At 42.3% G+C, this 72,089-nt stretch overlaps 2 protein-coding genes across 2 annotated transcripts in view; both read right to left on the bottom strand.

Moving 5' to 3' along the window:
* LOC140727293 (NXPE family member 3-like) overlaps positions 1–11,345 on the bottom strand; it is a 25,084-nt gene extending 13,739 nt beyond the window's left edge. Inside the window, exons 1-3 of the mRNA XM_073044554.1 lie at positions 11,213–11,345; positions 7,494–7,670; positions 5,450–6,237 (exon numbers count right to left, since the gene is read on the bottom strand). Of these exons, the coding sequence (XP_072900655.1) occupies positions 5,450–6,237; positions 7,494–7,640 (935 nt within the window). The 5' untranslated portion in view covers positions 7,641–7,670; positions 11,213–11,345. The remainder of the gene's footprint in view (positions 1–5,449; positions 6,238–7,493; positions 7,671–11,212) is intronic.
* Positions 11,346–35,399: 24,054 nt separating this feature from the next.
* LOC140727292 (NXPE family member 3-like) lies at positions 35,400–56,510 on the bottom strand. The gene is made up of 5 exons (XM_073044552.1): positions 56,337–56,510; positions 54,307–55,094; positions 42,384–42,457; positions 37,912–38,121; positions 35,400–36,158 (listed from the first exon to the last, which is right to left on the bottom strand). The coding sequence occupies exons 1-5, from the start codon at positions 56,481–56,483 to the stop codon at positions 35,605–35,607; spliced, it is 1,773 nt and encodes a 590-aa protein (XP_072900653.1). The 5' UTR covers positions 56,484–56,510; the 3' UTR covers positions 35,400–35,604.
* Positions 56,511–72,089: the final 15,579 nt, after the last annotated feature.

The raw sequence follows: 72,089 nt of genomic DNA, 5'->3' as shown, positions 1-72,089 counted from the left end.
GGAGAGGGGAGTTCCCCTAAGACTGCCACATCTCACAGGAGAGGCACATCACCGTCTCAGGGGGCATTGCAAAGACTAACTGGGAACAAGTTCGTCCTCTGCCTCTTCTCGTCAAAGCCTCAAATCTCCACTCCTTCACTGGCCCACTCACTCATTGGCCACTTGCCACAGACCGCTCCGCTTCAGGTAACCCTCTCGATATTTGTTTGAGCTTTTCAAACTGCTTGGTCACCTGACCTCGATTGCCCAATCAGCTGCTTTCTGCTGAGTCTGAGCTATTTAAATCTTGATTGTCTAATCATCGGCTTTCTGCTGAGCTATTCAAATCTTGATTGACTTGATTACACAGTCCAACTGCCAAAACTGCCAGAATCTCTCGAGTCAAAGCCTCAAATCTCCACTTCTTCACTGACCCACTCACTCACTGGCTGCTTTCCACAGGCCGCTCCACTTGAGGTAACCCTCTCGATATTTGTTTGAGCTTTTCAAACTGCTTGGTCACCTGACCTCGATTGCCCAATCAGCTGCTTTCTGCTGAGTCTGAGCTATTCAAATCTTGATTTTCTCATCAACGGCTTTCGGTGATCTTTTTCAAATATACAGCAGGCTCAAAGGGTGAGTAGCCAGCTTTTGCTCTGAATTTAATTTTAGTCTTAACACGAGAAAGTCTAAAGGATCTCTGCTCGAAATGTCGACTGCTTATTTACTTCCATAGATGCTGCCTGACCTGCTGAGTTCTTCTAGCATTTTGCAAGTCTTGATTTGTCTTTTAGCCTGATTGTAAATAAGTCTAAACAGCTTACAAGAAACAATCTGAAATAACATTGCCTGCTCTAGAGTTCTGCCATCTTAAACCAGTACAATCCATTCAGACAATGATTATTTGTATTCTGCTCTGTCACATTTGGTGTGTGCATGTTCCTCGTGAGGTCAAAAAATCTGAGTGACTGTAGAAGTTAGGGAAGGAAGTATGCTCATGCATGATTGTTCTGAGCTGAGATATTACACACTGGCCCTTACAGTCAGAGCATACAAAACTTATTACCCTGCACCTTTTCAAGAATTTCAGAATTCTAGTCCACCCTATTTAAAATCAGAAAAGTTCAATTGCCTAGTGGCAACGGAAACTGTATCACCCATGATCTAAGGACTGTGGTTGTGGTACACTTTAGGTGCAGAATGTTAATTTGACCTAGGTAGATTACACTAATAAACACTTCCGAGTGAGGCTACCAGCCACTTCCATGTGCAATCCATGTTTATGCTTTCCACCCTTTCCTGACTAGATATTTTCAAGACTTACTGGTCAAGCACTTTCTAAAGGTCTCTGGCTGTGTTACAGGGTGTATTTTGTCCTGCATTTACCAATGAATGCCTCAAAGGTGACATCACTGGAGGCTTTATCAAAATAATGACTGAGCACTCAAGTGGGTCAGGCACTTTGCGGCAGAAGGCAAAGATGTGCCCATTGTAGGAGCCATGTATCAATCCCCTATCTGCATTGAGTTCTCTGTTGCACATTTACTATGTTTATTATGGTAACTGGTCATGTGAGTGGGATGAATAAGTTCAGTATCCTTGCTTGTTCTGCGGCAGTTTGTAGCTTGGGACTGGTGGATCTATATATTTTGCTGATCACCCGATATCATTGTGATAATGCTGAATAATGCTTAATTATGCTTAACTTACACTCAGGTATGCTTAAGTCTCATCTTTTTAAAATTATGTTTGCTATTTGCGAATTAAGGATTGAATGAAGGATTTCACTATTGTAACTGGGAGCAGGTCATGCAAGTATAACAAATCCATAGTGGTCAGAAGAAGTAGCAATTATTTTTGTTTTAGTTTTGGTTTAGGTTTTCTGATACATTTCTAACAGAAAAATAATTTTCAACAGTTATACCAAATAAGCATCAGCATTCAGATGTATCCAAGAAGTTAGGATCACTGCAGCCTGGAACAGCTTATGGCAAGTAATGAACTTTTGTTGATATATGCTGTGTGTTTGGATTTGAAACACTGTTTTGAATGGCCAGTGTTGCCTGTCCAGTTGGACTAAATAAAGTTGTAAGCTGTGTAGTGGTGTTTGTATGAAGAGTTCGATCACTTGGTTCAGTTGAAAAGTAGAAGAATTGAATTTCTTCCATTGTTGAAAAGCTGAATTGAATTTGATGTTGTTTTGTCTGGTTTGCACACTTGGAACACAACTTGAGTCCAGCTGGAAGCAGTGTCCTTGAAGCCAAGACTAAGAGAAATTAAACAAACTCGTGATGTTGAAGGTCAATTTGTTGGAGGAAATGAGAATATTTACAAAGCCTCAGGACAGGCTGTGACCATGTATAAGATTGAATTCAGCACACCTAAAGTGTGTGCAGCATATTACCATGCATCTGACACCACATTTCTGCACATTCAAATAGAGGCTGATTTAGCTGAGTGATACACAAGACAGCAAATATTGAGAGATAAGCACTCTCTGGAACAACAGGTGGAACAGCTTTAAAGAAATATGGAGCAGCTTAAATTGCAGGAAGAAATAGCAGCCAAGATGGCCAAAGTGCTAAGGGCTTCAAGGGCTAAACATTCTCCAACAGAACAGCTCTATGTTGAGAGTCCCTATATTGAGATGGAGCAGAAAAAGTCCAACTTACTAGATACTATTACAGATACATCTGAAGAACAAATGTCTATGAGTCATGAGTTTGAGTCCCAAAGGGTAGTTCAGTGTGTTCACACTCAGCCTGCAGCAAGGAGATGCTCTGAACCTATGCCATGTCCAATAACATAAGGTGCTTTGAGGGCATTGATTTACAGTGTGAAGAAACTTGTGTTTGAGATGATAAAGGTCTAACTCCCACACTGGAGGTCATAAGAACCCGAAAGGAAATAACAAGTTTTATGATATGACATATTGCATTCATTTATCATCTATTTGTGAGGGCTTTCAAGAATAGCATTGAAGGCAAGTCTGATAATTATGGTGACTATCTCTATTTTCTCCAACAGTCTGCTGGAGGTTATCCTGGAAAACTTGTCCGAAGTTGCCAAGGATTTGTAGGGAAAGGTCAACTAAGGTGGCAGGCAGGTGGGTCTCCGGCTCAGCAGTAAACCTAATGACTAGATGAAGTGAGGGTCATGAGTGGAGAGCCAGGGGTAACACAAAATAAGAGGAGTGTTGGGTCAGTCAATCAGGAGGTATTGGGTGGACTTAGGATGCTCTCCAATGTCTGCAGGAGCTCCTACTATAGTGCAGGAACAAAGGACTGGAGGGAGCTTAACGTTTAGAATGTCCCTTGTATCTTCCTGGTGGTTCAATCTTCCTAGATGCAGGAGGCATTTGATGCATGGGTGATTGGCAGTACCGCAGTAAGTGCTCAATTTGTTTCTCTGCCGATGCTCACGCTCTTGGTGGTTGGGTGGTTGGGTGGGTGGGTGGGGGGGGGGGGGTAAGGTTGAAGGGAGCTCTCCTTAACTACCTGGTTTCTGGAGGCATTGGTAAAGAAGGTCCTGCAGCCTGAAATGGTTTTGGGAATGGAACTGAGATTCTAGCTGATTATCTGCAGAGTTGCTTCATAAGACACTTGTCAATTAGAAGAGGCAGAGTGATGAGGCGTTTGATGTTAGTGGCCATTTCCTGGGTAGAAAGATTTTCTTTCAAGTGCTCTGAGAGGCCGTGATGGTAGTGCACCAGCATCGCTTCTGCATTCCAGCTGCACTCTGCCATGAGGTTCCGAAATTCCACAGAACTGAGCGTGAGCATTGGTGCATGCTAAGCGTCCAACCAGTACCTCATGGATGGTTGAAAATCCAGCGCATCTCAGGTTGTGAAATCTTCACATTCATTGCAAACGGGGGTTTTATTGTCCCAATTCACAGCAGTGCAGGTCAGAGCTCACCTAATCATGAGAGAAACACAAGGGCAGTCTTGGCTCAGTCTGTAACATACAGAGATGGTCGGAGCTTGAAATGCAAGGCCAGCTGGGACAGGAAGTCGCGGCTTGGAACTGGGGATCAGTTTGAAGTGTTCAGGCACCGGAATCAGGGAGGAGGTTGAGTGTCGTGGGATTGCTGTACTGAAATGGAGAATTATAGTGTTAATAGCTTCCTGCTTCTTCAGGATTGTGTGTGCCTGTCGACAGACTACTTTCTTTAGGATAGCAAGCTCTGCAGGTCAATCACTGGTTCACTCATCTGTCTGGAGACATACAGGAGGCTTGACCCAAATGCAGAGCAGCAGAGATGACCTAGCAGTGGGCGATAACTTTTCCTGCAAAATAACAAGCTATGAGGGGCCGCAAAAAAAGAGAGAACCCATACTTAACACAACAAGGCAACAAGGTTACAGTGACTAGGAGCAGCTGGTTGTGACTGGGTGATTCGATGGGTGAATAAGGACTGTGGATGAGAGCTGTATTTAAATAGGCTGCAGGTGATGAGTTGGAAATGTGTAGCAGGTGACTCCTGTTAGCTGGGTGGTGACTTGGAGATGCAGGCTTTCATCTAGGTTAAATCTTTGAGAATCAATTAGTCAGAGTCATAGAAAAGTACAGCACAGAAACAGGCCCTTTGGCCCATCTGGCCTATGCTGAGCCATTTAAACTGTCTACTTCCATTGACCTGCACTGGGAACACAGTCCTCCATACCTTTACCTTCCATGTATCTATCCAAGCTTCTCTTAAACGTTGAAATCGAGCTTGCATGCAATACTTGCACTGACAATTTCTTCCACATTCTCATGACCTTCTGAGAGAAGGTCCCCTTAAATTTTCACCTTTCACCCTTAACCCATGATCTCTAGTTATTATCCCACCCACCTTCAGTGAAAAAAGCCTACTAGCATTTATCCTAACTATTACCCTTATAATTTTTTATATCCCTATCAAATTTCCAAATGTTCCAAGAAATAAAGTGCTAAGCTATTCAATCTTTCCATATAACTTAGATACTCTACACTCGGCAACATCCTTGTAAATTTTCTCTGTACTCTTTCAATCTTATTTACATCTTTCCTATAGGTAGGTGACCAAAATTGCAAATGTACTCCAAATTAGGCCTCACCAACATCTTATTCAACTTTAACATAGCATCAATACTTTGTACTCAATACTACGATTTATGAAGACCAATGCACCAAAAGCTTACCTTACGGCCCCATCAACCTGTGACAGCACTTCCAAAGAACTATTGACCTGTATTTCCAGATCCCTTTGTTCTACTGTACACCTCTGTGCTCTACCATTCTCTGTGCAAGACTTACCCTCGATGGTCCTACCAAACTGCAACAACTTGTACTTGTCTGCATTAATTTTCATTTGCCATTTTCAGCACATTTATCCACTGATCCAGATTATAAACGACCAAAAAGAAAAATTGTCAGCATAGCAATCTTGCTACAGTTTTGCTAAATCAAGAAACAAAGTTATAATTGAAAGGAAATAAATAACATACCTTTGGAAAAATTTAATATCTTCCCCTTTCACATTCAGTTTTGCATATCCTGCTCTGTCATAGTTGACACGAGAAGAGCAGGGAAGCTTTTCTGGTTTATAACAGAACCAAGGCTCTCCAGTTCTGAGGTCAGTAAAGTTACAAAGTGGTTTAGTCTGAGGTAAAAATGCATTGCATATTGTAGTCTCTGAAATAGCCCCATATTTGAAGTGACTCCTCAAAAGCACTCTAAATGGCTGTTCTTCACGAAGTCTCCAAAGTACTTGGATCCCTTCACTGGGATGAACCAGTGAAACAGACACTTGGACTTTTCCTGGCCAGAATAAAGTAAACTTGATGTGATAAGTTCCATTTTGGTGATCTATAACCGTTCCTGCTGAACCAGCTTTCAACTCTGGAGTGTGGATCCGGGCTTGGAGATAGTCACCCCCGTATTGCTTCGGATTTCCTTCAAAATCGTACATACGCACCATCACCTGTAGCTGATCTCCAACATAGAAAGTCTTTCCAGAATTCAAAATAACAAAACGTGTAAGTGATGGGTTGCTGCTTTTCCGGAAAGGCACACTGGAGTTCGAAGGCTTTGGCCACTCAATCATTTTCAATACAGCTGCACCTTCTGATCTTTCCTCAGGGGTAAAGCTGTGACTCTGGTAGCCGTACTGCAACAGCTTGTGTGTCCAATCAGGCTTCAGCACTTCCATGTCTTGCTGTATTGTGGAATAATTCTTTAGAGGTGGATACCTGCTCCATTGGGAGTCTGATTGAGAAAGTGAATGTATATCTGACTGTGGAAAGAAAAATAATTCAGTATTGAATATCTTATGTTGGCATCTGAGATCTGGGAGTAAGTTTGTTCCTAGAAGATTTATCTGTCAACCACAAGGGAATTCAGAGAGACTATCCAGAGCTATGAATCCCACTGTCTTCTCAATGAAGTCACATTGAGATCCGAGAAAAACAGGGTTACTGAAGTTGTGCCTTCCTTTGAGGATTGCAGCATCCATAAGAAACACCCATCTCAAGAAACGTGGTACTTCTGAAAACTTATCAGACTGAAGCTGCCCCAGAGTGAGTTCCTGTCTGGGTAAAGGTATTACAGAATTCCAGAGTTGGTGAGAGAAAAGAAAACAATTTACACAGTGCTTCTATACCCGATCACTGCCCAATAACTTCTGTTGTATGGCAAAAGTAAAAAACAACAGGGTGGGGATTTATCATGACACCACGTTATTGGTCAAGTGACCTGAAAGTATAGTCAAGGTTACACAGTGGGAAATAATTTAGTCAAAGTATCAGAAACCACAGGGTATCTACTGAGCTGTTCATCAAAATTAGTTTTCCTACATCATTTGTAAACTTAACTATTCAAAGTGTTTCCTGAACAATAAATTGAGCAACTTATTCCCAGTCTGAAATATCTAAGAACACCAAATACTTAACTCCTGTGAGTAATAATAGCAGAAATGTAGACAACAGAAGGCAAACTGGCAGACTGAATCTATGTGCTGAAAAGCTACCACTACCTCTGTTCTTCAACATTGAAGTCATGTAATAGAGGAGGATATCAGAAGGAAATTGTGTTATTTAAGAGATTTAAAACTGGATAATCTTACTACAATAAAATTAGCTCACTTGCTCTTAGTTGCTAAACCAAAGGACATGGAGACCATGAATCAAAATGCCTGCTTCCCACTAATACTTTAACACTCAGCAGGAAGACGTATCCTCACTACCCAGATCCCAATGCGACATTGAAGTGGTGGTTTCATGCCTACATTTGAAATATAATTAAAAAGGAATGCGGTAAAAGGACATGACATTCTCATACATCTCCAAAAGAGCGTCTGGGCCCTCTCCCTGCACTCATAAACCACAAAGGTGAACAGGGAGAAACACAGCTCCTGCTCAAAATGGCTACAACAGAACTATGAACAATCGGATCCTTTCCTCTTGGATGTGGTGTTAAAAAGAAAAGCTTTTAAATATTGTTTCTTCATGCTCAGTTTACTCGATCGATTTTTCAGAATACCATTTTACACACCTTGATGAGCTGAAAGTTTATAATTACCACAAGCAGTGTCAGCGATACCAGAAACATGTAAAGGAGCTGCTTGGAATTGAAATAAAGAGGCACTTTGATTTTACATTGGTCATTCATATTGGAAGGTTGATGTGCTCCCTTGCCCATTGGTCTGTTTAAAACTTCTTTTCAGCAAATCTGAAATTTAAATGATTCAAATAAATTTAAGACAAACAATTTTAACCTGACAGCTTTGATGTCAAAGTAAATTTATTATCAAAGTACATGCATGCCCCCATATACTACCTTGTGATTCATTTTCTTGCAGGCATTTAAAGGAAAACAAAGAAATAGATTAGAATTTATGGAAAACTATACATAAACAAAGACTGACAACAACCAATGGGCAAAAGAAGACAAATTGTGCAAATAAAAAACTATAATACCGAGAACGTGAGGTGTAGTGTCCTTGAAAGTGAGTCTGCAGGTGGTCGAATCAGTTCAGCATTGAGGTGAATGAAGTTATCCACAGTGGTTCTAGAGGCTGATGGTTGTAGGCCAATAATTGTTTCTGAACTTGGTGGTGTGGGACCCGAGGGTCCTGTACCTCCTGCTCGATGGTAATAATAAGAAAAGTGCATAGCCTTGATGGTGGAGGAACCTGATGATGGATGCCGCTTTCTTCCATTCCACTCCATTCAAAGAGAAAACTTTGACCATATTTTCCACAGATCCAAATAAGGTTCTTCTGGAGGACTGGAATCTGGTTACCATCTAAAGGAATGTCCATGGTAATTCTGCTAATTTTCCATCAACCAAGGTAGTATGGATAAAAGCAAACACAATATATGAGGAAAGAATATAGCTGAAAAAATTTGGCAGCTGAAAAATTTGGCCTGTCCCCTAAAACCTGCACTAATTTTTATAGATGCACCGTAGAAAGCATTCTTCTAGGGTGCATCACAACCTGGTATGGAAGTTGTCCTGTCCAAGACCAGAAGAAGCTGTAGAAGATCGTGAACATAGCCCAGCACATCACACAAACCAATCTTCCATCCTTGGACTCACTTTACAACGCATGCTGTTGGAGCAGTGCTGCCAGGATAATCAAGGACACGACCCACCCAGCCAACACACTTTTTGTCCCTTTTCCTTCTGGGAAAAGGTTCAGGAGTTTGAAGATTCATACGGCCAGGTTTGGGAACAGCTTCTTTCCAACTGTGATAAGACTGCTGAAATGATCCTGACCCGGATCTGGGCCGTACTTTCCAAATATCCGGACCTGACTTGCACTACCTTACCTTCCCTTTTCTATTTTCTAATTATGATTGATAATTAAAATTTTTATTATATTTACATTGATTTCTACTCCAGGGAGCGCAAAGCGCAGAATCAAATATCACTGTGATGATTGTACGCACTAGTATCAATTGTTTGGTGACAGTAAAGTAAAGTAAAGGAGAGTCTTCAAAAGGCAATGGTACAGCAGTGGGACATGATGGTGGGGATTTGTTTTTAACTATGAATATGTTTATATCTTCAAATATCTCACAATTCATAAGTGGGTAGAGCAATAGGCTTTCTTCCTTGCTGGAACTGTGGGAATGGGATGATAGAGTGAGCTAATTATTTTTCAGTGGGGTGACTGTAGTGGTAGAGACGAGTATGCTACTGTGAAGCTGGATAGAAATTGGGAAAAGAAAGGGGTTAGGAGGAGGTGTGGCTTGGTAACTGAAAAACATGAAGTGACACTGGCACACATAAAATGCGGAAGCAACACAGCAAGTCAGGCATCAGCTACAGTATGGAGAGGAATGGGCTGAGACCGGCCATCAAGACTGGAGAGGAAGCGGAGAGAATCCAGATTAGGAAGTTAGTGGGAAGGGGAGGAGTACAATCTGGTAGGCGATGGGTGAGACCAGTGAGGGGAATTAAGTGAAAAGCTGGACAGTGATAGGTGGAAGATGCAGAGGGTCGAGGAAGAAGCTTGATAGGAGAGGACAGTGGAGTAAGGGGGGGGGTGGACAACTGGAGGGAAGTCTTGGGCAGTTCATGAGGATTAGGGAGAACAGATGAGGTGAAAGGGAAATAAAAGAGGGGAATAAAAACCGGGGATTCATGGTGAAGTTTGAGAAATCGATGTTGTTGTTTACCCTGGAGTTTGAGTTGTAGCTCCTGCAGCTTCATTTGGCCACATCATGGTAGGAGTTCATAGGCCAACATGCTGGAATGGAAATAGCAGTGTCAAATTCAAATGGGTGGTCACTGGGATTTGGAGAGGACAGAACAAATATGCTTGTTGAAGCAGTCTCCCAATCTGTGTTAGGTCTTGCTGGTGTAGAGGAGGTTACACCCGATACAATAAATGATCACAACAAATTCAAAGGTGAAGAGTTGCCTGACCTAGATGGGCTCTAAATGGTAGTGAGGGAAGAGGTGTAGGGGCAAGTGTAGTTTTTGTCATGGTTGCAGGGATAAGTGCCGGGACGGAGGTCAATGGAGAGCAACAAGTAGACAAGGAATTCATACAGACAGTGTTTTCTGTGGGAAGTAAGGGAGGGGGTAATGGGGTAGGAGAGAGAGTTGTGCCTGGTAGTAGGATCCTATTAGATATTGTAGAATTTGCAGAGAATGATGTGCTGGATACGGAGGCATGTGGGGTGTTACTGTATGTGAGGACAAGGGAAACCCTATCCTTGTTATGACAAGTTGTGGAATGGATGGAGTCAGACACAGGTGATATCAAAGAGATATGGGTGAGGGCAGCGTTGATAGTGGAGTGGTGGAAGGGAAGCCCTATTTTTCTGATAAACGACAACTCCTTGATATTCTAGAACAGATGTGATGGAGGCAGAGTTACTGAGAAAAGGGATCAGCAATTTTTCAGGTGACAGGGAGGGAAGAGGTATAGTCAAGATAACTGTGATAGTCCGTGAATTTGTAAAGGAGATGGAGACCAAAAGATCAGGAAAGAAGAGAGATGTGTCACAGATGAACCAAGTAAATTTGAGGGTGGGGTAGCATCTGTGGAGGAAAAAGGACGATCGGCGTCTGCAGAACACCCGAATCGTCGACTGCCATTTCTCTCTGCAGATCCGGCATGTATTTGTTGCAAAATAGATGTGCTATTCCCTCGATACCCTGAGCTGCGAAGAATTGCGAAACATTTTCGTTCGTTAATATATTCCGAGGACTAGCTGGCAGTGTCGAAAGACAGCAATTCAAATCAGACTTGACGCGAAAAAAAAGGATAGTCCCCACTTTTTCCTCTATTTCTCCCTGGATACATAAACACTAAAAGAAGCGCTGTATAAATTACAATTTGAATGACTTTTTTTTAAAAAATGTCTTGTATGTAGTATTGTGCTGTAACTATACGTTTCCGTAGAAACTATGGCCACAGAACATGTACTTCATGTTTCCGCGGGAGCTGTTGCTTCTGTCGAGCTTTGCAGTTTATTCGCGTGTTACAAAATGTAAAGGTACAGTCCCCGAGCACAAGAGACCCAAGAAAGATTCCCAACGGATCTTCAATTTTCATTCGACATTTGGCGTCATGCAAAAAAAAAACAATCTATGATCTACCCGGAGATTCAAAAGTATCTGAAATATATTTTTATTATCGTCTCCCACATCAGTTTGCTGCTGAGAGATTAAACCGGCAGCTTTCATTAGGACTTTTCTTTCGGATACATTACAAAAATGTTAGAATAAAGGAATAAGAATCGATGTTGAATTACCTGCGATTTGTAATTGTTTCCCTCGGACTATAAAATAGGGTGCCGTCGCCGGATTACATTTCGCTCCTCTCGTAAGATTAGCAACGATCGAACCATCAGAGAAATAGTAATAATCTCTTCGGCGCTTCAACGGCCAAAGTTTGCAACGTTATCGACCACTCCCTGTAACGAGCCTCTTGTCACCAAACAGGCGAGTTCAGTGACAATCCCGAGAAAACCTACAGATGATGAAATTCACTGAGTTCACAAAGAGCAAATTGACTCCAGTAATTTAGTTTATAATTTAGTACATAATTTGTCATATCTGAAATACTCTGGCAGTTTATAATGATCTCAGACTTCGTACAGTGTTGCAATAATAATTCAAAAATGCTGTCATATGATAATAGCCGAATTTTGAAGCAACAATAACCCTTCATAGGATTGTAAAATTATTCAGTGAAATGGCTTTTGTTGTTTGTTGTCAATGGGCAGCGTCTAGTGACATTGTGCCTTGAACGACTATGAGCAAATTCTGGACTCCACAAAAGGCAGTCGGAAAAACAGCGAATAAATTTAAAACACAATAGATACTGTAAATGCCAGAAACACGCACAAAATGCTGGAGGAACTGGGCAAGTCGGGCAGTATCTATGGAAGGAATAAACTCCTTTATCAACCACATCAACCATAGCCTACCGGTCAACCTCGCTGCTTTGCAATTCGCCTATGGGAGAAACAGGTCAACGGCAGATGCCATCTCTCTGGCACTACATTCTTCCTTGGAACACCTGGAGAATAAAGACGCATATGTAAGGCTCCTTTTCAATGACTACAGCTCTGCTTTTAATACCATCATTCCAAATAAACTGATTCCTGAACTCCAGAACCTGGGTCTTAGCACCCAGATCTGCAGCTGGATCTTCAACTTCCTCACAGACCGGACCCAGGCTGTAAAAATAGGGGACAAGCTCTCCTCTACAATCACTCTGAGCACCGGTGCCCCACAAGTCTGTGTACTTAGCCCCCTGTGGTACTCACTGTACACCCATGATTGTGTAGCTAAGTTTCCATCAAACTTAATATATGAGTTTGCTGATGACACCATAATTGTAGGCTGTATCTTGGGTAACGATGAGTTTGAATACAGAGGAAATTAAGAACCTGGTGGCATAGTGCGAAGACAATAACCTATCCCTCAACGTCAGCTAGATGAAGGAATTAGTTGTTGACTTCAGAAGGAGTAGCGGACCGCCCAACCCATCTACATCGGTTGTGCGCAGGTGGAACAGGTCAAAAGCTTTAAGTTCCTTGGGTTTAATATCACAAATGACCTGACTTGGTCTAACCAAGCAGAGTCCACTGCCAAGAAGGCCCACCAGCGCCTTTACTTCCTGAGAAAGCTGAAGAAATTTGGCCTGTCCCCTAAAACCCTCACTAATATTTATAGATGCACCGTGGAAAGCATTCTTCTAGGGTGCATCACAACCTGGTATGGAAGTTGTCCTGTCCAAGACCAGAAGAAGCTGCAGAATATCATGAACAGAGCCCAGCACATCACACAAACCAATCTTCCATCCTTGGACTCACTTTACACTGCATGCTGTCGGAGCAGTGCTGCCAGGATAATCAAGGACACGACACACCCAGCCAACACACTTTTTGTCCCTCTTCCCTCCGGGAGAAGGTTCAGGAGCTTGAATACTTGTACAGCCAGATTTGGGAACAGCTTCCTTCCAACTGTGATAAGACTGCTGAACGGATCTGGGCCATACCTTCCAAATATCCGGACAGGTCTCTCATTTTTTTTGCACTACCTTACTTTCCCTTTTTTAATTTATTATTTTATAATTTAAATTTTTATTATATTTACTATTGATTTGTACTCCAGGGATCACAAAGCGCAGAATCAGACATTGCCGTGATGATTGTATGCTCTAGTATCAATTGTTTGGCGACAATAGAGTACTAAAATTAAATTAAAGTACCAAAATTATTCCTTCAAGATGGTGCCAGTGAAGAACACGACCAACAGCGACGTTCTGCAGCCAGTTCATCAAACGACTTTTTTTACTGCTTTCAAATACGTGTATATCCCTGGTTTAAGACCATGCTTCGTTTTATTAATAGAGATATACTGTTGGGTACTTTATTTTCTGCAGATTTTATCAAAATCCAATGTGATCCTTTAATTAAATCACATCAGCTTTGTGGGCCAAAGGGCCTGTATTGTGCTGTATGTTTTTTTTTCTAATTGAGTAATTCAGTTGATTGACAAATTAGGCTTGTTGTCTTAGCTGACAAGATTTGTCATGTTAGCATTTGGCTAAAAGGATGCCCGGAAGATTCTAGAAGGATCTGGGGTAGCCATTTTCTGGAAGGAGCTCGAAGAAGAGGGAGAGGGACGACAAACATGAGTGAAGTACATACTGAAACATTCACAAAACCTTCTGGAAGGATAGATACTGCTGTTGGAAAATCATTGTGCAGACAATGGTCTGGATATTAATTGACGTTTCACTTGGACTGTGTTTTCGGCCAGAATTGTTCGGTACCGTGAGCAAATAAAGTAAAGCAAATTTGATTAATTACACAACCAGGAGCTCCAATAATAATGTGCACACTATATGTGTGTAATGGACCCCTTCCTTTATCTTGTTTGTTACAGTTAAAATATTCTGTCAATACAATTCTAATTTAAGTTTATGTTGCTGTGAGTTAAGCTATTGCTTCCTGGCGAACGGTGAATTTTCAGTGTTCAGATAAATGATAGTCTCATTTTCCCTTAAAGAGACATTCAAACTTTTGTGTTGTGTTTACCCGAATCATATTTACCCTGGGCGTATTTATTTATTTGAAATTACCTTCTCCTTCTGATCAATATTCCCCACACATTGCAGAGTTATAGTATGTTACTGAAAGGTTGGATTCACGGTAATAGCTAACTCATTACGAGCCTGAGGGTCGAGGGTTATGATTCTGCTACTCAGCCTGGCGCGAGCCCATGTTCAACTAACTCCATTGCTTCGCTCCAACTGAGACATTGAGCAAGGGTGAATTCAACGAGGACGAGAGCGGAGGATGGACGGGTGGTCGGTACTGTCTGCTAGGGTTTCACGGCCTTCCTCTCCCTCTCACTAGCTGCTGTCAGAGGAAAGTGCACGAGCCTTGGGATCCACATCACAAGGATTGAACAGCGAGTCTGTGGACTTGTTTTGGGAGACTTTGAGATTAATGTTGCAAACGTTCCTGGATTGTAGTTTCTTTTTGCTGTTTTTGAGTGGTTTGATCAGGATGATCGAGATGATCTGGGGCACTTTGAAGAACAGCTCTGCCATCAGCAGTGGACCAACGGCTCTGAATACTACTAGACTCCGGGTTTGATGTTTAATATTTTATGTGTTCTTCACTCACTTTTGCCGATTGCACAATGTGTTTTTTTTTCACGAGTTGGGTGTTTGATGTTTTCTTGAACGGGTTCCATGGTGTTTTGTTTGTTCCGTGGGAGGAGAAACCTCGGGGTTGTCTTCTTTATACATACTTTGATAGTAAATGTATTTTCAAACTTTTAAACAGTCGACGTTTCCGGCCGAGACATCAGTTTACATTCAAAGATTGTACTGTGTGCATAAAACAACAACTACACCTGCTCCCGTCAAGGGTACTGCTATTGTCATGGTCCGGTCCGTGAATTCCGCATTCCGGTTCACGGATCGGTCTACGCTCCTTATTCCAGGTTTTCCGGGTTTCCTCAGTTTCTGTAGAGGCACCTGATTCTTGTTCGGGCTGGCTTCATAAATAGCTTCAAGATTCAGCCTCGGGCTGCGAAAGCTCTTGGTCTGGCTGTGGCTGGGAACTTGTTGAGGGGAAGGAGCGGGATAGGGATTTGGGATCAGAGGTAGGCAGCTGAGGAGAAATGGATTATTCTGAAGGGAGAAATAATGGGAATGAGGAGATAGTGAGGGGATGAATGAAAATCGAGACAAAGGGAATAAAAGAATAAGAAATGACAGTGGAGAGAGTTCTGAAAGTGAGGAAGATGAACATGTTCAGAGAGGAGGTGTTATCATAATTAGGTTTAATGAGAAGGTGCAAGGACACATGAAGAAAATTAACCCGTTTGTTCTAACAACAACTCTGGCAAATAAGATAACGGAAATAGTATTTGCAAAAGTCCTTAATGATGGCAATCTGTTGGTTGTCCACCTTGTGCTGTAGAGAAATGTCCTCCATGTCCATTGCTTTAATGGACTTCTTGAATGTTTGGGCAAACCTTTCAGCTAACCCATTCATTGCTCGGTGTTGAGGAGCTGACTTGTAATGTTTGATGCCATTTTTCCTTCATGAATAGTCTGAACTGTCCTGATGTATATTGTGGTCTTTTGTCACCCACTATTTGTTGTGGTAAGCCATCTCTGGAGAGGATAGTCCTCAGAACAGAAACAGTTTTTTCTGGTGTTGTTGACTTCATTGGTATGACTTCAGGCCACTTTGAATGAGCATCCATTCGAAACATGGAAAAATGGAGTCCAGCAAAGTCAATATGTACTCTTGTCATGGTGAAGACAGCCACTCTCACAGGTATAATAATGCCTTTGAACTTTGAACTTTGTGGCATCCTGAAGAGCTTCTGGTCAAGGCTTTAATCTATTTATCTATTTCTGGCCACCACACGTAGCTCTGGGTGAGCTTCACATCTTGACTGTATTCAGGTATCCTTCATGCAAATTCTCTAACACTCTGGTATGCAGTTTAGAGGGAACCACAATATGAGATCCACATGTCGGGGTTCTTTGACACATAGACAGTTGGTCTCGTCTCACTGACAGCTCTGGAAACACAGGATTACCAGGAGTTGGCCATCCTTGCATCATGGTGATGTCATAGACTTTTAACAATGTCGAGTTATTCCTTGTTTCTCTTTGTATCTCAGAATTAGATATCAGCAACTGGTCCACTAGTGCTGTGTGAAACATCTCTCCTGGGTCACAGAATGAAGACTTTTCTTCTTTAGTTTCCAACATTGGAAGACGTGACAAGCTGTCAGTGTTTCTGAGTTGTCTGGTACCCTTGAGCTCTATGTCGTAAGAGTGAGCTCCAAGGGATAGTGCCCAATGTTGTAACTGGATAGGAGACATCACTGGGATTCCCTTCCTGGGATTGAAAATGGACTCAAGGGGCTGGTGATCTGTCGTTAGTGTAAACTTTTGTCTGTAGAGGGAGTGGTGGAACCTCTTTATTCCCCATACTAGACTAAGGGCCTCTCGGACGATCTGTGTATAGTTGTGTTCTGTGTTTATTAGTGATCTTGAAGCAATTGTAATCACATGTTCAGATCCATCCATCATAGTGTGTGACAAAACAGCACCAGTGTCATAAGGGGACACATCACACGCCAGTCTAATGGGCAGAGATGGGTCATAATGGGCAAGCAGTTCATCTGATGTTATTTGTATCTTTGCTTCCTTGAATGCTCTTTCACATCTTTCTGACCATTCCCACTTTGCTCCTGTCTTTACAGTGCATTCAATGGGTGCAGCACTGTAGCAATGTTTGGGAGAAACCAGTGGTAGTAGTTTACAAGACCCAAGTATGACCTGAGTTGTGACTCATTTTCTGGTTTTGGTGTCTGTAGCACTGCTTCAATCTTCTCTTGTGACTCTTCTCATGCTTGTCAATGATATGTCCACAATATTGAGATTTCATTCTTGAAAAACTCACATTTCTCTCTCTTTGCACACAGACCATGCTCACTCAGCTTGTTAAGTTCTTTAGCAAGGTTCTGAAGGTGCTCTTCATTATTCTTGCCAGTCACAATGATGTTCCTGGGATATCTTGAAGCACTTGATCCATTGCTCTTTGCCAAATTTCTGGAGTTGATGTGACACCAAAGACAAGACAATTATACTGGAACAGTTCCTTGTGAGCGTTAATTGTGAGGAACTTCCTGCTTGACTCTTCAATCTCCATTTTCAGATAGGCTTGTGACAAGTCAATGTTTGAAAACCTCTCTCCATCTGCCAAAGAGGCAAAAATGTCTTCTGTTTGTGGCAGGGGTACTGCACAGTACACAGCACAGGGCTGATACTCACTTTGAATTCCCTGTGTATACAAACAGCTCTGGCCTTCCTGTAGTTGATCATTGGGACATGGGGTATGGCCAATCACTCAACTCAACCTTGGAGCCATTAGCAAAATAGATTGCAACAGTAGGTTGAGCCCAGGATAGATTCTCTGAGGTGTTGATACTCAGGAACTTGAAAACTGTGACCCCTCAAAGAAGAATGGTGCATGTTCGCCTGACTTCCTTTCCCTGAAGTCTACAATCAGTTTTTCTTAGTTTTAAAATAGAGCATAGAACAGTACAGTAAAGGAACAGGCCATTCAGCCCACAATATCTGCATCATCCATGAAGCAAACTTAAACTACGTCTCTTCTGCCTAAGCATATCCACTTTCCTCCATTATTTAAATGTTCATGTGTCTATCTCAAATCCTCTTGAATACCATTATTGTATCTACTTTCACCTCCACACCTGGAGTATTGTGTTCAGTTTTGGTCTCCAAATTTCAGGAAGGACACTCTTGCTATTGAGGGAGTGCAGCGTAGGTTCACGAGGTTAATTCCCAGGATGGCGGGACTGTCATATGTTGAAAGATTGGAGCGACTGGGCTTGTATACACTGGAATTTAGAAGAATGAGAGGGGACCTGATTGAAACATATAAGATTATTAAGGGATTGGATACGCTAGAGGCAGGAAACATGTTCCGGATGTTGGGGGAGTCCAGAACTAGAGGCCACAGTTTAAGAATAAGGGGTAGGCCATTTAGAACAGAGTTGAGGAAAAACTTTTTCACCCAGAGAGTTGTGGATCTATGGAATGCTCTGCCTCAGAAGGCAGTGGAGGCCAATTCTCTGGATGCTTTCAAGAAAGAGTTAGATGGAGCTCTTAAAGATAGTGGAGTCAAAGGATATGGGGAGAAGGCAGGAACGGGGTACTGATTGTGGATGATCAACCATGATCACATTGAATGTCAGTGCTGGCTCAAAGGGCCAAATGGCCTACTCCTGCACCTATTGTCTATTGTCGCTCTTGGCAGCCTTTCCCAGACACTCACCATTCTCTGTAAAGCAAAGGGTTGACCTGCATTTCTCCTTCAAACCATTCCCCCACCCCCCACCACCTTAAATGCATATTTTCTAATATTTCACATTTCTACTTTGGAAAAAAAAAGATTCTGACTGTCCACATCTTCTCCTAGTAGCTCATAGCCTCTAATCCAGACAACATTCAAGTAAAAGAAAGTTATCAGTGAGCCAAATACAAATTACTGTATAGTTATTAAGTAACAGAGTCAATTTAATAGTCTATTTACTCAGAATGTATTCCAACCATGCACTACACCAAAGTACATACAGGTTGTAGCAGAATTAGTTGTTCAAATAAAATGCAGAGAGCGGTAGGTAGTGACAAAATAGAAATGATCAATTCGAGTCAGCAACGGAGATATGTGGTTCCAGTGTGATGAATGAAGTAATATAAAATCATTATCCTATCTAGCTGACTTTAAGTAAAAGGTTGTTGTTACTCCACTCAAACAGCCGATCTATCTATACCATCCTCTAAGCCTCCTCTTTCCCATCTGATACTTCAGATATGGAGAGACAATCATGATCATCACATGGAATATTGATTTCCTGATGACAGGTCTCGACCCAAACCGTTGACTGTACTCTTTTCCCTAGACACTGCCTGGCCTGCTGAGCTCCTCCAGCATTTTGTGTGCGTGTTGCTTCAATTTCCAGCATCTGCAGATTTTCTCGTGTTCCTGATATTTGTTGGGAACCTACATTTCCAGCAATTCTGTGTCTCTTCATATTTCTCTATATACTGCGCATTGCTTGAGTTTCTGTGTGCACTTATCATGAACCTACAAATGATGCTCAAGGAGCTTTGGACATCTCTCCTTTTCATCCTGTATAATTGGACCTTTCAGTTGCCAAGTCACGGCCACATTGAATGGCTCCAGTTGTTTATTCACTGGTTTGTCTCTTCCTATGCTGCATTACAATAGTAACCCAAAAGCATCTATATCCACCTTGTTCAATTCCAGTTCCAAACAAAACTTACTCTCTTTCAGTTAGCACACACAAAATGCTGGTGGAACTCAGCAGGCCAGGCAGCATCTATGGAAAACAGTGAAGTCCAAGACCCCGCATCAGGACCCCTTAGAAGATTTCTGAACATTATTTCATGATAACCACCGAGAGGACCGTTGAAAACTTTCCCTCTTGACCCATGTTATTCATCAGAATGAAAGACAGCATTGCTTACGTCTTCTTTGCACTGGAATTACACCAATCCTCTAAGCCCTTATCTGTTCCTGTCCATATTTAAAAAGTGCCACTTTCAGAACTTCCTTTCCTGTAGTCATGCAATTATTTCATTACCATTCTCCTTTATTTTATACAAAATTATCAATGTTAATTCTTCAATAAAAAGCACCATCTTTTTTGGATCTCTTTGCTGTTATGTTGCTGATGATCAGAACAAGGCAGATTAATTCTGAGCTTCTGTGCTGCTTGCTTGAGCAGGAATTAATTAACAGGGAAGCCCAAGCTGATTGCTAGGCCCAAGTAAGTAACGTGGAAGCTACTTCTGCATTGACACCTACAGTAGAAAATCCATTCAACGTGTTCTAGCCAAACTCTGCAAGAAAGAGAGTATCAAACCTTCAAAGATCAAAGTTTAAAGTAAATCGATTATCAAAGTACATATGTGTCACCATGTACTAACCCAAGATTAATTTTCTTGTGGGCATTCTCAGCAGAACAAAATACAATAGAAACAATAAAAAACTACACAAAATCAAAGATTGACTAAATACTAATGTGCAAAAGAAGACAATAGTGCAAATACAAAAAGGAATAAATAAATACATTAATAAGTAATACTGAGAATTTGAGTTGTAGAGACATTCAAAGCAAGTCCGTAGTTTGTGGAACCAGTTTAGTACTGAGGAAAGTGCAGTTATCCATGCTGGTTCAGGAGTCTGATGGTTGATGGTAATTACTGTTACTGAGCTTGGTTGTGTGTGACCTTAGGCCCCTGTTCCTCCTTCTTGATAGCAGCAGCGAGAAGAAAGCATGGTTGGGGTGCTGTGGATCCTTGATGATGGATGCTGCTTTCTTGTGCAGTGTTCCTTATAGAAATGTGGACAATGGGGAGGGGGGCACTTTCCTGTGATGGACTGGGCTGTATCAATCACTTTTTGTAGGCTTTTCCGTTCTTGGGCATTGATGATTCCATATCGGGTTATGATACAATCAGTAAGGATACTCTGCACTGTAGAGGTTTGTCAAGGTTTTAGATAACATGCTAAATCAATGCAAACTTCTAAGAAAGTAGAAGCGCTGCTGTGCCTTCTTTGTAATGGTGTGTATATGCTGGTTCCAGGACAAATTCTCAGAAATGGTAACACCAAGGAATTTAAAGTTACTGACCCTCTCCACCTCTGATACCCTAAAAGGGACCAGCTCATGGACATCTAGATTCTTCCTCTTGCAGTCAATAATCTGCTGTTTGGTTTTCCTGACTTTGAGTGAGAACCCAAGTACCAGGAAGGTTGTCTTGGCATGGTGAGAAGTAAGAAGTAAGGAAATGAAGAGTAAGGTATAAAATGTGCAACAATATGTTTGACTTTTCTAGAAAGTCAAACATATCAGTAGGCAAAAGTTTGAGAGAAACAATATCACACAGCTAAACTTGTGTAACCATTCATCTCCAATCACTACAGTTTAGCAATACTGTGAGCACTTCAATCACTTTGCAGTAAAGTGCATTTCACTTTTTTTTCTCTAATGGTGCTCTTTCTTGTAAAAATATGCATAAGTTATGTCTAATTTATATTTTTTCTTGTGAATGCTGCTATCTGATGCTACATGCCTGTGATGTTGCTGCAAGTAAGTTTTTCATTATATCCATGTATGTGTGCTTATGACAATTAACTCAACTTTGACTTTGAAATGAGTCTGTATATCATCTAACACCACAGGACCATGAGACCTAGGAGCAAAATTAGGTCATAGAGCCCATCGAGTCTGCTTCACCATTCCATTGTGCCTGAAATAGTGGGTATTGGCAGCTAGACCTTGCTGTAGAGATTAGGCAGGGAATTAAACTAGTTATTGAAGAGTAGGTTGATACAACATAACCTTCCTGCAGTGAGGGTACTTGTAGTGAGGGTACTATTTTGGCCAGGGTTTAAATTATCCTTTTTTGTTCAGCATTTTATGGATAATGAATGCTTATCTCCCAATAACTCCCATCACAATATATGAGGAACATTTTCTAGCTCTCGGCCTGAATTCATTGGAATTTAGAAGACTGGGGGTGGTGGGGCATCTCATTGAAACCTAATGCATATTGAAAGGCCTAGAAAAGTCTAATTGTTTGTTTATTTATTTACTGAGATACAGCACAGAATAGACCCTTCCGGCCTTCCCAGCCGTGTCACCCAGCAGTCCCTGATTTAATCCTAGCCTAATCATAGGACAATTTACAATGATCAATTAACCGATTAACTTGCTACCATCTTTGGACTGTGGGAGGAAACTGGAACATCTGGAGAAAAACCATGTATCCCGTGGGGGGGTGGGGGGTGCGGATTTGTACAGACTCCTTACAGACGATGTTGATTTTGAACTTTGAACTCCAATGCTCTGAGCGGTACTTGCATCACCCTAACTGCTATGCTACCGTGGCACTCCATTAATATGAGAGTCTGGAACCCGAGAGCACAGCCTCGCAATAGAAGGAATTCCCTTTGGAAGACAGGTAGGGGGAATTTCTTTAGCCAGAGTGTGGTCAGTCTGTGGAATTCATTAACACAGATGGCTGTGGTGGCCAAGTCATTGGGTGTACTTAGAGCAGAGGTTAATAGGTTCTTGATTAGTAAGGCTCTCAAAGGTTATAAGAAGAAGGCAGAAGAATGATCTTGAAGGAATAATATATCAGCCATGATTGAATGGTGGAAGAGGCTTTATTCTAGAGTTTTATAGTTTTGCTTAACAAATCAAGATTATAGTGTGAAAGTTGTGCACAGTATGAGAAGGACTGATAGATCCTGTCCTTGGTATCAGGTGGGATGTATGGTGTTAGCTTGCAAATTACTGCACTATCAGAAAACCACTTTAATTTAATTTCAGGAGGATTGGAATGGTTTTATCTTCCATCTGTTTGTTTTCATGACTAGTTACACTAACAATATTTTCCCCTGTCAAGGACTAACAGTCTGAAATATCACTATTATATACTAAAATAAGAAGGAATGGAGATATCCAACAGAATAATTCTACTGACACATTGGTGCCTAATATCAGCAAAGTTTCAGCTCTCAGCAGAGAAATAACAATTAATCTAGTTGGATTACTCTTTCTTTTTACTTGCTTTTCATTTGCATTGTGGTGAAGCATGGGAAGATGCACAACTGATTTCTCTATTCATGACAAAGTGTATTTATGAGACAATGGAGATATTATGATAGGCGAAGCTCACCAAGATTAGTTTTCCCCTCAATAATAAGTATACTGCTTTGGAAATAAAGGTACAATATTCTTCAAATTTCCACTCTAGGGATCTAGCACCAATGTGATTTTCCCAATCTCCTATAAGTGGAAATCCCCCATGACTATCGTAACATTGCCCTTTTTACATGCATTTTCTATCTCTCATTGTAACTTGTATCTCACATTTTGGCTACCCTTCGGAGGCCTGTATACACCTCCCATCAAGGTCTTTTTACTCCTGCAGTTTTCTAACTCTACCCACAAGGTTTCTACATATGCTGATCCTGTCCTCTCCACTTATAGGAGATTGGGAAAATCAGATTGGTGCTGGATCCGAAGAGAGGGAATTTGTAGAATATTTGTGTTACGGCTTTTTAGAGAAGCTTGTGGTTGAGCCCACTAGTACTGCGTGTAGTTCTGGTCTCCTTACTTGAGGAAGGATATACTGGCTTTGGAGGTGGTACAGAAGAGGTTTGTCAGGTTGAATCCAGAGATGAGGGGATTAGACTACCAGGAGAGATTGACTGTACATGCTGGAATTCAGAAGAATCAGAGGAGATCTTATACAAACATACAAAATTATGAAAGGGATAGATAAGATGGAGGCTGGAAAGTTGTTTCCACTGGTAGGTGAGACTAGAACTAGGGGACATAACCTCATGGTTAGGGGGAGTAGATTTAGGACAGAGATGAGGAGGAACTGCTTTTCCCCGAGAGTGGTGAATCTGTGGAATTCTCTGCCCACTGAAGCAGTGGAGGCTACCTCAGTCACTATATTTCAGACAGGTTTGGATAGATTTTTGCATTGTAGGAGAATTAAGGGTTATGTGGAAAAGGAAAGTGGAGATGAGTCCATGGGCAGATCAGCCATGATCTTATTAAATGGCAGAGCAGGCTCGACAGGCAAGATGGCCTACTCCTGCTCCAATTTCTTATGTTCTTATGTTAAATGCAATTCTGGATTTGTTGTTGGGTAATGAAACAGATTTGATTATTGAGCTTAAGGTAAAAGAACCCCTAGAAGACAGTGATCATAATATGATAGGATTCACTCTGTAATTTGAGAGGGAGAAGCTAGTCAGATGTATCAGTTTTACAAAGGAGAGAAAGGAATTACAGAGGCATGAGAGAGCATCTAGCCAAAGTGTCAGTACCTCCAGTTGAAATCTGTCTGATGGTGTGTTTCCCCCTGTTGTAAGTCTGTGGTTTTATATTGCCATGTGCTCCTGTCCCCGCTCCTGCTCTACTCTGGCCCCTGTATTACTGAGTACTCCATCTCTCGTCTGTTTCCCATTATTACCTGTATTGCTGCCACCTGTGTCTCATTGTGCTCCACCTATCATCTGCCTCTCTGTTTATTGCTCAGTGTATTTCAGTCCTGTGTTTTCACCTGTTTGTCACCAGATTGTGCCAGTGAATTTTCCTGAGCTTTTCCAGCATTTGTATCTGTACTCTGCCTGTCTGAATATCAACTCTGCCTGTTTCCCGATTCTGGTTTTTGGATTTCTCTGGATGTTTTGATCTCTGCTTGAACTTTGACACTGACTTTGTTTATACCTCAGGATTTGTTACTTAATTAATATCACAGTGTGCACAGTACTGGATCTGCAATTGGATCCCTGCTCCAGCGCCCTGACAGTACAATCTGGCCAGAATGGATCCAGCAGACCCCGGTTGTCTGAGAGCTGCCCTGGAACAACAGGGAGTGATGCTGGGGAGACACCAGAACCAGCTGGACTCTGTGTTCAGGGCAGTGGAGTCACTTCCTGCCAATGTAGCCAATCCTGTGGCCCTGTCACAGTCGCGCCAGCTGTCTCAGAGCACCCACCAACTTTCTGCAACTGCATCTTCTGCCCCGCTCTCCGCATTCTCGCTTACTCCTCTCGTCCAAGAGCCCCTCCTCCAGAAAAGTACTCAGGTGAGCCTGGAACCTGCCACTCTTTTCTTTCCCAGTGCACCCTCCTTTTGGAATTACAACCAACAACATTTCTGACTGATGAAGCCAAGATAACCTACGTCATCACCCAACCATCCAGTCGGGCAAGAGAATGGGGAACAGCTGTCTGGGAGGCAGGCTCCCCTTTCTGCAGTAGTTTTCAATTATCTTCTGAGGAGATGAGAAGTGTTTGATTAGTCTAAACATGAGAGAGAGGCTGCCTGTGAAATGCTGCACGTGCACCAGGGGTGCAGATCTGTGTCAGATTACACCATAGAGTTCCGGACCCTAGCCACCTCCAGCGGCTGGAACTCGGAGATACAGTACGACACCTTCCTGAATGGCTTCTCCAAAGACATCAAAGATGAGCTGGTCACCCGGGGCCTTCCTGCCACCTTTGAAGCCCTGGTGGATTTAGCCATCCATATTGATGTTCGCCTTCAGCAGCGCCGCAGAGGGAGGGGTTCCAGAGGGACCCTGAGGGCACTGGGTGAGATCCAAGCTCCTCATCAGCCTACATTGCCCTACTGTTTGCCTCCATCTACAATTCCTGTTCCAGAGCCCGAGGCTATGAAGGTTGACTGTACCTGCCTGACACCGACTGAAAGACAAAGGAGAATCAGCATCTGCTCCTGTCTGTACCGTGGCCAACCAGACCACTTCATCGTCACCCGCCCAGTAAGAGCCAAGCGCTCACCAGTAAGATGAGGAGTACTGGTGAGCGTGACCCCTGTCCTGCCCTCTTTGACACCAATCACTCTCATACCTGCTTCTCTGGAGTGGGGTGTCCAACAGCAAGCAGTCTCCGTCTTGGTCAATTCTGGTGCAGAGGGTTTTTTTTTATCGATTCTGGCTTGGCTGCCCAGTGGCGATTACCCACATCTGCTCTCCAGTTACCATTAATGGCCAATGCCTTGAACGGTCAGAGAAGTGCTATCATCACCCATGTCATGGCCCTGGTGAGTCTCAGCTTATCTGGCAACCATCATGAACAGTTAACCCTTTAAGTTATTGACTCTCCTCAAGCTTCCATTGTCCTGGGTCATCCCTGGTTAGTCAGACACCACCCCATGTTGTCTGGCTCAGTTGCAAGATTGTAAGCTGGAGCCCATTCTGTCACTCCCAGTGCTCTGCCATGCTCAGATCCCCTTGGACCCAAGCCCAGATCCCCCTGAGGAATTTCCGGACCTTAGTGCCATCCTTCCTGAATACATGAACCCCAAGGCTGTGTTCAGGAAGTCCCGGGCCACTTCCCTACTGCCTCATCGTCCATATGATTGTGCCATTGACCTCCTGCCTGGCACATCTCCGCCAAGGGACTGCCTGTACTCCCTGTCCGTACCTGAAACAGAAGCCATGAATAAGTATATTCAAGAATCTTTGGCTACAGGCATCATCTGGCCATCTTCCTCCGCTGGGGGTGCCACTTTTTTCTTTGTTGAAAAGAAGGACGGTTCCTTGCATCCATGCACGAAGCTGGGCGGTGGTGTTAGCTGTGAGGAGGATGCTAAGAGGATGCAGGGTGACTTGGATAGGTCTGGTGAGTGGGCAAATTCATGGCAGATGCAATTTAATGTGGTTAAATGTGAGGTTATCTGCTTTGGTTGCAAAAACAGGAAAACAGATTATTATCTGAATGGTGGCCGATTAGGAAAAGGGGAGATGCAACAAAACCTGGGTGTCATTGTACACCAGTCATTGGAGGTGGTCATGCAGGTACAGCAGGCGGTGAAAAAGGCAAATGGTATGTTGGCATTCATAGCAAGAGGATTTGAGTACAGGAGCAGGGAGGTTCTACTGCAGTTGTACAAGGCCTTGGTGAGACCGCACCTAGAATATTCTGTGCAGTTTTGGTCCCCTAATCTGAGGAAAGACATTCTTGCCATAGAGGGAGTACAGAGAAGGTTCACCAGATTGATTCCTGGGATGGCAGAACTTTCATATGAAGAAAGACTGGATCGACTAGGCTTATACTCACTGGCATTTAGAAGATTGGGGGAGATCTTATTGAAATAAGATTGATCTTATTTATATATATGATCTTATATATCTTATTGATCTTATTGATCTTATTTCCGATGTTGGGGAAGTCCAGAATGAGGGGTCACAGTTTAAAGGGGAAGCCTTTTAGGACCGAGATGAGGAAAAACTTCTTCACACAGAGAGTGGTGAATCTGTGGAATTCTCTGCCACAGGAAACAGTTGAGGCCAGTTCATTGGCTATATTTAAGAGGAAGTTAGAAATGGCCCTTGTGGTTAAAGGGATCGGGGGTATGGAGAGAAAGCAGGTACAGGGTTCTAAGTTGGATGATCAGCCATGATCGTACTGAATGGCGGTGCAGGCCCAAAGGGCCGAATGGCCTACTCCTGCACCTATTTTCTATGTTTCTATGCATTGATTATGGGGGACTGAATGAAGTCACTGTTAAGACTTGTTACCCTCTTCCACTCATGACCTCGGCATTTGAACTACCATACTACAAGGAGCCTCAGTTTTCACCGAGCTTGATCTCCATAATGCCACTACCTTGATGGCATCTGCGAAAGGGGCGAGTGGAAGATGGCCTTCAACACCATCTCAGGCCATTATGAGAATCTGGTCATGTCATGCCCCCATTGTCTTCCAAGCCCTGGTAAATGACATTCTCAGGGACATGCTAAACCAATTTGTTTTCGTGTATCTTGACAACATTTTGATTTTTTTTCTAAGTCCCTGGCTGAACATGCAGGTCATGTCTGCAGAGTTCTCCAGTGCCTTCTGGAGAACCAGCTCTTTGTGAAGGCAGAGAAACGTGAGTTTATCGCAATGTAGTCCCCTTCCTGGGGTATGTGATTTCAGGCTGTTCCATTCAGATGGACCTACAAAAGGTCAAGGTGGTGGTCAAATGGCCACAACGCTCAACTCGTTGGGAGCTGCAATGCTTCTTGGGCTTCATGGACTTCTATCGCCGCTTCATCAGAAATTACAGTACACTGGCTGCACCACTCACTGCTCTTACCTCATCGGCTGTCAGATTCTCCTGGTCCCCTGCTGCTGAAAAGCATTCACTGACCTGAAGGAACGTCTCTCCTCTGCCCCCATCCTGGTTCAACCCGACACCGACCAGCAGTTCATTGTGGAGGTGGATGTGTCTGACGTTGGCGTAGGAGCCGTTCTCTCTCAGCGCTCAGCCAAGGATGAGAAAGTGCACCCCTGCGCCTTCTTCTCTCACTGCCTCACCTCCACGGAGCGGAATTACGATGTCGGAAAACTGGAGCTGCTGGCTGTGAAGCTACCTCTGGAGGAACGGAGGCATTGGCTGGAGGGAGCAAAACTGCCATTCTTAATCTGGACTGATCACAAGAATCTGTAATATATCTGTACGGCCAAGTGTCTCAACTTCCATCAAGCTCGTTGGTCCCTATTTTCCTCAAGATTCAATCTTAGCCTGGCCTTCCACCCTGGTTCCAAGAATGGAAAACCTGGTGGCCTCTCCCGAAGATTTCCCTTCTCTGAGACCCCTGAGGTACCCGATGTCATCCTCCCTGCTCACTGTCTCGTGGGAGCAGTGCAATGGGACATTGAAGCCATGGTGCAAGCTGCTCAACAGAGTGAGGCGGCCCCTACTCAATACCCCACTAACTGTGTTTATGTTCCCAGCTGTCCGCTCACAGGTATTGCAGTGAGGTCATTTTTCCTGGTTATCCTATCACCGTGGAACCAAGTATACTCAGGCCTTCATCAGTTGGCAGTTCTGGTGGCCCTCCTTAGGAGATGATATCCGCAACTTCATCTCAATCTGCTCGGTCTGTGCTCAAGACAAGAACTGCAACCAGTTACCTACTAGTCTGTTACAATCCCTGTCTATCCCAAGAGACTCTGATCCCACATTGGCCCCATCAATTCACATCCATCTTCTGGAGGGCATTCTGTAATCTTCTGAGTGTCTCCGTGAGTCTGTCTTCAGGATTCCACCCACAGACCAATGGCCAGACTGAACGGGCCAACCAATAGCTGGAGACTGTATTGCACTGTCCGGTCTCCCAGAACCACTCTGTGTGGAGTCAGCAGCTACCCTGGGCCGAATACACCATAAAATCTCATCCATCCTCATCCAGAAACTAGAAACTTTTAAAAACCAATAGAAGGCAACTAAAAAGCCATAGGAAAAGATAAGATATGGATGTAAGCCAACTAATAATATAAAACAGGATATCAAAGTTTTATTTCAGAAACAGTATATAAAGAATGAAAGAGATGAGAGTTGATATTAGACTGCTGGAAAATGATGCTGGAGAGTTAGTAATGGGGACAAAGCAATGGTGGAAGAACTTATTATGTATTTTGTGTTGATCTTCACCATAGGAGACACTAGCAGTATGCCAGAAATCCAAGAGTGAAGGGGGTGCAGAACTGAGTGCTTACTATTACCAAGGAGAAGATACTTGGGAAACTGAAAGATCTGAAGGTAGATACTGTAAATCCCCTGGACCTGATTGACTATACCCCAGGGCTCTGAAGAGGTGGCTGAAGAGATTGTGGAGGCAGTAGTAATGATCTTTGAAGAATCATTGGATTCTGGAATGGTTCTAGAGGGCCACAATATTACAAATGCCACTCCACTCTTTAAGAAGAGAATGAGGCAGAAGAAAAAAATTATAGAATAGTTAGCCTGACTTCAGTGGTTGTGAAGACGTTGGAGTTCATTATCAAGGATAAGATTTCAGAGTACTTGGAGGCACATGATAAAATAGGCCAAAATCAGCATGGTTTCCTTAAAGGGAAATTTTTCCTGCCGAATCTGTTGGAATTCTTTGAGGAAACAACAAGCAGGATAGACAAAGGCGAGTCAGTGATTGTTGTGTACTTGGATTTTCAGAAGGCCGTTGACAACGTGCCAGAAATGAGGCTGCTGACAAGGTAAGAGCCCATAGAATCACAGGAAAGAGAACAGCAGGGAAAGAATATTGGCTGATTGGCTGGAGGCAATATGTGGGAATGAGTATTTTCTGGTTGGGTGCTGGTGACTGGTGGTGTTCTATAGGGACTAGTGTTGGGATTGCTTTTCCTCATGTTATTTGTCAATGATTTGGATGGCAGAATTGATAGCTTTGTGGCCAAGTTTGTGGAAAATATGAAAATGCCTGGAGGTGCAGGTAGTGTTTGAGGAAGCAGGGAGTCTGCAGAAGGACTTAGACAGACAAGGGGAATGTGCAAAGAAGCAGTGGATGGAATATAGTGCAGGGAAATGTATGACCATGCACCCGGGTAGAAGGAATAAAGGTTTAAACTGTTTTCTAAACTGGGAGAAATTTCAGAAACCAGGGCTACAAAGGAACTTGGGTGTGCTTGTGCAGGATTTCCTAAAGGTTTACTTGCAGGTTGAGTTGCTGGTAAGGAAGGTGAATGCAATGTTGGTATTCATTTCTACAGGATTAGAATATCAAAGTAAGTGTCAGGGCTGCACAGGCAGGAAGCTCCCAGCCTCCACCCAGTTAACAGGAGTCACCTACCAACCATTACTTTCAATTTCTCTTGGTGGGCTATAGTTATATGAAAGTAATTGGGTTTTATCTATGTTGATCTTGTATCCTGATAATTGACCATATTGTTCAAAGGATTGCATCAATTTAGGTAAAGAGTATGTTGATTGCCCTAGATAGATCAAAAATGTCATCTGCGTAACAGGCCAATTTATGCTCTGTCCCTTTAATAGTAATTCTCCTGATATCTTCATTTTGTCTGATGTATTGAGCTAATGGTTCCAGACATAATGTGAAGAGTAGCGGTGACCATGCACAACGCTGTCTTGTGCCCCTTTTTAGGGTAAAACTATTTGATAAATATCCATTGATTTTAATCCTAGCAGTAGGTTATCATATAGTGCCTGTATAACTTTAATAACTGTGTCATGGAAACCAAATCTATGTAAAACTCTGTAAAGAAAATTCCAATTAACCGAATCGAATGCCTTTTCAGCATCCACGCTGATCACTATTGCTTCGATTTTTTTTTTATATATGACCCAGATATATTTGGCTAGGTAAATGGCCTAGAGTTCATCTCAAAACTTTGCAATTAGCAAAGGAAAAGGGTAGATGAGGTCTACTTTCTCTTGGAGATTATTATTTTGCAGCAGAGTTGAGAGCTGTGATCTGTTGGTGCAACCAATCATATGATGCTCAAAGGAAAAAAATTGAGGAGGGGAGCAGAGCTTCAAGAAAATAGAATGGTGGAAGATGGTCCAGTGTATACAGTTCACTAGTTGATGGATTCATGTCATCGTGGATGGGGTGTGCATTACCTGGTTGATTGGCCGGATGAAACATCTTGGATGCTGACCTGTTTCATCTTGGATCCATCCTAATCGAAGAGTTCCAACAGACCTTTCCGCTTTGTCCTGGGATGCCGAGCATCCTAGGAGGGGATGTGTCTTGTCTGTCCTGTCAGGCCTCCACAGGCAGGCAGCTCCCAGTCTCCACCTAGCTAACAGGAGTCACTTGCCACTTGTTTCCAACTCATCACCTACAGTCTATTTAAATCCTGCTCTCATCTACAGTCCTGAATCACCCATCAAATCAACCAGTCTTAACCAGTTGCTCCAGTTCTTCAGTTTCCTTGTTGCCTTGTTGTGTTTAGTATCCCTCTTGTTTCGTGGACCCTTGTGACTTCTCATTTTGGAGTTTATTTTTAAACTGGCCACTCACCACTAAATCATCTCCACTGTTTTGTATTTGGGTCACAGCTCCTCTACATTTTGGGTTAAGCAAGGATCTTTGAATGCTCCTCTTGCAGTACATGGGAAGGCAGGGAGACCTCCAGCGTCCCTGATGACTATAAGTGCGAGAAGTGCATCCAGCTGCAGCATCTAACAATCCATGTCAAGGAGTTGGAGCTGGATCTGGATGAACTTTGGACCATTCGGGAGGCTGAAGGGGTGATGGATAGGACATATAGAGAGATAGTTACACACAAGGTACAAGAAAGGGAAAAGGGTTTAAGAAGCCAGTGCAGAGTACCCCTGTTGCCAACCCGTTAAGAACAGGTATACAATTTTTGATACTGTTGGGGGGTCTGATTTAATAGAGGAAAGTCACAGTGGTCTGGTCTCTGGCACTAAGTATGCCTCTGTGACTCAGAAGAGAAAGACAGAGAAGAGGCATGCTGTGGTGATAGGGGATTCATCAATCTGGGGAATGGACAGGAAGTTCTATGGGTGAGAACGAGATTCCCGGATGGTATTGCCTCGCGGATGCCAGGGTCTGGGACATCTCAGATCAAGTCCACAGCATTCTTAAGTAGGAGGGTGAACAGCCAGAGGTCATAGTCCATGAACATACCAATAACATGGGTAGGATGAGTGATGAGGTTTTGCATAGGGAGCTCTGGGATTTAAGGCTAAGTTAAAGAGTACGGCATCCAGGGTAGTGATCTCAGGATTGCTACCCATGCCACATGCTTGTGAGGCCAGAACTAGGAAGATTATACATCTTAAGATGTGGCTAAGGAGTTGGTGTAGGAGGGAGGGCATAAGACTTTTTGGGACATTGGGCTCCCTTCTGGGGAAGGTGGGAGCTGTACAAAAGGGATAGTTTGCACGTGAGCTGGAGGGGGACTAACATCCTTGTGGAAAGGTTTGTTAATGCTGCATGGTGGGGTTTCAACTAGAATTGCAGGGGGATGGGAACAGAGTGCCAGAACAGTTCATGAAGAGGTTAGTGAGACCTGGATGCAGAAGGGGCAGGACTGGTTTCTCAGTATTCTGGGGTTCTGTTGTTTTAGATGTGACAGAGCAGGAGGGATTAAAGGAGGAGTGGTGGTGTTACTAGTCAGGGAAAATGTCACAGCTTTGCTCCATCAGGCCAGACTGGAGAACTTGACTAGTGAGGCATTATGGTGGAACTGAGAAATATTAAAGTTATGACCAAGTAAATGGGCTGTTGCAGTACTGGGGATTTAGAGGAACAAATTTGTAGAGCGATTGCAGACTGTTGCAAGAAACATAGGGTTGTTATAGTAGATACGTTTAGTTCTCCATATATTGACTAGAATCCCATACTGGAAAAGGACTAGATGGGATAGAGACTCCTTCATCAGTACACAGATGTCTCATGAAGAGAGCGTGCATTACTGGATCTGTTATTAAGGAATAAGACAGAGCAGGTAACAGAAGTTTGTGCAGTTTAACACTTTGCATTCAATGACCACAATACCATTAATTTCAATGTAAATATGTAAAAGCATAGGTCTGGGAGCGGGTTGAGATTCTAAATTGGAGAAAGCTCAATTTTGATGGTATCAGAAATGATCTGGGAAGCGTCAATTGGGGCAGACTGTTTTCTGGCAAAGCTGTACGAGGAGGGTGAGAAGCCTTCAAAAGTGAAATTTTGAGAGTACAAAGCTTTTATGTGCCTGTCAGAATAAAAGGTAAAGATAACACATGAAGGGAACCTTAATTTGCAAGAGATTTTGAGGCCCTGGCTAAAAGAAAAAGGGAGGTGCACGGCATGTTTAGCCAAGTAGGAACAAATGAGGTGCTTATGAAGTATAAGAAATGCAAGAGAGCACTTAAGAAAGAGATCAGGAAAGCATGAAGTTGCTCCAGCAGACAAGGTGAAGATATGGTAAGACTAAAAGGATTGCAAGGGACAAAATTGGTCCTCTGGAAGACCAGAATGGTAATCTACGTGTGGAACCAAAACAAACAGGGGAGATATTAAACATAGAAAGGGTGCAGAGGAGATTTACAAGGATGTTGCCTGGATTGGGGAGCATCCCTTATGAGAATAGGTTGAGTGAACTCAGCCTTTTCTCCTTGGAGTGACGGAGGATGAGAGGTGACCTGATGGAGGTGTACAAGATAATGAGAGGCATTGATCATGTGTATAGTCAGAGGCTTTTCTCCAGGGATGAAATGGCTAGCATGAAAGGGCATTTTTTAAGGTGCTTGGAAGTAGGTACAGAGGAGATGTCAGGTGTAAGTTTTCTACACAGAGAGTGGTAAGTGCATGGAATGGGCTGCTGGTGGCAGTGGTGGAGGCGGAAATGATAGGGTCTTTTAAGAGACTCCTGGATGGGTACATGGAGCTTAGAAAAATAGAGGGCTATAGATAAGCCTACGTAGTTCTAGGGTAAGGACATATACAGCACAGCTTTGTGGGCTGAAGGGCCTGTATTGTGCTGTAGGTTTTCTATGTTTCTATATCCTAACAAACCTGGGATGATTATCCATCTTGATTTTCTTTACAAGACCCAGAACTACCTCCTTCATCTCAAAGTTCTAGAAAGTAAACACATGCTACATTGATCTCCCAATCCTCCACATCCTGATGGAAAATAGGAGATCACACATATGCTGTGCCTCCAAGAATATGTTCCAACCTTTATCCTTGAGTGGTCCTGCCTGCTTCTTAGATATCCTCTTGCTCTTGATTGTACAGAATGCATAAAATGCCCTGGAATTCTCTTTAAACCTACTTGCCTAGTGCTTTTCATGGCCCCTCCTGGCTCTCCTAATTCCCTTCTTTAGTTCTCTTCTGGCTTCTTTATAATTCTCAAGGGTACCATTTGATTTTAGCTTCCTAAGCCTTAAACATTTCCTTTTTCTACTTAACTAAATTCAACACCTCTTTCAAGATCCAAGGTTCCCTTACCTTGCCATCCTTCTTACTGGAACATATGCACTTGTCCTGTACTCTGTACAGGTGGTCTTTAAACACTCTGCACATGTCAGATGGGAACTTTCCCAAAAACAGCTGTTCCCAATTAACTCCTTAGTTCCTGCCTAATCCCCTTGTAATTTTCCCCTGCTCCAATTAACTCCCTAGTCTCACAACGTCTGTACTTATCTATGCTATCTTAAAGCTTAAGGAGTTTTGTAACTGGTAACTGCTCTCCCACTTAAGGTCGCTCACCTCGTCAGGCTTCGATGATCCATGCTTCACCCTGTCGCTTCTATGATCCAACACCAGATCTGCTTTGACCTCTTCTCTTGTTGGGCCTTCCTGGATGCACCTAATACATTCAGCCCTGTCTAAACCTCTTACACTAAAGATATACCAGCCTATATGAGGTCGCACACTACAACAACCCTGTTGTTTCACATCTTTCCCTAATCTGCCTGCATATTTGATCCTCAATGTCCTGATGACTATTCGAAGGTAGGTAATATAATCTAGTAGTGTGATTGCATCTTTCTTATTCTGTTCATTTAGACTCAGTGGATGAGCCCTCCGGTACGAGTGCAGCTGTGATATTGTCCCTCATTAATTGCACAACTGTCACCTCACCCATCTGCTTTTATCTTCTTTTATAAAACATCAAAAGACTGGAACTTTACATATCCATTCTTATCCCTCACTCAACTAAGTTTCTTTAATGGCTAAAACAAAATAGTTCCATATACTGATCTAAACTCTAAGTTCATCACCCTCAGTCATAATACTCTTAGCATTAAAACACACACATTTCAATCAGTCTGTCCTATTGAGTCTATAACCTTGTTCCTGTCTGATCTTGCATGTCTAGCCATCTCTCTTCCTTTCAATCCTTCTGTCCTGCTACTCTGGTTTCCACCACTCTGTCAATCTACTCTGAATCCTCCCTAGTAGCACTAGCAAACTAGTTCATTAGAACGTGTGAAAACCAAATAATTGCTGAGTCAGAAATCTGAAATTAAAACAGAAAATGTTGGGAATGCACAGCAAACCATTTTTATTTGATGATAAGTGGATAGTCAATGGAAACAATGCCTGCATAATGTATTGAGTTACATACAGAATTCCCACTAATACTGGAACAAAAAAGAACATAGGATTATTTACACATTCCAAAACAGTTTGATTGTATCCAGTACATACTCCCTATCTGTGGAAAATTCAAAGATGATTAATCTTAAAGCAAACATTGATATATTCTTCAAATGTCCATCAACCTTTTTCAGAAGGGCACACATATGAAAGAAATACATCCATTTCATTCTTTATAATAATTTGTGGAGGGTGTATGTTATGGGGCAGGTAGTGGGCTATGGTCATTTCCCACGCATCTACAAATGCTACATTCATGCCTGCAAATATCCTCCTCAGTACTGAATCAAGCTGATAGGAAAACCAATCACTCTGGCGTAGACTGAGGGATGGTGTAAGGGCCCGTACATTAGCCGTCTTTATTACCACTACTGTATCCGGACTCCTGCCCAAAAGCTGTAGGATTGACCTCCGGATGTACTGCAGCCTCCGAATGTACACTTCTATTGGATAAGAGGCAAAATGGACACATAAGGTAATTGCTATGACTGTATCTTTCCCTCCTCTAACTTCATCTATTTTATTTGAAGTGTACTGCAATAGCTGGCTCCAAATATTGTAGAATTGGATTGGGGGTCCATGGACACGAAATTCCACCATGATGTTGTGCTCCTTGTCTACGGCAAGGAGAGGGCCAGCATTTCCAGAAGAGCCAAGGTCAAATACTTTCAGACCTAAAAGGAATAAAATAAATGTAACTTGCTGGCCATCATTTAGTAAAATGTATACACATGTAAATGGACAACACACTTGATTTTCAGGCTTACAGCACCAAATAGAATAAATGACTTAACACCTTGTCAATGTAATTAAGGAGCTAAGAGATACTAACCTGGCATAGGATCCTTGCCTTTGGTAGTAAGAGACATACAATAATGACAGCTCCCTCCCCTTCCTCAATCTCTTTGTCTCCATTTCTGGAGACAAACTATGAAGTGACATCTTTTATCAACCTACCAAATACAACAGCAGTCTTCACCATACCTCTTCCCACCCTATCTCTTGTAAAAAAAAAGTGCTATGCCCTTTTCTTAATTCCTTTGCCTCCACCACATCTGTTCCCAGGATGCACCTTTTCTCTCCAGGACAGCAGAGATGTTCGCCTTCTTCAAAGAATGAGGCTTCCCTTCCTCCACTATTGATGTTGCCCTCACCTACATCTCCTCCATTTTCCAAACATCTGCACTGCCTCCATCTTCCCACTGCCTTACCAGTGATAGAATTCCTCTTGCCTTTACCTAACACCCCATGAGGCTTCACATTCAACACATCATCCTCCACAACTTCTGGCATCTCTAAATGGATCCTACTACTAAATATATCTTTACCTCTTCCCCACCCCCCTCTGCACTACTTTCCTCAGGGATCACTCCCTCCAAGGTCCCCTTGTCCATTCATCTCTCCCCACTAACAACCCTCTTGTAAATTATCCCTGTAAGCAGCCTAAGTGCTACACCTGCCCACTCACCTCCTCCCTCTCCTCCATTTGGCACCTCAAACAGTCCTTGCAGGTGAGGCAACACTTCACTTTCAAATCTACTGTGGTTGTCTATTGTGTGTAATGCTCCCAGTTTGATCCCCTCTACATTGGTGAGATCAGTCGTAAACTAGGGACACATTGTCGAGCATCTCCACTCCATCCGCCAAAAGTGGAACTTACAGTGGCCAAACTTTTTAATTTGATTCCCATTCCCATTTGGACACGTTGCCAAGATGAGGCCATTCTCAGAATGGAGGAGCAACATCTTACATTCCATTTGGGTAGCCTCCAACCTGATGGCATGAATATTGATATCTCTTTCTGGTTAAAAATAATTCCTCCTCCTCCCCTCTTCTTCTTTTCCCCACTCTGGCCCTATACCCTTTCTCACCTACTTATCACAAAAAACAGAAATAACATATTTTAAAAAAGTGAGGTAGTGTTCAAGGGTTCAATGTCCATTTCAGAATTGGGTGGCAGAAGGAAAGAAGCTGTTCCTGAATAGCTGAGTGTGTGCCTTCAGGCTTCTGCACCCGCTTCCTGATGGTAGCAGTGAGGAAAAGGTCATGCCCTGGGTGCTGGAGGACCTTAAGGGCTGCCTCTCTGAGACTCTGCTCAGATTGTCACATGATATTTCAAAGGAAATTCAGAAGGAGCTTCTTTGCCAACAGAGTTGTGAAAAATTAGAATAGGGAGTGATTCAAAAAGGTAGAAGATGTGTTGAATGAGGGACTGGACAAACAAATGAGGGTGAAGGGTGCAGAAGTTTCTGCTGATGGATTTTTGTGAGAGGACACAAGTATGAGTATTATCACCACAGTGGACTGATGGGCTGAATGGCCTGTATCTCTAGCATTTCCTATATAATCTGCCATATCAGAGACCAATCTCAAATATAACATATGAATTTAATGTACTATCCACCAAAATAAGATAGACAGATTAACCTGGAAGAGATCGAATCAAGTACGTAAACCATTGGTGCATTGTGGAATCTCCAATCAGATACATCTTCTTCCCTCGGAGACAGTCCGTAATGTTTACAGCAGTGTCAAAACGACGGATTTTACAGCTTGATGACATCCACAGGTTCTTGTAATAAAAGCCAGATGGTGATATCATTGGTTTTCCCCGGACACATTCACCAGGAACTGCAGCTAAGAATAAAGTGAACAGAAGTACAGACATTGTGGTGTAATATACATTGGACTAGTAATGCAACCATAATTGGTTAGTCACAGTTTCAATGGCAGCGACATCTTCCAAGAAGTTTATTTAGCAATTACCACGAAGTTTGGTTTTATTCATTTACTGGTGGTGGGATTCTCTGTGCGGGTAGTATTTATTGCTCACCCACCTTTCACTTGAGATGTTGGTGAAGACCTGGTGATGACACCAAGCTCTTCTTCCATCACTTACATCTCTGGGCCTACTTCTTGGGCAAGGATTCCCCACCCCTTTCTCCTTCTTCAACCCACTTCCTCCTCTTAGACATTCCACTTTGGCCTTAGGCACACTTGATTTCCATCTCTAACTGTGTACGTGACATTATTCGTCTTGTCTTTACAACTCCATTCACCTACTCAAACCTCATCCACTCTGAATGTACTGCCCTTCACTCTCCCCTCACCACTGGAGATCTCCCATCTACTGCCATCATAGCTCCCATATCCCACATTGCCCATGTCTACCTCCTATTCAAGATTCACAAACCTAACTGCCCTGATAAGCCCTTTGACTTTGTCTACTCCAACCCCATTGAACTTGTGTCCACATACATTGATTCCATTTTGTTTCCCTTGGTTCAGTCCCTCCCACCTACATCTGAGACTCTTCACATGATCTTGATCAGTTCCATGTCCCTGACCATATTATTTTCACAAAAGCCGTCCAGTCCCCATTCACTTCCATTCCCTATTAGGAAGGCCCTTAAGCTCACTGCTTCCTTCTGAAAAACAGACCTAATCAGTTTCCCTCCACCACCGCGCTCCTCCATTTGGAGGAACTGGCACTTACCCTCAACAATCTCTCTTTTGGCTCCTCTCACTTTCTCTAAGCCAGCTATGCCTGCCTTTTTGTCAGCTACCTGGACCAGTCCATGTTCCAAGTCTACACCAGCAATGTTCCCTAACTCAATCTGTACTACATTGATGACTGCATTGGTGCTGATCTAATCAATTTCATCAAATTTGCCTCCAACATCCACACTGCCTTTAAATGTCCATCTCTGACTCCTCTTCCCTCTTTTTTGATCTCTCAGTTTCCATTTCTGGAGACAAATTATCTATTATACAAATCACTGACACTCACATTTATCTTGACTGTACCTCTTTCCACCCTATTACTTGTAAAAATACTGTTCTTTTCTCTCAGTTCCTCTGACTCCTCCACATCTGCTCTCAGATGAGGCTTTCCATTCTAGGACATCAAGATTTGCCTGTTTTTCAGAAAATGGTCTTCCCTTCCACCACTATCAATGCTACATTCACACATTCTCCCATTTCCACACATCTGCTCTTACTTCTTCCGGCTCGTCATAACAGAGATAGGGATCCCCTTGTCCCTGCCTAACACCCCATGAGCCTCTGTATCCAGAACACCATTCTCTGTAACTTCTGACATCTCCAACAGGTCCTCCATCATGCACAACTCTCCCTCCATCCCTGCCCACTTTCTGCAGTGATTGCTCTCTGTATGAGTTCCTTGTTCACTCAACCCCCTCCCCACACATCCCTCTTCTGGTGCTTACATGACAAATATCAAACCTGCCCTGTACCTCTTCCCTCACCACCAAGACTCTAAAGAATCCATCCAGGTGAGATGACACTTCACCCTTCAAGAATGTCCCCCAAGGCATTCTACTAGTATGTGAAGAGCAAGAAGATAAATGTGAGAGAATAGGACCTATCAATTGTGACAGTGGGAAAGTGTGTATGGAACCAGAGGAAACAGCAGAGGTACATAATGAATACTTTACTTCAGGATTCACTATGGAAAAGGATCTTAGTGATTGTAGTGATGACTTGCAGCAGACCGAAAAGCTTGAGCACGTAGGTATTAAGAAAGAGGATGCGCTGGAGGTTTTAAAAAGCAGCAAGTTGGATAAGTCGCCGGGACTGGGCAAAATATACCCCAGGCCTACTGTGGGAGGCGAAGGAGGAGATTTCTGAGCCTCAGGTGATGATCTTTGCATCATCAATGGGGACAGGAGAGGTTCCAGAGGATTGGAGGGTTGTGGATGTTGTTCCTTTATTCAAGAAAGGGAGTAGAGATAGCGCAGGAAATTATAGACCAGTGAGTCTTATCTCAGTGGTTGGTGAGTTGATGGAGAACATCCTGAGAGACATGATTTATGAACATTTGGAGTGGTATAATATGATTAGGAGTAGTCATCATAGCTTTGTCAAGGGCAGGTCATGCCTTACAAGCCTGATTGAATTTTTTGAGGATGTGACTAAGCATATTAATGAAGGAAGAGCAGTAGATGTAGTGTATATGGATTTCAGCAAGGCATTTGATAAGGTACCCCATGCAAGGCTTATTGAGAAAGTAAGGAGGCATGGGATCTAAGGGGACATTGATTTGTGGATCCAGAACTGGCTTGCCCACAGAAGGCAAAGAGTGGTTGTAGACGGGTCATATTCTGCATGGCGGTCAGTCATCAATGGAGTGCCTCAGGGATCTGTTCTGAGACCCTTACTCTTTCTGATTTTTATAAATGACCTGGATGAGGAAGTGGAGGGATGGGTTAGTAAGTTTGCTGATGACACAAAAGTTGATGGTATTGTGGATAGTGTGGAGGGCTGTCAGAGGTTACAGCTGGACAATGATAGGATGCAAAACTGGGCTGAGAAGTGGCAGATGGAGTTCAACCCATATAAGTGTGAAGTGGTTCATTTTGGTAGGCCAAATATGATGACAGAATATAGTATTAATGGTAAGACTCTTGGCAGTGTGGAGGTTCTGGCAGTCCATAGAACGCTCAAAGCAGCTGTGCAGGTTGAATCTGTGGTTAAGAAGGCGTATGGTGCATTGGCCTTCATCAATCGTGGGACTGAGTTTAGGAGCTGAGAGGTAATGTTGCAGCTATATAGGACCCTGGTCAGACCCCACTTGGAGTACTGTGCTCAGTTCTGGTTGCCTCACTACAGGAAGGATGTGGATGCTATAGAAAGGGTGCAGAGGAGATTTACAAGGATGTTGCCTGGATTGTGGAGCATGCCTTATGAGAATAGGTTGAGTGAACTCAGCCTTTTCTCCCTAGAGTGACGGAGGATGAGAGGTGACCTGATAGAGTTGTACAAGATGGTGAGAGGCATTGAACGTATGGATAGTCAGAGGCTTTTTCCCAGGACTGAAATGGTTGCCACTAGAGGACACAGGTTTAAGGTGCTGCGGAGTAGGTACAGAGGAAATGTCAGGGGTAAGTTTTTTACTCAGAGAGTGGTGAGTGCGTGGAATGCGCTGCAGGCAATGGTGGTGGAGGCAGATATGATAAGGTCTTTTAAGAGGCTCTTAGATAGATACATGGAGCTTAGTAAAACAGAGGGCTATATGTAAGCCTAGTAATTTCTGAGGTAGCGACATGTTTGGCACAACTTTGTGGGCTGAAGGCCTGTATTGTGCTGTAGGATTTCTATGTTTCTATGTTTCTAATGTCAGGGGTTATCTATGGTAACAGGTGCTCCTGGTGCAGCCTCCTCTATGTCGGTGAGACCCGACATAAATTGGGGGACCATTACATCTCTTTGCTCTGTCCACCACAAAAGGCAGCCATCCACTTCAGTTTGGACTCCCGTTCCCATTCTGACATGACTGCCATGAGGAACCCAACACAGGGTGCAGGAGCATTTCCTCATATTCTGTCTGGGTAGCCTCCAAACTGATATTTCCTTTCTCTTGAATTCAATATTTGGATTTGCAGAATGCTTGATTTTGTCAAAGTGATCAGGTCGAGTCACTAGAAGTGACATTCAAGCTTGCTGTAGAGCACAGAGATGGTCTACATCCATCCATCTCTCACCCTCTTTGTAGCTGCAACAAAGGTTGGGGAAATCTGGCTCTAAATACACAGAGCATAATGTTACATCCTGGAGTCCAATGAGAAATCAAACCAATCCATCATAAATAATACTAATTAAAATTCTTAAAATACACCCTAATAACCATGTCTTTAATATAATTCATGTCACTGAATGGTTTGTATAGAATGGAAATTTTGCCTCAGTTTAAATCCTATGTGAATTCATGAATATATTTGGCTGGATAATTTGTAAATGCTTTAATCAAGCTGAACATAAAATGCTAATAGAATTCAGGAAATAACTACATGGATATTTATATTTTGTTTGGAATGGCTGAGGACTTGTACTTCTTACCAAACTATTAACTTAATAGTAATGAATAAAAATAATCTTACGTGCCTGAGGTGAAGGTTTTACAGTTACATAATCTCTGGTACTGGGAAGTAAAGGCTTCTTGAGATTGACTTTACTGTAAATGGAAATATTTCATAGAATAAGTCATTGCATCAATATGTAAAGAGAATGCTTACTAGATATAGCTCAAAAACATGTTCGACTATTCTCTTACTTTGAGCTGCAGTGACACTAACAAGGTAGCTGAGGGTTTCTTGTACATCCCCCATAACGAACAACACAGGTCTCATGGTTCACATTCTGTTGCTTTTAACAGCAATTGTCCAATTTCATGAACTTATCAGGAGATCCAGGTAAATGTCAATATTGTAGATGGCACAAATTCAGCACATCGAAAGATGGTGAGTTCCAATCTTTAGGCAAGCGAGTTTTCACCATGAACCCAGTGCAGTTACAAAATGTCTTCACACTAGAATGCCACAGGTGTGGGTTCTTGTTATCATAGAAACATAGAAAATAGGTGCAGGAGTAGGCCATTCAGCCCTTTGAGCCTGCACCACCATTCAGTATGATCATGTCTGATCATCCAACTCAGAACCCTGTACCTGCTTTCTCTCCATACCCCCGATCCCTTTCGCCACAAGGGCCATATCTAACCCCCTCTTAAATGTAGCCAATGAACTGGCCTCAACTGTTTCCTGTGGCAGAGAATGCCACAGATTCACCACTCTCTGTGTGAAGAAGTTTTTCCTCATCTCGGTCCTAAAAGGCTTCCCCTTTAAACTTAAACTGTGACCCCTGATTCTGGACTCCCCCAACATGGGAAACAATCTTCCTGCATCTAGCCTGTCCAATCCCTTTACAATTTTATATGTTTCTATAAGATCCCCCCTCAATCTTCTAAATTCCAGTGAGTATAAGCCTAGTCGATCCAATCTTTCTTCATATGAAAGTCCTGCCATCCCAGGAATCAATCTGGTGAACCTTCTTTGTACTCCCTCTATGGCAAGAATGTGTTTGCTCAGATTAGGGGACCAAAACTGCAGACAATACTCCAGCTGTGGTCTCAACAAGGCCTTGTACAACTGCAGTAGAACCTCCCTGCTCCTGTACTTGAATGCTCTTGCTATGAATGCCAACATACCATTTGCCTTTTTCACCGCCTGCTGTACCTGCATGCCCACTTTCAATGACTGGTGTACAATGACACCCAGGTCTCGTTGCACCTCCCCTTTTCCTAATCGGCCACGATTCAGATAACAATCTGTTTTCCTGTTCTTGCAACCGAAGTGGATAACCTCACATTTATCCACATTAAATTGCATCTGCCATGAATTTTCCCACTCACCTAACCTATCCAAGTCACCCTGCATCCTCTTAGCATCCTCCACACAGCTAACACTGCCACCCAGCTTCGTGTCATCCGCAAACTTGGAGATGCTGCATTTAATTCCCTCATCTAAATCATTAATATATATTGTAAACAACTGAGGTCCCAGCACTGAGCCTTGCGGTACCCCTCTAGTCACCGCCTGCCAATCTGAAAAGGTCCAGTTTACTCCCACCCTTTGCTTCCTGTTTGCCAACCAATTCTCTATCCACATGAATACCATTCCCCCAATAGCGTGTGCGTTAAGTTTGCACACTAATCTCCTGTATGGGACCTTGTCAAAAGCCTTTTGAAAATCTAAATATACCACATCAACTGGTTCTTCCCTATCCACTCTAATAGCTACATCCTCAAAAAATTCTATAAGAATCGTCAGACAAGATTTTCCTTTCACAAATCCATGCGTCTTTGTCCGATGATTTCACCTCTTTCCAAATGTGCTGTTATCTCATCTTTGACAACCGACTCTAGCATTTTCCCCACCACCGATGTCAGGCTAATCGGTCTATAATTCCCTGGTTTCTTTCTCCCACATTTTTTAAAAAAGTGGGGTTACATTAGCCACCCTCCGATTCTCAGGAACTAATCCAGAATCTAAGGAGTTTTGAAGAATTATCATTAATGCATCCACTATTTCTTGGGCTACTTCCTTAAGCATTCTGGGATGCAGACCATCTGGCCCTGGGGATTTATCTGCCTCTAATCCCTTCAATTTACCTAACACCACTTCCCTTCTAACATGTATTTCTCTCATTTCCTCCATCTCACTAGACCTTTGGTCCCCTACTATTTCCGGAAGATTATTTATGTCCTCCTTAGTGAAGACAGAACCAAAGTAGTTATTCATTTGGTCTGCCATGTCCTTGTTCCCCATGATCAATTCACCTGTTTCTGACTGTAAGGGACCTACATTTGTCTTAACCAATCTTTTTCTTTTCACATATCTATAAAAGCTTTTACAGTCAGTTTTTATGTTCCCTGCCAGCTTTCTCTCATAGTCTTTTTTCCCTTTCCTGATTAAGCCCTTTGTCCTCCTCTGCTGGACTCTGAATTTCTCCCAGTCCTCAGGTGTGCCACATTTTCTAGCTAATTTGTATGTTTTTTCCTTGGACTTGATACTATCCTTAATTTTCAATGTCAGCCACAGGTGCACTACCTTCCCTGGTTTATTCTTTTGCCAAATGGGATGAACATTTGTTGTAGTTCATCCATGTGATCTTTAAATGCTTGCCATTGCATATCGACCATCAACCCTTTAAGTATCGTTTGCCAGTCTATCTTAGCTAATACCTCATACCTCAATCCTTTAAAGGTCTCATACCTTTAAAGTTACACTTCTTTAAGTTCAGAACCTTTGTTTCTGAATTAACTATGTCACTCACCATCTTAATGAAGAATTCCACCATATTATGGTCACTCTTACCCAAGGTTGCTAACAAGATTGCTAACTAATCCTTCCTCATTGCTCAATACCCAATCTAGAATGACCAGCTCTCTAGTTGGATCCTTGACATGTTGGTTCAGAAAATCATCCCGTATACATTCCAAGAAATTCTCTTCCTCAGCACCCTTACCAATTTGGTTCATCCAATCTATGTGTAGATTGAAGTTACCCATTATAACTACTGTTCCTTTATTGCATGCATTTCTAATTTCCAGTTTAATGCCATCCCCAACCTCAGTACTACTGTTATCAAAACAAGCTATATCTATACGGGCTACTTGAAAGACTTATTCAGTAAATTCCCTATCTATGCTTTAGCCACCAGCCCAGCAATATTCTCACTTTAATGATACTGTATATCCAAATTCTTTTTGACATTTTTGTACCATTATTCTTTTAGGCAGTGCATTAAAGCCATTCTGCAAGTAAATATTTTTCTCAATGTATTTGTGGCCTTTTTGCCAGTTGTTTTGAACCTTCACATTCCATTGCCAATTCCTCAACAAAGGTAAACTTTTCTTCTCATTAAATCTGTAAAATGCTTATTTTTCTATCATCTCTATTAATTCCTAGCTGCACTCTCTCCTGTCACTGTCTCTCTGTTTACATAATGTGGCTCACATGGCTTTGAAGCTGCAAACCCTTGAGTTCAGAATTGGACTTGGTTCTTCAGTTGAGGCCAAAATCATAATTTATGAAAATATTAGTTGAACTTCTTTTATTTTTATGCCTAGGATTATCTTTGTCCATTGAACATTTTTCTCAACGTGACCTGCCACTTTTAGATTCTAAGTCCAGTTAATGGGCTGACAGTTGAATGGGGCAGCCCCTTATTTGGGACAGCTCTTAAAGAACAAAAATTAACCAAGAAAGTAGCTGGGATTCCCTTTGTTTACTTGGGACACTCTGCCACTTAACTGAGACCGGAAATTGTTGCTGAACAGTTTCCAAATAGTGTCCGTTGTGTGCACTTATTCACTGTTACACCATGCTTAGAGTGAACAGTTTTTAAATAGCATCAGTTGTGAATGCTTGTGTTATGTTATGCATTTGTGCCAATGTATACCAATTCTAAAAACAGTGATTTTTGATACTTCTGCCTTTAAAAAAAAATTAAGATCCTTGCCAAGGTGCAGAAAGGCAATCCACTATCCACTATCCACACTAGGTATCTGTGCTGATTTTGTTCATTTACGGTCAATCAAAAGAACACAGCAGCATAAACTGGATGAATTCCTCTGTCAATAATTGTTAGGAACTGATACAGTATAGTTTCATTATGTAGTAGTGTTGGTAGCATTCTAATTTGTTCTGTATATTTTTTAAATATATAATTGTTATTCAGTTATACCTTTTCAAATATTTCCATGAAACTTCAGCAAATTAACTATATAACCAAATCCACTGTATAAGCAAGGGTCTGGCTTTTCCTGTGGATTTCTAAAATTGTACCACATTCCATAAATGTAATCTCTTTCAATACTTATTTCCAATGTACAATTACCTGCATGATGTTTTATCAACTTTGTTCCTGCAATTTCACTTAATCATTTTCTATTGTTGTTCCCTTGTGTTCTCTTTAATTACTGTTACTGTTTGCACTTACTGTTTACTGTATGCAATTCACAAATGCAGTATAATCATGCTCACTCCCTCTATAAACAACATTACATACAATTGAAGACGACAATAATCAGCAACAGATGGTGTCCTTCAGACTTGCAGCTGGATGAATTGCTGAAAGTTAATCCAGTTAAAAAGTACATTTATCGATTACATCCTTCATAGTCAAACCTCGCTCACTTCCACAGCCTCCAGGCACATCTTCCCACTTTTATCTCTAATAGGTCCTACCTTCACTCCTGTCATTCTTTTGTTCTTCACATATTTGAAGAATACCTTGGGGTTTTCCTATACCCTACTAGCCAAGGCCTTCTCATGTCCCCTTCTTGCTCTTCTCAGCCCCTTCTTAAGCTCCTTTCTTGCTACCCTATATTCCTCAATAGACCCATCTGATCCTTGCTTCCTAATCCTCATGTATGCTGCCTTCTTCCACCTGACTAGAATTTCCACTTCACTTGTCACCCATGGTTCCTTCACCCTACCATTCTTTATCTTCCTCACCGGGACAAATTTATCCCTAACATCCTGCAAAAGATCCTTAAACATCGACCACATGTCCATAGTACATTTCCCTGCAAAAATATCATCCCAGTTCACACCCGCAAGTTCTAGCCTTATAGCCTCATAATTTGCCCTTCCCCAATTAAAAATTTTCCTGTCCTCTCTGATTCTATCCTTTTCCATGATAATGCTAAAGGTCAGGGAGCGGTGATCACTGTCCCCCAGATGCTCACCCACTGACAGATCTGTGACCTGACCCGATTCGTTACCTAATACTGGATCTAGTATGGCATTCCCCCTAGTCGGCCTGTCAACATACTGTGACAGGAATCCATCCTGGACACACTTAACAAACTCTGCCCCATCTGAACCCTTGGACCTAATCAAGTGCCAATCAATATTAGGGAAGTTAAAGTCACCCATGATAACAACCCTGTTATTTTTGCACCTTTCCAAATTCTGCCTCCCAATCTGCTCCTTGGTATCTCTGCTGTTACCAAGGGGCCTATAGAATACCCCCAGTAGAGTAACTGCTCCCTTCCTGTTCCTGAATTCCACCCATACTGACGCAAAAGAGGATCCTGCTACATTATCCACCCTTGCTGCAGCTGTAATAGTATCCCTGACCAGTAATGCCACCCCTCTTCCCCTTTTCCCCCCCTCTCTATCCCTTTTAAAGCACTGAAATCCAGGAATATTGAGAATTCATTCCTGCCCTGGTGCCAGTCAAGTCTCTGTAATGGCCACTACATCATAATTCCATGTATGTATCCAAGCTCTCAGTTCATCACCTTTGTTCCTGATGCTTCTTGCATTGAAGTACACATACTTTAGCCCTTCTACCTTACTACCTTTATACCCTTTATTCTGCTGCTCTTTCCTCAAAGCCTCTCTCTATATTAGATCTGGGTTTACTCCATGCACGTCTTTCACTGCTCTATTGCTCCAGGTCCCATTCCCCTTGCAAATTAGTTTAAATCCTCCTGAACCATGCTAGCAAATCTACCAGCAAGGATATTGCTCCCCCTCGAGTTCAGGTGCAACCCATCCAAACTGTACAGGTCCTACCTTCCCGAGAAGAGATCCCAATGGTCCAAAAATCTAAAACCCTGCCTCCTGCACCAAATCCTCAGCCACGCATTCAACTGCCATCTCCTCCAATTCATACCATCACTATCACATAGTACTGGCTACTGGCAGCAATGCTGAGAACGCCACCCTTGAGGTCCTGTTCTTCAGCCTTCTGCCTAGTTCCCAAATCTCACACTTCAGGACCTCATCACTCTTCCTGCCTATGTCATTGGTCCCAACATGTATCACAATTTCTGGTTGCTTTCCCTCTCATACCAGGATGTCATGCACCCGGTCAGAGACATCCCAGACCCTGGGACCCAGGAGGCAGCAAACCATGTGGGTGTCCTTCTCACGTCCACAATATCTCCTGGCTGCTCCACTGACTATAGAGTATCCAATGACAACAGCTCTCCTCTTCTCCATCCCATCCTTCTGGGGTCAGACTCAGTGCCAGTGGACCTGCCACCATGGCTCACACCTGGTTGGTTGTCCTCACCAACAGTATCCAGGACAGTAAACTTATTATTCAGGGGAAAGGCTACAGGGGTGCTCTGCACTACCTGTCTACTCTCCTTCACTTTACCCCTCGGACTGTCACCCAATGACCTGCTTCCGGCAGCCTAGGTGTGACTACCTCCCTGTAGCTCTCATCTATGACTGCCTCATTCTCCCTTATGAGTCGAAGGTCATCCAGCTGCTGCTCCAGATTCCTCACACGGTCTTACAGATCACCCAGCCGCAAGCACTTCTGGCAGATATGACTCTGTGGGAGAGGGGAGTTCCCCTAAGACTGCCACATCTCACAGGAGAGGCACATCACCGTCTCAGGGGGCATTACAAAGACTAACTGGGAACAAGCTCGTCCTCTGCCTCTTCTCATCAAAGCCTCAAATCTCCACTCCTTCACTGGCCCACTCACTCATTGGCCACTTGCCACAGGCCACTCTGCTTCAGGTAACCCTCTATTTATTTATTTGAGCTTTTCAAACTGCTTGGTCACCTGACCTCAATTGCCCAATCAGCTGCTTTCTGCTGAGTCTGAGCTATTCAAATCTTGATTTTCTCATCAATGGCTTTCGGTGATCTTTTTCAAATATACAGCAGGCTCAAAGGGCGAGTAGCCAGCTTTTGCTCTGAATTTAACTTTAGTCTTAACACGAGAAAGTCTAAAGGATCTCTGCTCAAAATGTCGACTGCTTATTTACTTCCATAGATGCTGCCTGACCTGCTGAGTTCTTCTAGCATTTTGCAAGTCTTGATTTGTCTTTTAGCCTGATTGTAAATAAGTCTAAACAGCTTACAAGAAACAATCTGAAATAACATTGCCTGCTCTGGAGTTCTGCCATCTTAAACCAGTACAATCCATTCAGACAATGATTATTTGTATTCTGCTCTGTCACATTTGGTGTGTGCATGTTCCTTGTGAGGTTCAAAAAATCTGAGTGACTGTAGAAGTTAGGGAAGGAAGTATGCTCATGCATGATTGTTCTGAGCTGAGATATTAAAAACTGGCCCTTACAGTCAGAGCATACAAAACTTATTACCCTGCACCTTTTCAAGAATTTCAGAATTCTAGTACACCCTATTTAAAATCATAAAAGTTTAATTGCCTAGTGGCAACGGAAACTGTATCACCCATGATCTAAGGACTGTGGTTGTGGTACACTTTAGGTGCAGAATGTTAATTTGACCTAGGTAGATTACACTAATAAACACTTCTGAGTGAGGCTACCAGCCACTTCCATGTGCAATCCATGTTTATGCTTTCCACCCTTTCCTGACTAGATATTTTCAAGACTTACTGGTCAAGCACTTTCTAAAGGTCTCTGGCTGTGTTACAGGGTGTATTTTGTCTGGCATTTACCAATGAATGCCTCAAAGGTGACATCACTGGAGGCTTTATCAAAATAATGACTGACCACTCAAGTGGGTCAGGCACTTTGTGGCAGAAGGCAAAGATGTGCCCATTGTAGGAGCCATATATCAATCCCCTATCTGCATTGAATTCTGTGTTGCACATTTACTATGTTTATTATGGTAACTGGTCATGTGAGTGGGGTGAATAAGTTCAGTATCCTTGCTTGTTTTGCGGCAGTTTGTAGCTTGGGACTGGTGGATCTATATCTTTTGCTGATCACCCGATATCATTGTGATAATGCTGAATAATGCTTAATTATGCTTAACTTACACTCAGGTATGCTTAAGTCTCATCTTTTTAAAATTATGTTTGCTAATTGCGAATTAAGGATTGAATGAAGGATTTCACTATTGTAACTGGGAGTAGGTCATGCAAGTATAACAAATCCATAGTGGTCAGAAGAAGTAGCAATTATTTTTGTTTTAGTTTTGGTTTAGGTTTTCTGATACATTTCTAACAGAAAAATAATTTTCAACAGTTATACCAAATAAGCATCAGCATTCAGATGTATCCAAGAAGTTAAGATCACTGCAGCCTGGAACAGCTTAGGGCAAGTAATGAACTTTTGTTGATATATGCTGTGTGTTTGGATTTGAAACACTGTTTTGAATGGCCAGTGTTGCCTGTCCAGTTGGACTAAATAAAGTTGTAAGCTGTGTAGTGGTGTTTGTATGAAGAGTTCGATTACATGGTTCAGTTGAAAAGTTGAAGAATTGAATTGCTTCCATTGTTGAAAAGCTGAATTGAATTTGATGCTGTTTTGTTTGGTTTGCACACTTGGAAAACAACATGAGTCCAGCTGGAAGCAGTGTCCTTGAAGCCAAGACTAAGAGAAATTAAACAAACTCGCGATGTTGAAGGTCAATTTGTTGGAGGAAATGAGAATATTTACAAAGCCTCAGGACAGGCTGTGACCATGTATAAGATTGAATTCAGCACACCTAAAGTGTGTGCAGCATATTACCATGCATCTGACACCACATTTCTGCACATTCAAATGGAGGCTGATTTAGCTGAGTGATACGCAAGACAGCAAATATTGAGAGATAAGCACTCTCTGGAACAACAGGTGGAACAGCTTTAAAGAAATATGGAGCAGCTTAAATTGCAGGAAGAAATAGCAGCCAAGATGGCCAAAGTGCTAAGGGCTTCAAGTGCTAAACATTCTCCAACAGAACAGCTCTATGTTGAGAGTCCCTATATTGAGATGGAGCAGAAAAAGTCCAACTTACTAGATACTATTACGGATACATCTGAAGAACAAATGTCTATGAGTCATGAGTTTGAGTCCCAAAGGGTAGTTCAGTGTGTTCACACTCAGCCTGCAGCAAGGAGATGCTCTGAACCTATGCCATGTCCAAGAACACAAGGTGCTTTGAGGGCATTGATTTACAGTGTGAAGAAACTTGTGTTTGAGATGATAAAGGTCTAACTCCCACACTGGAGGTCATAAGAACCCGAAAGGAAATAACAAGTTTTCTGATACAACATATTGCATTCATTTATCATCTATTTGTGAGGGCTTTCAAGAATAGCATTGAAGGCAAGTCTGACAATTATGGTGAATATCTCTATTTTCTCCAACAGTCTGCTGGAGGTTATCCTGGAAAACTTGTCCGAAGTTGCCAAGGATTTGTAGGGAAAGGCCAACTAAGGTGGCAGGCAGGTGGGTCTCCGGCCCAGCAGTAAACCTAATGACTAGATGAAGTGAGGGTTATGAGTGGAGAGCCAGCGGTAACACAAGATAAGAGGAGTGTTGGGTCAGTCAATCAGGAGGTATTGGGTGGACTCAGGATGCTCTCCAATGTCTGCAGGAGCTTGTACTATAGTGCAGGAACAAAGGACTGGAGGCAGCTTAACGTTTAGAATGTCCCTTGTCGCTTCCTGGTGGTTCAATCTTCCTAGATGCAGGAGACATTTGATGCATGGGTGATTGGCAGTACCGCAGTAAGTGCTCAATTTGTTTCTCTGCCGATGCTCACGCTCTTGGTGGTTGGGTGGGGGGGGGGGGTAAGGTTTAAGGGAGCTCTCCCGATCAACCTGGTTTCTGGAGGCATTGGTAAAGAAGGTCCTGCAGCCTGAAATGGTTCTGGGAATGGAACTGAGATTCTAGCTGATTATCTGCAGAGTTGCTTCATAAGACACTTGTCAATTAGAAGTGGCAGAGTGATGAGGCATTTGATGCTAGTGGCCATTTCCTGGGTAGAAAGATTTTCTTTCAAGTGCTCTGAGAGGCCGTGATGGTAGTGCACCAGCATCGCTTCTGCATTCCAGCTGCACTCTGCCATGAGGTTCCGAAATTCCACAGAACTGAGCGTGAGCATTGGTGCATGCGAAGCGTCCAACCAGTACCTCATGGATGGTTGAAAATCCAGCACATCTCAGCATTGTGAAATCTTCACATTCATTGCAAACCGTGGTTTTATTGTCCCAATTCACAGCAGTGCAGGTCAGAGCTTACCTAATCATGAGAGAAACACAAGGGCAGTCTTGGCTCAGTCTGTAACATACAGAGATGGCCGGAGCTTGAAATGCAAGGCCAGCTGGGACAGGAAGTCGTGGCTTGGCACTGGGGATGAGTTGAAGTGTTCAGGCACCGGAATCAGGGAGGAGGTTGAGTGTCGTGGGATTGCTGTACTGAAATGGAGAATTATAGAGTTAATAGCTTCCTGCTGCTTCAGGATTATGTGTGCCTGTCGACAGACTACTTTCTTTAGGATAGCAAGCTTTGTAGGTCATTCACTGGTTCACTCATCTGTCAGGAAACATACAGGAGTCTTGACCCAAATGCAAAGCAGCAGAGATGACCTAGCAGTGGGTGATAACTTTTCCTGCAAAATAACAAGCTATGAGGGGCCATAAAACAAGAGAGAACCCATACTTAACACAACAAGGCAACAAGGTTACAGTGACTAGGAGCAGCTGGTTGTGACTGGGTGATTCGATGGGTGAATAAGGACTGTGGATAAGAGCTGGGTTTAAATAGGCTGCAGGTGATGAGTTGGAAACATGTAGCAGGTGACTCCTGTTAGCTGGGTGGTGACTTGGAGATGCAGGCTTTCATCTAGGTTAAATCTTTGAGAATCAATTAGTCTGAGTAATAGAAAAGTACAGCACAGAAACAGGCCCTTTGGCCCATCTGGCCTACGCTGAGCCATTTAAACTGTCTACTTCCATTGACCTGCACTGGGACCACAGTCCTCCATACCTCTACCTTCCATGTATCTATCCAAGCTTCTCTCAAACGTTGAAATCGAGCTTGCATGCAATACTTGCACTGACAACTTGTTCCACATTCTCATGACCTTCTGAGAGAAGGTCCCCTTAAATTTTTACCTTTCACTCTTAACCCATGATCTCTAGTTATTATCCCACCCAACTTCAGTGAAAAAAAGCCTGCTAGCATTTATCCTAACTATCACCCTTATAATTTTGTATATCCCTATCAAATTTCCAAACGTTCCAAGAAATAAAGTGCTAAGCTATTCAATCTTTCCATGTAACTCATATCCTCTAAACTCGGCACCATCCTTATAAATTTTCTCTGTACTCTTTCAATCTTATTTACATCTTTCCTATAGGTAGGTGACCAAAACTGCAAATGTACTCCAAATTAGGCCTCACCAACATCTTATACAACTTTAACAAAGCATCAATACTTTGTACTCAATACTACGATTTATGAAGACCAATGTACCAAACGTTTACCTTACAGCCCCATCAACCTATGACAGCACTTGGAAAGAACTATTGACCTGTATTCCCAGATCCCTTTGTTCTACTGTACACCTCAGTGCTCTACCATTCTCTGTGCAAGACTTACCGTCGATGGTCCTACCAAAGTGCAACAACTTGTACTTGTCTGCATTAAATTACATTTGCCATTTTCAGCACATTTATCCACTGATCCAGATTATACACGACCAAAAAGAAAAATTGTCAGCATAGCAATCTTGCTACAGTTTTGCTAAATCAAGAAACTAAGTTATAATTGAAAGGAAATAAATAGCATACCTTTGGAAAAATTTAATATCTTCCCCCTTCAAATTCAGTTTTACATATCCTGCTCTGTCATAGTTGACACGAGAAGAGCAGAGAAGCTTTTTTGGTTTGTAACAGAACCAAGGCTCTCCAGTCCTGAGGTCAGTAAAATTACAAAGTGGTTTACTCTGAGGTAAAAATGCATTGCATATTGTAGTCTCTGAAATAGCCCCATATTTGAAGGTACTTTTCAAAAACACTCTAAATGGCTGTTCTTCACGAAGTCTCCAAAGTACCTGGATCCCTTCACTAGGATGAACCAGTGAAACAGACACGTGGACTTTTCCTGGCCAGAATAAAGTAAAATTGATGTGATAAGTTCCATTTTGGTGATCTATAACCATTCCTGCTGAACCGGCTTTCAACTCTGGAGTGTGGATCCGGGCTTGGAGATAGTCACCCCCGTATTGCTTCGGATTTCCTTCAAAATCGTACATACGCACCATCACCTGTAACTGATCTCCAACATAGAAAGTCTTTCCAGAATTCAAAATAACAAAACGTGTAAGTGATGGGTTGCTGCTTTTCCGGAAAGGCACACTGGAGTTCGAAGGCTTTGGCCACTCAATCATTTTCAATACAGCTGCACCTTCTGATCTTTCCTCAGGGGTAAAGCTGTGACTCTGGTAGCCATACTGCAACAGCTTGTGTGTCCAATCAGGCTTCAGCACTTCCATGTCTTGCTGTATTGTGGAATAATTCTTTAGAGGTGGATACCTGCTCCATTGGGAGTCTGATTGAGAAAGTGAATGTATATCTGACTGTGGAAAGAAAAATAATTCAGTATTGAATATCTTATGTTGGCATCTGAGATGTTCCTAGAAGATTTATCTGCCAACCACAAGGGAATTCAGAGAGTCTATCCAGAGCTATGAATCCCACTGTCTTCTCGATGAAGTCACATTGAGATCCGAGAAGAACAGGGTTACTGAAGTTGTGCCTTCCTTTGAGGATTGCAGCATCCATCAGAAACACCCATCTCAAGTAACGTGGTACTTCTGAAAATTTATCAGACTGAAGGTGCCCCAGAGTGAGTTCCTGTCTGGGTAAAGGTATTACAGAATTCCAGAGTTGGTGAGAGAAAAGAAAACAATCTACACAGTGCTTCTATACCCGATCACTGCCCAATAACTTCTGTTGTATGGCAAAAGAAAAAAACAACAGGGTGGGACTTTATCATGACACCATGTTACTGGACAAGTGACCTGAAAGTATAGTCAAGGTTACACAGTGGGAAATAATTTAGTCAAAGTATCAGAAATCACAGGGTATCTACTGAGCTGTTCATCAAAATTAGTTTTCCTACATCATTTGTACACTTAACTATTCAAAGTGTTTCCTGAACAATAATTTGAGCAACTTATTCCCAGTCTGAAATATCTAAGAACACCAAATACTTAACCCCTGTGAGTAATAATAGCAGAAATATAGACAACAGAAGGCAAACTGGCAGACTGAATCTGTGTGCTGAAAAGCTACCACTACCTCTGTTCTTCAACATTGAAGTCATGTAATAGAGGAGGATATCAGAAGGAAATTGTGTTATTTCAGAGATTTAAAACTGGATAATCTTAGTACAATAAAATTAGCTCACTTGCTCTTAGTTGCTAAACCAAAGGACATGGGGACCATGAATCAAAATGCCTGCTTCCCACTAATACTTTAACACTCAGCAGGAAGACGTATCCTCACTACCCAGATCCCAATGCGACATTGAAGTGGTGGTGTCATGCCTACATTTGAAATGTAATTAAAAAGGAATGCGGTAAAGGGACATGACATTCTCATACATCTCCAAAAGAGCATCTGGGCCCTCTCCCTGCTCTCATAAACCACCAAGGTGAACAGGGAGAAACACAGCTCCTGCTCAAAATGGCTACAACAGAACTATGAACAATCTGATCCTTTCCTCTTGGATCTGGTGTTAAAAAGAAAAGCTTTTAAATATTGTTTCTTCATGCTCAGTTTACTCGATCGATTTTTCAGAATACCATTTTACACACCTTGATGAGCTGTAAGTTTATAATTACCACAAGCAGTGTCAGCGATACCAGAAACATGTAAAGGAGCTGCTTGGAATTGAAATAAAGAGGCACTTTGATTTTACATTGGTCATTCATATTGGAAGGTTGATGTGTTCCCTTGCCCATCGGTCTGTTTAAAACTTCTTTTCAGCAAATCTGAAATTTAAATGATTCAATAAATTTAAGACAAACAATTTTAACCTGACAGCTTTGATGTCAAAGTAAGTTTATTATCAAAGTACATGCATGCCCCCATATACTACCTTGTGATTCATTTTCTTGCAGGCATTTAAAGGAAAACAAAGAAATACATTAGAATTTATGGAAAACTATACATAAACAAAGACTGAAAACAACCAATGGGCAAAAGAAGACAAATTGTGCAAATAAAAAACTATAATACTGAAACGTGAGGTGTAGTGTCCTTGAAAGTGAGTCTGCAGGTGGTCGAATCAGTTCAGCATTGAGGTGAATGAAGTTATCCACAGTGGTTCAGGAGCCTGATGATTGTAGGCCAATAACTGTTTCTGAACCTGGTGGTGTGGGACCCGAGGGTCCTGTACCTCCTGCTCGATGGTAATAATAAGAAAAGTGCATAGCCTTGATGGTGGAGGAACCTGATGATGGATGCTGCTTTCTTCCATTCCACTCCATTCAAAGAGAAAACTTTGACCATATTTTCCACAGATCCAAATAAGGTTCTTCTGGAGGACTGGAATCTGGTTACCATCTAAAGGAATGTCCATGGTAATTCTGCTAATTTTCCATCAATCAAGGTAGTATGGATAAAAGCAAACACAATATATGAGGAAAAAATATAGCTGAAAAAATTTGGCAGCTGAAAAATTTGGCCTGTCCCCTAAAACCCTCACTAATTTTTATAGATGCAACGTGGAAAGCATTCTTCTAGGGTGCATCACAACCTGGTATGGATGTTGTCCTGTCCAAGACCAGAAGAAGCTGTAGAAGATCGTGAACATAGCCCAGCACATCACACAAACCAATCTTCCATCCTTGGACTCACTTTACAACGCATGCTGTTGGCGCAGTGCTGTCAGGATAATCAAGGACATGACCCACCCAGCCAACACACTTTTTGTCCCTCTTCCCTCCGGGAGAAGGTTCAAGAGCTTGAAGATTCATATGGCCAGGTTTGGGAACAGCCTCTTTCCAACTGTGATAAGACTGCTGAAAGGATCCTGACCCTGATCTGGGCCGTACTTTCCAAATATCCGGACCTGACTTGCACTACCTTACTTTCCCTTTTCTATTTTCTAATTATGATTGATAATTTAAATTTTTATTATATTTACTTTGATTTGTACTCCAGGGAGCACAAAGCACAGAATCAAATATCACTGTGATGATTGTACGCTCTAGTATCAATTGTTTAGTGACAGTAAAGTAAAGTAAAGGAGAGTCTTCAAAAGGCAATGGTACAGCAGTGGGACATGATGGTGGGGATTTGTTTTTAACTATGAATATGTTTATATCTTCAAAGATCTCACAATTCATAAGTGGGTAGAGCAATAGGCTTTCTTCCTTGCTAGAACTATGGGAATGGGATGATAAAGTGAGCTAATTATTTTTCAGTGGGGTGACTGTGGTGGTAGAGACTAGTTTGCTACTGTGGACCTGGATAGAAATTGGGAAAAGAAAGGGGTTAGGAGGAGGTGTGGCTTGGTAACTGAAAAACATGAAGTGACACTGGCACACATAAAATGTGGAAGCAACACAGCAAGTCAGGCATCATCTACAGTATGGAGAGGAATGGGCTGAGACCAGCCATCAGGACTGGAGAGGAAGCGGAGAGAATCCAGATTAGGAAGTTAGTGGGAAGGGGAGGAGTACAATCTGGTAGGCGATGGGTGAGACCAGTGAGGGGAATTAAGTGAAAAGCTGGGCAGTGATAGGTGGAAGATGCAGAGGGTCGAGGAAGAAGCTTGATAGGAGAGGACAGTGGAGTAAGGGAGGGGGGGTGGACAACTGGAGGGAAGTCTTGGGCAGTTCATGAGGATTAGGGAGAACAGATGAGGTGAAAGGGCTACCAGAATAAGGGAAGTAAAAGAGGGGAATAAAAACCGGGGATTCATGGTGAAGGTTGAGAAATCGATGTTGTTGTTTACCCTGGAGTTTGAGTTGTAGCTCCTGCAGCTTCGTTTGGCCACATCATGGTAGGAGTTCATAGGCCAACATGCTGGAATGGAAATAGCAGTGTCAAGTTCAAATGGGTGGTCACTGGAATTTGGGGAGGACAGAACAAATGTGCTTGTTGAAGCAGTCGCCCAATCTGCGTTAGATCTCGCCAGTGTAGAGGAGGTTACACCCGATATAATAAATGACCACAACAAATTCAAAGGTGAAGAGTTGCCTCACCTAGATGGGCTCTAAATGGTAGTGAGGGAAGAGGTGTAGGGGCAAGTGTAACATTTGTCATGGTTGCAGGGATAAGTGCCGGGATTGAGGTCAATGGAGAGCAACAAGTAGACAAGGAATTCATACAGACAGTGTTTTCTGTGGGAAGTAGGGGAGGGGGTATTGGGGTAGGAGAGAGAGTTGTGCCTGGTAGTAGGATTCTATTAGATATTGTAGAATTTGCAGAGAATGATGTGCTGGATACAGAGGCATGTGGGGTGTTACTGAATGTGAGGACAAGGGAAACCCTATCCTTGTTATGACAAGTTGTGGAATGGATGGAGTCAGACACAGGTGATATCAAAGAGATATGGATGAGGGCAGCGTTGATAGTGGAGTGGTGGAAGGGAAGCCCCATTTTCTGATAAACAACAACTCCTTGATATTCTAGAACAGATGTGGTGGAGGCAGAGTTATTGAGAAAAGGGATCAGCAATTTTTCAGGTGACAGGGAGGGAAGAGGTATAGTCAAGATAGCTGTGAGAGTCCGTGAATTTGTAAAGGATGTCCATAGATAGTCTGTCTCTGGAGAAGGAGAACAAAAGATCAGGAAAGAAGAGAGATGTGTCACAGATGAACCAAGTAAATTTGAGGGTGGGGTAGAAGTTGGACGCAAAATTGATTAAATTGGCGAACTCGACATGAGTGCATGAAGCTGCATCAATGTAGTTGAATAAGTTTTGAGGAACATTGGGACATGGACACTTCTACACAGTCAATGAAATCATAGACATCCTGTGCCCATGGTGATACTGGTGGCTTGGAGAATGTGGGAAGAGCTCAAAGAGAAATTGTTGAGTGTCAGAATCAGTTCTACCAAACAGAGGATAGTGATGGTGAAATGGAACTGTTTAGGTCTGTTGTTTGGAAAGCCTTAGGGTCTTCCTGATGGGGAACGGAAGTCTATAGGGATTGGATGTCCATATTGAAGAAAGAGGGTCAGGGCCAGTGAAATGAAATGATGAAGAGCATGTGAGGTATTACATTAGGCTGACAGGTCAGTAGTTCCCCTTCTCGCTGTCACTATCACAACCATGTATTCCACTGCAGGGTCTTTGCACCCCTGCAGGCAGGCGGAGCACTAGGGTTGGGGTTGGGGTTGGCAAATGCACTTGTGAGTATGTACATTCCAGCTAATCACTGTTTCATTATGGTGGTATTTAACTTCTTTCTTTTGACTTGGCCCAGCGATGTTACGCTCTCTGTTTACCCTCATCCATGTCCGGGGAAGAGAACCACCGTTTTGACACACTGTGGACGTGTAGTATTCATTTAGCATTCAGTTATCACAGTGTTGGCACTTGGCTTTCAGTTTCTGAGTTTTACTTTACAGTCCCGTTGGCCTAGCATTTATTGTTTTCTTCCCCCTTTCTTTCAAATTCTGCAACAATTCTCATTAACGTCAGTGAACTGTTGATCTGCTTCAGTCAGTCTCTCTCGCTCTCTCTCCCCACATAGGTCATATCCGAATGTTCTTATACAAAAAAAAAGGTGCATTGCAGGTATAGGCAGGTAGGAACAAACGAGGTGCTTATGGAGAATAAGAAATCCAAGAAAACACTTAAGTAAAAAATCAGGATGTCTGAAAGAAGGCATGAAGTTGCCTTCACAGACAAGGTGAAGGAGAATCCTAAGGAATTCTACAGATGTGTTAAGAGCAAAGGACAAAATCTGGAAGATCAGAAGGGTAATTCATGTGTGGAGTCAAAAGAGATGGGGGAAATCTTAAATGGATTATTTTTCACCTGTTTTTACTCAGGAGATGGATACAGAGTCCAGAAGTGAGGCAAAGTGTCCTCAGCTTCATGGACCTGTACAGATTACAGGAGGAAGTCTTTGCTGTTGTGAGGCATATTAGGGTGGTTAAATCTCCAGAGCCTGACAAAATGTTTCAGTCAGACCCTGCAGAAGGCAAGTGTAGAAATTGTTGGAGGCCTCGCTGAGATATATAAATCATCCTTAGTGCCAGGTGAGGTACCAGAGAATGGAGGATAGAGCAGTTCAAGAAAGGCTCTAAAAATAAACCAGTGAACCTGACATCAACAGAGGGGAAAGTGGAACGTAGTGTAAGGGATCAAATATATATGTATTTGGAAAGGCACAGACTGATTAAGGATAGTCAGCATGGCTTCGTATATGGTAGGTTATGTCTTATACAGTTTGAGGAAGTTACCAGGAAAGCTGATGAAAGCAAGGCAGTGGATGTTGTCTATGTGGTCTTTGACAAGGCATTTGACAAAGACCTGCATGGGAGGTTGCTCAAGAAGGTTCAGTCACTTGGCATCAAGATAAGGTAGAAACTTGGATATGACATTGGCTTTGTGGAAGAAGCCAGGGAGTGGTAGTAGATGGTTGCCTTTCTGACTGGAGGCCTTTGACTAGTGGAGTACCGTAATGATCGGTGCTGTATCCATTATTGTTTGTATTATTGTATTATTATCTATATCAATGGCCTGGAAGATAATGTGGTTAACTAGATCAGCAAATTTGTGGATGACACCAAGATTGTGGATGTAGTGGACAGCAAAGAAGGCTATCATGGTTTTCAGCGGGATCTGGATCAGCTGGGAAAGTGGGCTGAGAAAATGGCAGATGGAATTTAATGCAGATATGTGCATAGTGTTGCATTTCAGTAGGACCAAGGAGGATAGGTCTTACACAGTGAACCGCAGGGCACCGAGGAGTGTGGTAGAAAAAAGGGATCTGGGAATACAGGTCCATAATTCATTGAAAGTGGCATCACAGGTAGATGGGGTCGTAAAGAAAGCCTTTGGCACATTGGCTTTATAGATCAATGCATTGAGTACAGGAGATGGGATGTCATATTGAAGTTGTATAAGACATTGGTGAGGCCTAATATGGAGTACTATGTGTGGTTTTGGTTACCGACCTACAGGAGAGATGTAAATAAGGTTGAAAGCATGCATAGAAAATTTTCAAGGATGTTGCTGGGTTTGGAGGAATTCAGTTATATGGAAAGATTGAATAGGTTAGGACTTTATTCCTTGGAATGTACAAGATCAAGAGGAGATTTGATAGAGGAATACAAAAGAATGATTGGTATAGATAAAGTAAGTGCAAGCAGGCATTTTCCACTGAGGTTGGGTGGGACTACAACTAGAGGTCATGGATTAAGGGTGAAAGGGGAAAATGAAGGGAAACTTCATCACTCAGAGGTTCGTGAGTTTGGAATGAGCTGCCAGTGCAAATGGTGCGTGTGAGCTTGATTTCAACATTTAAGAGAAGATTGGCTAGGTACATGGATGGTAGGGGAATGGAAGGCAATGGTCCCAGTACAGGTCAGTGGGATTAGGCAGATTAAAAGTTTTGGCATGTACTAAATGAGCCGGAGGGCCTGGTTCTGTGCTGTAATCTTTATGACTCTATTATTTTGACCTGCTTCAGTGTCTGTCTGCCTTTCCACACTTGGACCATATCCAAATGTTCTGACGCTCCTTCCTGTTGGATCTAGAGATAATATTGTCAAGAGAATTCTTCAGCATTCAAGAATGAGATGCATATCATGTGGATAGTCATTGTATTAGCTGTTCATAACACTAACTCACTTTACACATAACACTAAGAAACAAAGAAAGGAATCAAAAGAAAAATAGCAAATAACTTGTGGCAATCTGGTATTGAAAACTAGCTCAAACTTGACATATAAGAAAATGTCTTTGATAAGAATAGTTCATGCAACAGTTTTAGTAACAAAGTGATACAGTGATACAGCTGCAGGCAAAGAAACTACAAAAATAGAAATAGAAAGCCATCTATACTGTAAATCCATTGAACAGTTCAAGTCAAAGATAGAAGCAAGCACAAAGTTAAACTTCCCTAAATATTCAAGAATCCACCTATCTTTGTTTTAAATGAAAATGGAATCTACATCTTCATGTGGGATTGAGAAGTCCAATGATTCGGTCCTAATAGCCAATCCCATATACGGAGGCTGTGGAAACAGAGACATGAAACAACAGTTGAAGAAAAATTAAGAAAAAAAAAGAGGTTTTAGGAAGAGAAGTGCGTCAACATTTGGATAGGCAGAATTGAGAAGGATATATGTAAGAAATGGGTGAAAGGCACAAAATGACGAGATCCCGCTGACAGAAGAATTATAATGGGCTAAGTGACTTTTCTGTACACTGCAAAATCCTTTGTGTCAAGGAGGCTGGAAAACCTCTCGTCGGCAATCACCGTCACAAAGACTTGCTGTGAAGAAATTCATCACATGTACAAGCCGTTTCATAATGCGAAGAAATGATATCTTCACAAGAAAAAAGAATTGAGACAGGGCAGCTAAATTACAAAGCAATGTGTAAAACTTTGAAGCCCCCTTCTCTAGAAAATTGAGAAGTGAACAGTCCATTGAATTGTTGAGTGCAATTTTTATTGGGACATTTTCTTGTTAACACAGTTTTGTTCTTTAGTTTAAATATAGTGGCATATTTAAACTCATTATACGTCACTAATTTCTTATTTTATCGCAACGCCCTAAAGTCACGCAAGACACTGACTAAAAGAGGATCACAGCGGGCGAGGCAGCATCTGTGGAGGAAAAAGGACGATCGGCGTCTGCAGTACACCCGAATCGTCGACTGCCATTTCTCTCCACAGATCCGGCATGTCTTTGTTGCAGAATAGATGTGCTATTCCCTCGATACCCTGAGCTGCGAAGAATTGCGAAACATTTTCGTTCGTTAATATATTCCGAGGACTAGCTGGCAGTGTCGAAAGACAGCAATTCAAATCAGTCTTGACGCGAATAAAAAAGGATAGTCCCCACTTTTCCCCTCTATTTCTCCCTGGATACATAAACACTAAAAGAAGCGCTGTATAAATTACAATTTGAATGACTTTTAAAAAAAATGTCTTGTATGTAGTATTGTGCTGTAACTATAAGTTTCCGTAGAAACTATGGCCACAGAACATGTACTTCATGTTTCCGCGGGAGCTGTTGCTTCTGTCGAGCTTTGCAGTTTATTCGTGTGTTACAAAATGTAAAGGTACAGTCCCCGAGCATAAGAGACCCAAGAAAGATTCCCAACGGATCTTCAACTTTCATTCGACATTTGGCGTCATGCAAAAAAAAACTACGATCAACCCGGAGATTCAAAAGTATCTGAAATATATTTTTATTATCGTCTCCGACATCAGTTTACTGCTGAGAGATTAAACCGGCAGCTTTCATTAGGACTTTTCTTTCGGATACATTACAAAAATGTTAGAATAAAGGAATAAGAATCGATGTTGAATTACCTGCGATTTGTAATTGTTTCCCTCGGACTATAAAATAGGGTGCCGTCTGCCGTCGCCAGATTACACTTCGCTCCTCTCGTAAAGTTAGCAACGATCGAACCATCAGAAAAATAGTAATAATCTCCTCGGCGCTTCAACGGCCAAAGTTTGCAACATTATCGACCACTCCCTGTAACGAGTCTATTGTCACCAAACAGGCGAGTTCAGTGACAATCTCGAGAAAACCTACAGATGATGAAATTCACTGAGTTCACAAAGAACAAATTGACTCCAGTAATTTAGTTTATAATTTAGTACATAATTTGTCATATCTGAAATACTCTGGCTGTTTATAATGGTCTCAGACTTCGTACCGTGTTGCAATAATAATTCAAAAATGCTGTCATATGATAACAGCCGAATTTTGAAGCAACAGTAACCCTTCATGGGATTGCAAAATTATTCAGTGAAACGGCTTTTGTTGTTTGTTGTCAATGGGCAGCGTCTAGTGACATTGTGCCTTGAACGACTATGAGCAAATTTTGGACTCCACAAAAGGCAGTCGGAAAAACAGCGAATAATTTTAAAACACAATAGATACTGTAAATGCCAGACCACGCACAAAATGCTGGAGGAACTGGGCAAGTCGGGCAGCATCTATGGAAGGAATAAACTCCTTTATCAACCATAGCCTACCGGTCAACCAACCTCGCTGCTTTGCAATTCGCCTATGGGAGCAACAGGTCAACTGCAGATGCCATCTCTCTGGCACTACATTCCTCCTTGGAACACCTGGAGAATAAAGATGCATATGCAAGGCTCCTTTTCATTGACTACAGCTCTGCCTTTAATGCCATCATTCCAAATAAACTAATTCCTGAACTCCGGAACCTGGGTCTTAGCACCCAGATCTGCAGCTGGATCTTCAACTTCCTCACAGACAGGACCCAGGCTGTAAAAATAGGGGACAAGGTCTCCTCTACAATCACTCTGAGCACCGGTGCCCCACAAGGCTGTGTACTCAGCCCCCTGCTGTACTCACTGTACACCCATGATTGTGTAGCCAAACCTCCATCGAACTTAATATATGAGTTTGCTGATGACACCACAATTGTAGGCTGTATCTTGGGTAACAATGAGTTTGAATACAGAGGAAATTAAGAACCTGGTGGCATAGTGCGAAGACAATAACCTATCCCTCAACGTCAGCAAGACGAAGGAATTGGTTGTTGACTTCAGAAGGAGTAGCGTACTGCACGACCCCGTCTACAATGGTTGTGTGCAGGTGGAACAGGTCAAAAGGTTTAAGTTCCTCGGGGTTAATATCACAAATGACCTGACTTGGTCTGACCAAGCAGAGTCCACTGCCAAGAAGGCCCACCAGCGCCTTTACTTCCTGAGAAAGCTGAAGAAATTTGGCCTGTCCCCTAAACCCTCACTAATTTTTATAGATGCACCGTGGAAAGCATTCTTCTAGGGTACATCACAATCTGGCATGGAAGTTGTCCTGTCCAAGACCGGAAGAAGCTGCAGAAGATCATGAACATAGCCCAGCACATCACACAAACCAATCTTCCATCCTTGGACTCACTTTACACTGCACGCTGTCGGAACGGTGCTGCCAGGATAATCAAGGACACGACACACCCAGCCAACACACTTTTTGTCCCTCTTCCCTCCGGGAGAAGGTTCAGGAGCTTGAATACTTGTACAGCCAGATTTGGGAACAGCTTCCTTCCAACTGTGATAAGACTGCTGAACGGATCTGGGCCATACCTTCCAAATATCCGTACATGTCTCTCATTTTTTTTGCACTACCTTACTTTCCCTTTTTTAAATTTATGATTTTATAATTTAAATTTTTATTATATTTACTATTGATTTGTACTCCAGGGATCACGAAGCGCAGAATCAGAAATCGCTGTGATGATTGTGTGCTCTAGTATCAATTGTTTGGTGACAATAAAGTACCAAAATTAAATTAAAGTACCAAAATTATTCCTTCAAGATGGTGCCAGTGAAGAACGCGACCAACGGCGACGTTCTGCAGCCAGTTCATCAAACGACTTTTTTTACTGCTTTCAAATACATGTATATCCCTGGTTTAAGACCATGCTTCATTTTATTAATAGAAATATACTGTTGGGTACTTTATTTTCTGCAGATTTTATCAAAATCCAACGTGTTTCTTTAATTAAATCACATCAGCTTTGCGGGCCGAAGGGCTGTATTGTGCTGTATGTTTTTTTTCTAATTGAGTATTTCAGTTGATTGACAAATTAGGCTTGTTGTCTTAGCTGACAAGATTTGTCATGTTAGCATTTGGCTAAAAGGATGCCCAGAACATTCTAGAAGGATCTGGGGTAGCCATTTTCTGGAAGGAACTCGAAGAAGAGGGAGAGGGACGACAAACATGAGTGAAGAACATACTGAAACACTCACAAAACCTTCTGGAAGGATAGATACTGTTGTTGGAAAATCATCGTGCAGACAATGGTCTGGATATTAATTGACGTTTCACTTGGACTGTGTTTTCGTCCAGAATTGTTCGGTACCGTGAGCTAATAAAGTGAAGCAAATTCAGTTGATTACACAACCATGAGCTCCAATAATTACGTGCACACTATATGTGTGTGATGGACCCCTTTCTTTATCTTGTTTGTTACAGTTAAAATATTCTGTCCATACAATTCTAATTTAAGTTTATGTTGCTGTGAGTTAAGCTATTGATACCTGGCGAACGGTGAATTTTCAGTGTTTCGACAAATGATAGTCTCATTTTCCCTTAAAGGGGCATTCAAACTTTTGTGTTGTGTTTACCCTAATCATATTTACCCTGGGTGTATTTATTTATTTGAAATTACCTTCTCCTTCTCATCACTATTCCCCACACATTACAGAGTTATAGTATGTTACTGAAAGGTTAGATTCACGGTAATAGCTAACTCATTACGAGCCTGTGGGTCGAGGGTTATGATTCTGCTACTCAGCCTGGCGTGAGCCCATGTTCAACTAACTCCATTGCTTCGCTCCAACTGAGACATCGAGCAAGGCTGAAGTCAACGAGGACGAGAGCGGAGGATGGACGGGTGGTCGGTACTGTCTGCTAGGGTTTCACGGCCTTCCTCTCCCGCTCACTAGCTGCTGTCAGAGGAAAGTGCACGAGCCTTGGGATTCACGTCGCAAGGATTGAACAGCGAGGCTGTGGACTTGTTTTGGGAGACTTTGAGATTAATGTTGCAAACGTTCCTGGATTGTAGTTTCTTTTTGCTGTTTTTGAATGGTTTGATCAGGATGATCGAGATGATCTGGGGCACTTTGAAGAACAGCTCTGCCGTCAGCAGTGGACCGACGGCTCTGAATACTAGTAGACTTCAGGTTTGATGTTTAATATTTTATGTGTTTTTCACTCACTTTTGCCAATTGCACAATGTGTTTTTTTTCGTGAGTTGGGTGTTTGATGTTTTCTTGAACGGGTTCCATGGTGTTTTTTTTTGTTCAGTGGGAGGAGAAACCTCGGGGTTGTCTTCTTTATACATACTTTGATAGTAAATGTATTTTCAAACTTTTAAACAGTCGACGTTTCTGGCCGAGACATCAGTTTACATTCAAAGATTGTACTGTGTGCATAAAACAACAAATGCACCTGCTCCCGTCAAGGGTACTGCTATTGTCATGGTCCGGTCCATGAATTCCGCATTCCGGTTCACGGATCGGTCTACGCTCCATATTCCAGGTTTTCCGGGTTTCCTCAGTTTCTGTAGAGGCACCTGATTCTTGTTCGGGCTGGCTTCATAAATAGCTTCAAGATTCAGCCTTGGGCTGCGAAAGCTCTTGGTCTGGCTGTGGCTGGGAACTTGTTGAGGGGAAGGAGCGGGATAGGGATTTGGGATCAGAGGTAGGCAGCTGAGGAGAAATGGATTATTGTGAAGGGAGAAATAAAGGGAATGAGGAGATAGTGAGGGGATGGATGAATGAAAACCGAGACAAAGGGAATAAAAGAATAAGAAATGACAGTGGAGAGAGTTCTGAAAGTGAGGAAGATGAACAAGTTCAGAAAGGAGGTGTCATAATTAGGTTTAATGAGAAGGTGCAAGGACACATGAAGAAAATTAACCCGTTTGTGCTAACAACAACTCTGGCAAACATGATCAGGGAAATAGTATTTGCAAAAGTCCTTAATGATGGCAATCTATTGGTAAAATATGCGAATGAGGAACAACTTGAGAAAGCACTCAATCTAAAAGAGATGGGAAAATGCAAGGTGGAATATACAGGGAGGGTGAGAGCATGAAATGGTGGTTGTAAAGGAGTGATTACGAGTGTACCAATGAGTATAAACATGGAGGATTTAAAGAGGAATATCAAAGGGGGAAAGTAGTTAATGTTCTAAGACTGAAAACAACAAAGGAGGGAATGAAAAAGGAAAGTGAAGCAGTATTGATTGAATTTGAAGGAGTGTCAGAGAAGGTGTTCCTGGGTTTCATGAGTTACCCAGTATGAGTGTATGTGCCAAAGCCATTGAGGTGCTATAATTGTCAAAGGTTTGGACACATAGCTAAAATCTGTAAAAGGCAGAGGAGATGAGCTAGATGTGGGGGTGATCATGAATATGGAAAGTGTGGAACAGGAGTGCAACCAAAATGCTGTAATTGTGGAGGAGCTCATAATGTGGCATATAGGGGGTGTGAGGTTATGAGACGGGAGAACAAAATTCAAGAAATAAGAGTGAAAAGAAAGATCACTTATGCAGAAGGTGTAAGAATGTCAAGAGAACAGAATAATGCTCCCAATGAACAGGGAGCTATAGGGATGTGAGAAATGCAGCAAAGAACAAATAACAGGATTTATGTAGACAAAAAGGCTCTAATAACATTCATTGCAGGAATGATTACTAGTATGGCTGAGGTAAAGTCAAAAAGTGACAAAATTCAGCTGGTGGTCAAAGCAGCATTAAACCATTTAGGGTTAGTAGGACTGACATGGGAAGAAGTGAGGGAGAACCTCACTAATCAGCCAAGCCAGGAAGTGTCATAGGTTCGTTAATACTTATCATGGTGATTCTTTTGCAATGGAATGCAAGGAGTTTACTGGCCAATGGCCAGGAATTTAAGGACTTTATTAAGGAAATGGTTGTAAAACCGGATGTAGTGTGTATTCAGGAAACTTGGTTGAAACCAACTTTAGACTTTGTGATATATGGGTATACAATAATAAGGAAAGATAGAAATCTAGTGGGAGGAGGGGGTTGTGCTATGTTAATCAAGCAAGGTATACCATATAGGGTACTGGAAAAAGGAGATGATCAGGAATACATAGTGGTGGAAATGTGGGAGAGAGGGGAGGGAGTGGTTATATTAAATCCTCAGACAGGATGAAGAGGTCAATACTCCCTAATGCCATTAGGCTTTACAATTCAACTGCCAGGACTTAAGAACTTTTTTTAAAGCTATTATTAATGCTTTTTGAGTTAGTGATTTAGATGCATATCATATTATTACTGAGTTAAGTATTGTATGTAATGAATTTTTGCTACAACAAGTGTATGGGACATTGGAAAAAATGTTGAATTTCCCCATGGGGATGAATAAAGTATCTATCTATCTATCTATCTATCTATCTACAATCCATGTAAAAGTTTGGATTTGGACAGCCTATTAAGGATACAAGGACAAAACAGACATAAAGTAGTGTGGTGTGCAGATTTCAATGATCACAGCACAATATGGGAGGATCTGATTACAGATTCAAATGGAAAGGTAATTGAAGATTTGATGGAAGAAAGGGATTTGGTGTGTATAAATGATGGTAGAGGAACAAGGATAAACATAACAACAGGAACTGGGTCGGTATTAGATATTACGTTAGGGTCTAATATCTTGGCTGGCATTAGTAACTGGAGTTTGCACTGCTTCAACTGTAGGCAGTGATCACTACCCAGTTTCATGTTCAGAGGGTGAAAGAGTTGAAGTAAGACCAGGTGGTGGAATCTGAAAGTGGGTGTTTGGAAAAGCAGATTGGGGTAAGTTCCAGAAGTTAAGTGAAGAAGCATTGACAAAGATTGACATTTCTGGAAATATAGATGTATTAAACAGTCAGGTGACTTCATTTCCCTTCAGCCTATCACTTCCCAGCTTTCTAATTCATCCCTCCCCTCACTTCTTATCCCCCCTCGACCATCCCATGTTACTTCACTCCTGATGAAGGGTTTCGGCCCAAAACGTCGTCACTGCCTCCTCCCATAGATGCTGTCTGGCCTGCTGAGTTCTGCCAGAATTTTGTGTTTTTATTTCCAGCATCTGCAGATTCAGTCGTGGTGACTTCAGCAATTATTATGGCAGCAGAAGGATCTATACCCAGGAGGAAAAGTAGGATGAATAGAAAACTGGTTCCATGGTGGACAGAGGAATGTTGTCAGGCTGTAAAAAACAGAAATAGAGCATTCAGGCTAGTTAAAAGGATCCATAATATGCAGCATTTGATTCAATATAAGAAGGCACAGGCAGTGGTGAGAAGAACTATACGTCAAGCTAAAAGGGCAAGTTGGAGGAGTTTTTGCAACAAAATAGGAAGAACGATGCCTGTGGGAGAGGTATGGGGAATGATTAAGAGGATGGGGGGGGGGGGGGGAGGAGATAGAAGGGATTGGGAATATCCAGTAATGATATCTGAGGAGGAACCAGCAGTCTCCAGCAGGGATAAGGCTGAGATCATGGCCAAGTCATTTGTAAAGATACATAGTTCAGAAAATTTGTCTGAAGAAGGGAGAACGAGAAGGTAAAGGACAATGAGTCAATACCCAGGTGTGTTAAACAGGAGGAAAGAAACAGATGATATAACTGATGATCCATTTACTTTGGCAGAAATGGTGAGAGCAATAAAGAGATCGAGACCAACCTCCCCAGGGAAAGATCTAATATGTTATGTTATGCTAAAAACTCTAGGAGAAGGAGCACTTTTGAAGTTATTTTATAACATTTATAACATTTTATAACAGAGTGTGGGAGAGGGGAAGATAGATAGATAGATAGATAGATAGATAGATAGATAGATACTTTATTCATCCCCATGGGGAAATTCAACATTTTTTCCAATGTCCCATACACTTGTTGTAGCAGAACGAATTACATACAATACTTTACTCAGTAAAAATGATATGCATCTAAATCACTCTCTCAAAAAGCATTAATAATAGCTTTTAAAAAGTTCTTAAGTAGTTTACTTAAATACATTAAATACAATCAACCCCGGCACTTTAACATATCTTACTCCTGGCGGTTGAATTGTAAAGCCTAATGGCATTGGGGAGTATTGACCTCTTCATCCTGTCTGAGGAGCATTGCATCGATAGCAACCTGTCGCTGAAACTGCTTCTCTGTCTCTGGATGGTGCTATGTAGAGGATGTTCACCAAGTTCACCAAGATTACCAAGTGCATGAAAAGAAGCAGTAGTAATTCCAATAAGGAAACCTGGCAAGGGTCCGTCAAAACCCATTAGCTACAGGCCAATAGCACTAACATCAAATATATGTAAGTTAATGGAAAGGATGATAACAGAAAGGTTATCGTATGATCTTGAGAAGAGAGAAATGCTGGCAAGTTATCAGTGGTTTTAGGAAAGGAAGGAATTCCACGGACTCAGTGATAAGGTTAGAGACTGAAATAAGAAAGGCCCAGGCAAATAAAGAATCAGTAGTTGCAGTGTTTTTTGACATTGAAAAAGTCTATGATATGATGTGGAAGGAAGGATTATTAATTAAACTGCACAAGATGGGGGTTGGGGGTAGAGTTTTAATTGGATTAAAAATTTTTTGTTCGGTAGAAAAATTCAAGTTCGGATTGGATCAGAATTATCAAAACAGTACATAGTGGGAAATGGCACACCTCAGGGTAGTGTGATTAGCCCATTACTTTTCATCATTATGATCAATGATGTCTTCATAAAGGTACCAGTGGATATAGGTGGGTCACTGTTTGCGGATGATGGGGCCTTGTGGAAAAGAGGCAGGAACATGGAGCATATAATCAGGAAACTACAAGGAGCAATTGATGAAGTGGTAGAGTGGGGTTATGATTATG

This window comes from Hemitrygon akajei, chromosome 5 (genome assembly GCF_048418815.1).
Source record: "Hemitrygon akajei chromosome 5, sHemAka1.3, whole genome shotgun sequence".
NCBI lineage: Eukaryota > Metazoa > Chordata > Chondrichthyes > Myliobatiformes > Dasyatidae > Hemitrygon > Hemitrygon akajei.
This window is presented reverse-complemented; position numbering and strand designations above follow the sequence as displayed.

Excerpts from the sequence above, each read along its gene's own strand:
- LOC140727292 (XM_073044552.1), bottom strand. The coding sequence starts at position 56,483 with ATGGGCAAGGGAACACATCAACCTTCCAATATGAATGACCAATGTAAA. Across the intron at positions 42,458-54,306 it reads GATATTAAATTTTTCCAAAG|TAAAGTCAATCTCAAGAAGC; the intron begins GTATGCTATTTA and ends TTCCATTTACAG. Across the intron at positions 36,159-37,911 it reads CTTGATTCGATCTCTTCCAG|GTCTGAAAGTATTTGACCTT; the intron begins GTTAATCTGTCT and ends TATTCCTTTTAG.